The 60,948-nt window shown below is 36.6% G+C and overlaps 2 protein-coding genes across 3 annotated transcripts in view; one reads left to right on the top strand and one right to left on the bottom strand.

The window, feature by feature from the left end:
• Positions 1–5,683: 5,683 nt before the first annotated feature.
• On the bottom strand, positions 5,684–41,873 carry LOC120523878 (solute carrier family 12 member 3-like). Its single transcript, XM_039745570.1, has 27 exons — positions 41,789–41,873; positions 39,860–40,266; positions 38,800–38,931; positions 38,259–38,334; positions 37,710–37,805; positions 37,173–37,312; positions 35,555–35,665; positions 31,717–31,828; positions 29,548–29,678; positions 28,546–28,630; positions 27,100–27,257; positions 25,242–25,349; positions 23,863–23,986; positions 23,167–23,268; positions 22,891–23,046; positions 22,544–22,643; positions 21,419–21,530; positions 19,993–20,127; positions 19,022–19,128; positions 15,731–15,813; positions 15,527–15,607; positions 14,295–14,390; positions 13,430–13,541; positions 12,540–12,626; positions 10,436–10,571; positions 6,761–6,828; positions 5,684–6,063 (listed from the first exon to the last, which is right to left on the bottom strand). The coding sequence occupies exons 2-27, from the start codon at positions 40,256–40,258 to the stop codon at positions 5,922–5,924; spliced, it is 3,189 nt and encodes a 1,062-aa protein (XP_039601504.1). The 5' UTR covers positions 40,259–40,266; positions 41,789–41,873; the 3' UTR covers positions 5,684–5,921.
• An 18,504-nt stretch (positions 41,874–60,377) lies between these two features.
• Positions 60,378–60,948, top strand: part of LOC120523871 (kelch-like protein 33) — a 24,971-nt gene continuing 24,400 nt past the window's right edge. Inside the window, exon 1 of one of the 2 annotated variants that reach the window (XM_039745547.1) lies at positions 60,378–60,461. The gene's annotated coding sequence lies outside the window, so the exon portion shown is untranslated. The remainder of the gene's footprint in view (positions 60,462–60,948) is intronic. The other variant, XM_039745557.1, reaches the window with a different exon arrangement.

Below are 60,948 nucleotides of genomic sequence, written 5' to 3'. Positions count from 1 at the left end.
ACTTTTAGGATAGTTTTAGTAAAAATTACTATGCCATTAATAGGTTAGAGAACCAGTAGTATACAATATGTGATGTCGAGACTGCATCGGTTTAAAGGCCAGTATCAGCACTGGACAAAATTGGATTCTTAAACAAAATACCATCAATTCTTATTTTTAGTTTTGAGTGTATTTGGTATAGAAACTTTTCTCCCCTCTTACTACAGATTACCATGTGTATTTTTTGACTCAGGTTATGTGTACCGTTTTTTAGTTTATAACTTAGAACTGTGATATTTGGCAGAGATACTGGCTTCACGTTTTGAGCTTTGTTTATTTAATTAGTCTTTCAGATTGCAATTCCTGCTTGAATTTCAAACATTCTGTGACATTTTCTCATTTCATTCTCCTTCAAAGCTGAGGTCATCCTGCACAAGCTGTGTACTACTAATTGGTGCCTTTACTTCCAGAGAAAGTAATAGAGAAGGAATCCACAATCTACTTTGAAAGCAATGTTCATTATGCAAGTTCACAAATGCTCCTCCAGCTTAGGCCTTGGCTTCTTGTCTTATGTGACACAAAGAATCAACCTAGTGGCTCAATAGGAGCTCTTCTTGGCTTCAGGGGGCTGGGTAAGCACTGGCTGTGTATAAATGCTGGCACCTCTGCTTTCCTTTTGCTGGATGTATAAAGGCACTGAGGGCTCAGTCAAACTATTTTACTGTGCATTAAGCTTTCTTGGAAAGACTATTGAACCTGTAGATTCAATGAAAGGACTAGATGTTACAATCCCTGATATTTGCATCGCTTCTAATGGGGAAAGTCTTGAGGGATGGCTGCTATGAGGAAAGGCAGCCAGGAAGCTTTACCAGCAGGACACATCATCAGTTGTGTGCCTCAACTTCACAGGGTGCTTTGGCTTTTTATCACAAGACACCCTCTGTTGAGGCAGGCCCACCACAGGTTGATCAAGTCTGGACGTGTGTCTCGCTGTTAGCTGATCGCCTTAGATGCCAAAGTGATGTCAGCCCTCTTCAGCCATAGCCAGTGACTGGTCCTCTCAGCAGTGTTAGCCAATTCTCTGATAGCCTGTCATTGGGCCTGTCCCCTGACTCCAACCTCTCTAAGTAGTTTCGTTGTTGTACTGGCAACAAAGCCCCTACACCCCACCTCCACTGGGCACACCTTGACCTTCCAGCATCTGTCCTCTGCCTCAGCTGCCAAGTTGGCATACCGCAGCTTCTTACGTTCAAATGCTTCCTCAATTGCATCCTCCCATGGTACCGTCAGCTCCATGACGTAAGCAAGTTTTCGGGAGTTAGACCAAAGGATGAGGTCTGGTCGTAGAGTAGTTGATACGATCTCTGTGGGGAAGATGAGCCTCTGATCCAAGTCAACTTGCATCCGCCAATCCCTGGCAACCTTCAGCGGTCCCAGATCTGGGGTTGAAGGGCTAGTCCTCAGCTTGTCCCCCTCCCGGACAAATGCTGATGGATACTGGTGCTCCTCCTGGTTCGTGAAAGGTTGGGCATTGATGGATTCCCTCGCACTCAACTTTTTCAGCTAGACACCTGAGGACCTGGTTGTGTCTCCATGTGTATCTACCTTGAGTAAGGCTAGTCCTACAACCAACCAGGATGTGCTTGAGTGTTGCTGGGACTGTACACAGGGGGCAAGATGGGTCCTTTCCAAACCACAGCTGCACATTTATGGGGGAAGGCAGCACATCATATGTGGCTCGGATGATGAAGCTCAGCCTGTTGGGCTCCATTTCCCAGATTTCACTCCATGTGAGATTCCTCTTTTCAACACACTCCTATTTCATCCAGTGGCCCTGCTTGGCCAACGCTACAGCTCTAGCATGTCTGGCTGCTTCCTCCTGTCGACGCACCTCCTCCACCACCATGTTTCGACATTCGGTTGCAGATGCCTGTGGCCAGAGAGGTGTTACCGCTTCAAGACCAAAGCCTCCTCTGCCCTGTTGGACGTGACCCACCACGTCACGATGGAGAAGAGCAAATTTGGCCTGTAGTACAGCTGTGGCTGAGGTCCACTTCCTCCTTGCTGCTAGGGTGGGAGCAGCGCCTAAATTGACATCCCGGGAGTCCATGAGTGACATCTCCAACCTCACTTTTGCACATTTGAACTCCTCAACCAGGCTAGGAATGGGCAGTGACAGTATCCTAACGCTGCTGAGGCATTTCGGAAGTCCAAGCCACTTCCTCACGTAAGAGCTCACTAGCCTCTCCAGTCGATTGGCATGATTAAGTGAGACCTCGTACATGGTCAACGGCCAAAGTAGTCTGGGTAACAACCCAAATTGGAAGCACCAGAGCTTCAATTTCCCTGGGAGTGCAGTGCTGTTAATCTGCCTGAGGTCATTAGCCATGTCATGCCGTAGTTGTTCAAGTTGCCAGGTGTCATTGAGGTCTGCATTATACCACTGCCCAAGGCTCTTGATGGGCTTCTCTAAGACTGTTGGGTTTGGTTCTCCACTGATATAGAACAGCTCAGCTGTCAGTTTTCCTTTTATGATGGAGATGCTGCGAGATTTGCTTGGCTTAAACTCCATTCTTGCCCATTGGATGTTTTCCTGGAGCTTCTGTAGCAATTGCCTAGTACATGATTTTGTTGTTGTAATGATGGTCATGTCGTCCATATAGGCTCTAATGGGAGGAAGACGGAGGCCACTCTTGAGTCTCTCACTTCCCACTACCCAACGAGATGCCCGCATGACCATCTCCATTGCCATGATAAATGCCAAAGGGGAAATCGTACAGCTTGCCATAACTCCAATTTCCAGGTGCTGCCAGTCGATGGTGTTGTTCTCAGCTGTTACACAAAACTGTAGACCCTGAAAGTAGCCCTTTACCAGCCCTGTGATGTGGTTTGGTACACTGAAATAGTTGAAGGCCATCCACAAGATCTCATGAGGGACTGACCCAAAAGCATTGGCAAGGTCTAAAAGACAACACAAAGGTCTCTCCGTTCTTTCTTGGCAGTTTGAATCTGGTGCCAGATGAAATTCAGTAGAAATTCAACGTGGATTACTGGGCAGCCATCATGTTATTAAAATGAGGAAATAGTTTGGAGGGCACAGATGAACACTATGTCCCTATTTTTGGACTAAAGTGCAACTTAATAAAATTAGCTCCTTCCCAGTCCATCTTGGCGGTGATCTCATCAGACCTGCCTCTACTGCAAAGAATCTTGGTGTCATTTTTGATTCCTCCCTTTCTTATTCCGCCCACATAAATCACATTAAGAAACTTTCTTACTTTCACCTCCATAATGTATCCTGTGTTTGCTACTTCCTCTCCTTTTCTAAGGCCGAGGAACTTGTCCATGCTTTTATCTCATCCCACATCGATTATTGAAATTCCCTACTGACAGGTGCCCCTTCTAATCTTATATCACAGCTCCATCTTATTCAAAAATCTGCTGCAAGAGTCCTTACTTGAATACAGCAACAGCGAGCACATCACACCCATCTTGCTTCTACTTCACTGGTTCCCTGTGTCCTACAGAATTGAATATAAAATCCTACTAATAACTTACAAAGCCTTAAATAACCTTGCGCCAACCTACATCAGTGACCTTCTCCATCATTATGTGCCTGCCCGCTCACTAAGGTCCTCTGATTCTGGCAATCTTGTTGTGCCCCACACTAATCTACACTACATGGGTGACAGGGCCTTCAGCTGTATAGCGCCCAGAATCGGGAATGACCTACCGAAATTAATCAGGTCAGCTGACTCCATGAATTCTTTTAAGAAACAACTCAAAACTCATCTGTTCAGGAAGGCTTTTAGCTCTACTTGACTTTATTACCCTTCTCTCAGTTTACCTCTCTGTCAAGATGCTCATGTAACCTGTGTGTGTGTGCGAGACCATCAATTATGTTGTCTGTTAGGCTTTCTCTGAATTTACTGTCTTAATATTCTTTATTTATTTATCTGGTTTGTACAATGCTATATACTGTATACCCTGCCATTCTTTCTTAAATTCTGTGAAGTGCCTTGAGCATGGGAAAGGCACTATATAAATAAAATGTATTATTATTTTATTATTATTTCTGTATGACACAATTTAACCAGAATATACAGGAAAATTGCTGCATTTTAGATTTAAAATACATGCAACTCTGCATGATGTCGGACATAAAGTGTGATGTATAAACCATGACATGTTCCCTCGGATTTAATGTACGAGATTTATCTGAAATCTCATTAATTATACTACGTGTTACAGCTAGTTAGTCAGTCAGATTAACATTAGGTTACTCTGCATCAAAAAGCTGCAAAAAATGTATGTCATAGTAAAGGACATATCCTTCTAGAGCAGAGGAAAGAAAAAAAAAGAAAATAAGAGATGATAAAAAAACAGCAAGATAAATGTAAATTATACGACAAATTTCAGAATTTCACCATTATCACTTGCTAAATAGCGTTATTCAGTTTCTTTTATCTCATTCCACTCCTCTGATAAGCTTGGTCCTCTACATCCTGACGCTGGCTCCATAAGACAGGTGAAGCATCTTCTTTAATCTTGGACTCGGGAGTACTTCCAGGACCAAAGAATTTCCTGAGGGAAGCCCTTCTGGTTCAAACAGTAGCCTCTTGAAATAGGGGCAGCATTCCACTACAGCTACCCCTGACAGAACACAAGGATCCCAACAGGTCTGTCCCACAGGACTGCAACTGCCAGCCTGCCCTACGTTATCCATGCAGGTATTGTAGCCAATGGAGTTTGACACCTATTGTGTCAGGGGAGCAAATAGTCAAATAAAGCTTGTCTCCCTCTGTCCTACCATCATACAAGCCTCCTGACCACATAAGGAACCTTGAACCATGCTATCCAGGACACCAGCCCATGCTTCATGCCCATGACACTGTATAAGAATGAACTGAATTGTGGATCCCTTTTGACTATGAAGTCATTTGTTGAATAAATTCGACTTGATTATATGCAATGTTATCTTATTCAAATAATAAATAAAAAACGAATTTGTACAACCCCACAAGTCATTTTTATCATTTTATGACACTATCAGCAGCAGAAGCATGCATACTTAAATAGTTTCTAAAATTAATAGAAAAATTAGTTACCTAAAGTAAGAGTTAATCCAGGAAACAATATGAACAATATGAATACTTGTCTTATGGCAGCCTTTATTTGACAGATACACACAAAACAAAAAGTTGAATCTGTTCTTTTCTTGTGGCGGTTTTCTCTGAAAAGATTTCTGATATGACCTGATGGGAGAGCATTGACTTCTGTCCTTTCTTTTCCAGCTCTCCTAACATTTCTATGGTGGTAAATAAGAACAATTGTTCCTCCTCTGCTTCATGGCTCTCTTGACTTTGAGTGGCTTCTTACTGGTTAACGTAAAATACTTTTTGTATTTTAAGGAGTCCCTGAGTTGTAAGCAAGGTTGACTTGTTTTCACTTTTGTTAAACATATGATCTGACTTCATAGCAGCATATTTCATAATATGTGGTAAAACAATTAAAAACAAATAATGAACAGTTAACTAAATATTTACATTACTTTTGCAATATACTTATCATACATACAAAACATCAATGACAGAAACGTAAAAAACATGCATTGTAGAAATTAGTGAAAAAGATTTAACACATTTGATAAATTATTACTAGAATAATTAAAAAAAAAAGACAGAGAGAATGAAAATTCCCCAGTCTTTGCTATCACAGCTTCAAAAACAGTGCAAGTCAAAGCTGTCATTCACAAATGTATCTAGCCCAGCACCTAAAGAGATAGCTTCTCTTTTATGGGCATATAGTCCAAAGCATCTCTTTTATGGGCATATAGTCCAAAGATAGTAAAGAGCTTTTTTTCATTGGATAGATTTTGGCACAAATATCCCAGGTGTATACCATCGAAAGGAGAAGGAAACATCCTGTTTTTGTAGTTCATTCTACTGACAATAAAATGTCAGTACACTCTGCTGATTGCCACGAATGAGAAGCACTGGAGAGGTGAGGTTGCAGGACAAGGCCTCCAACATGGCCATATACAGAGAGCTTGAGCACGAGTCCTTCTTTACCACTGGCATGCTCCTGTTGTGGGACAGACAACAAGACACCGTAAATATATACTGTTATCAATATATAATTATACATAGAAATCAATATGAAAAAATCAAATAGTGAAATAAGCAATAGTACATAATGTGATCTTTTAATCATTTATTTTGAAGAGGCATGCTTTAAAAGTGGGTTGTAAGGTTAGGCTCAAGTTGGTGCCAGTTGATAATGGTGTATACTTTCTCATGCTGAATCCGTTTAATGTCAATAAGCGACCTTAAGTTTGAGGGGAAACTGTTGAGACTTGAAAAACTCACATGCACAAAGTGCAAACTGCTTACAATTAGTGGGCTAGGATTTGAGTGAGCAGCATCAACTATTAGATTACCACACTACCTTCACTGCAACTTTGTGAGAGAAAATTAATTTCAAATGAAGGAACTTTGAAATAGGTTTAATAATTTTAGAAAATGAACACATAATCTGTTAACTCTAGATCACTAATGCTTGAAATTTGACCATAAAAAAACAAAAATAAATAAATAAACTGTAAAATAAGCAGTCTCTTGCAATCTTTTTTTTTCTTTGATAACTTTCAGTTAAAGTTGAATTGGTAGTTAATTTTAACTGGAGTTTGTAGAGTATCTACCAGTACATCAACTGTATGGAAATGCAGTAAAACTAGCCAAGGTACATGAAAACATGATTTAATCATTTTGTCTTTACTTACACAACTATGAGAGCTGCATCCTTTGAGTTCTCTTGAATAATTTCATTCAAACGAACTTTTCGTTTTGTCTGAAAAGACAGAAAAAATTAAATGCTTAAATATATGTGGTCAGTAAAAGAAAACAACAAAAACACTTTACTTAAGAAAACTGTCAGAATGAGCACAAAATTATGTTTTTGGTTTCCAATAAAAAATAGAGACCATTAAAGCTGATGTCTCATTAAACGACTTTTTATCATTGGCTATGTCAGATTTGCCAGTCACAGTCTCTGATCTCATAACTGAAAATTATAGTCATATTTACTGAATGAGTGCCAGTCTTTCAGTGTCATGCTCACACACTTTTCTGATAGCCAATAGCATGTATGGGGATGTCTGAAGGGTTAACAGCTGTAGTGAGTTAAGCAGCAGTCTCTGCCCTTAATTTATTTATTTTTCACTAACACTAGTTTAGGTGCTGCAGATACGCAGCTATTACTCATTTACTCTTATGTTATAAGATCTGGACAAATGCTTCTTAGTGTCTTCATAACACTTATAAAACATCGGTAGATTGGTCATCTCTGTGCAGTGTGGTATATTGACATCATGGTAAAAAGACTTATTAATATGAAGGTCATGCACTAAGTATGTAATATCAAGAGAAATGTGTCTCAATTAAGCCACCTTAGACAAGTCCAAAGTGAAGTTAAGGTCTTGTTACATGAGTCCCCATAGTGCCTAATGGAGCTTGCGTTGGGCTAGTGCTGTATGAAGGATTAATAGCTGTGGTGTGTTCAAGTTTCTTCACAGCCCTTGTTTCTTTTATTAATGTTGTCTTAGTACATAAAAATGGGACATCAGACAGACAAGCTTCTCTTCTGTTTGTGAGGTTCAAAGCATGTGTGTTCCTTATTCCTCGTAACTACATTCCATGCATTTTACTGCTGGCTAAAGGCTTATTGGTTCAGTTTTTGATCTCATCTATCATAAGAGATTGATGTATAGGATGGCTCCATTAGCAGCGGTGTTATTTTACTTATTTTTTAGTTTCATCTCAAGATATCCAGTATTTACTAAACCCAGTATTTACCAGTATATATAAGAATGAGCAGATAATAAAGGGCTTAGAAAGAAAAGGAAAAGACAGCTAAAGCTTCAAAGTCTAAACCGGCCTCAAGTTCATGGCATGGCCTGCTAGAGAATGACCTGGAACACGCAGGCGAAGGAACAGATCTGTCTGGACCTAACACTGCAGCATCAGCTCCAGCCAAGAGCGAAAGTAAAAACGAAACTGTGAGTGAGGTGGGCAAGGAGAATTCTTTGATTCTAGGACGATTATTGTAACTGAGCATGGTCTCTTTATCACTGATGTCAACTACAGCTAATACACCTTGTGACTCAGCAGCATCAACTCCAGCTAGACTTACAACTCTGCCTATGGAGGGCCGAAACGAACTATCCGAGCTGAAGGTAAAAATTACCAAACACAAGAGACGTAAATGCTATAAAGGGTGATTTAAAGAAGGATATAAGAGAATTGAGAAACAGGTTCAGGATATAAAAGACATGGAGAAACATTTTAAGTACTCACTTTACTGCTACCTTTAAAGAAATTATAAAAAGAATTGATGACAAAATGCAGGAAAATATGAATAAGTTTGAGAATAAAATTATAGAGTACTTGGTGCTCAGCTTGAAGATGTTAAAGTAACATTTATGACTCGTAATGAAATAGTTGAACAATCGATATCTGAAGCTGAAAAAAAAAGCAATAGCTTGCAAAATCAGAATGTAAAATGCTCATTGACAAACTAGCTGCGCTGAAAGATAGATAGAAGGAACAACATCAGAATCAAAGGTCTCCCTGAAAACTGTGAAAGTCCAAACCCAGTGAAATTCATATTTGAACTTTTCTCTAAAATAATTGGAGAGTTTTTTAAATCAAACTTTTTTGCTTTTGTGCTTTTTAGACTGAAAGAGGAGATTTGAAAATAACCACATATCTACCCAGATTTCTCCCCTTCAAAAGCTGCTAAACACGCCACATTCTACTGCATTATAAAGCATATACACAAAGTCGACTGCATTCTAAAGCATATATACAAAGTTGAAATCAGATACAGCCCCTTGTACTGTGCCAAACTGAAAGTGGTTATTGAAGGGCAGTGTTACATTTTTAGTGTTTCAGATGAAACAAAAAAAGAAAAAAATTATCCTGACACCATTTTGATCATGAGTCATATCGCATCCTCGCAAGGCAAAGAAGATTCTGTTTGCAACTTGATTCATTTATAATTAATTATATTGAAATTTTTTCCATTTAATTTATGTACATTTTAGTATATAGAATTAACCATTTGTTTACAGTATTTTTTTTTACTAAAATTATTTTGAAAGGCTTGTGAAAAGAGTCTGCTTGTCTAACCAATGAAAAAATCAAACCTATTTGATTTTTTTTGTAACCAGATCCAGACTAGTTGGCTTCATATGAGCACTGCCTCTGATTGGCTAAGATTACATAAATGAAGGGTAAGATTGAAAATTCCTGGAAAATTTGTCTAATGTGACATAGCCTTTAAGAACCTCAAGAAAATCGAAACTCTACATGGCAGACATGGTAATTTGAAATCAAACTGGGAAAATTTAGCATATAAAGCATAAATTGAAGAAGTAATATTCTCTCCATAAGTTAACAATTAAAAAAAAAAAACAGCAGAAGGTTTTAAATATTCTCAAACTCACTTATTCCAACATGGTTGTACCGAGGAGACCAACCCAGAATATGGCACTAGATCAATCTATTTCCCACTCATGCCCACAGACATACCAAAATAAGGCCATCTTAGAATCAAAAGTGGAAACAGATGTAACACTGGAATTCTCAGAGGAACCACTCATAGACAATACTTAGGACATTTGATTTACCAAATATGAATACAAAATTGGCCATACAAATATTGTTAAAAACAAAGTTTTTCTATAGGAATGTCAAATTATCTAGTACATCAGATGATTGGAACAGCCCATTCAGCTTGTCAGACACAGTATTCTCCCAGATACCCCGCAATAAAATCAAGTGAAGTTTTAAATGTCCCTGCGCCCTACTCTCTACCACACTACTGTATTTGTTTTTATTTTATACGTCTGTGGTTCTTTGTGTGCTGAAAAACCTTCTAACATTTGTCAATCATTTGCCCCTAATACATTTACAATGGTGTCCCTGTATTCTTGTTGAACAATTTATTTTAAAGTAACAGCAAGGAGCAATAGTACTAACTCCCTTCATAATGTTAAAGACTTGAGTCAAGTCAAAACTTAATCCCTGTTTGCTTAAATCCAAATCTCCATTTTCTTAAAATTCTTCTATTCATTTCCTCAGCTTTCTTCTCTTTGTGGTTTCAGGAAAATTATTTTTAATTCATTCATTTATTCATTTTTTGGAACCCATTTTATTTTTCCTAAGGAGTCACCTGAAACTGGAGCTGAATTTTTCACAGAGGGTGGCAACCACCGCTGGATTGGATTGGGATGTACTCGCACAAATTTATAAAGATGAAAATAACTTAGCAGTATGATTTTTAAATAAGGAAGGAAAATACAGTCCCTAGCAAAAATTTAGCAAGCTTTTTTACACAAAAAAAGAAAAAAACAAACAAACAAAAATAATTTTGTTTCATTAAAGTGTCTGCATACCTTCTCTTTATATTGCTCTAACTCGCTGTCTGAAACTTTCCAGGGACAGTTTCTTTTAAGTTCCCGGACACTAGCATTGTCTTGCAATCCATCATTTAGCCTGAATGCAGCAATGTTGTCTTCAAATCTCTTCATGCTTAGAAAGAAAGAAAGAAAGAAAGAAAGAAAGAAAGAAAGAAAGAGAAAGAAAGAAAGAAAGAGAAAAAGTAGATATGTATTACTAAAATGAAAATGATGCATTACACTGAAGATACATTATAGCATCATAGTCTAGAATAACCATATGTAGAATTACGTCGGTGCAATTACAAAAAAATGACATAAAATTCTCAAAGCCACCTAATCAAGGTTATGGAAGGTCAGAACTCATCCTAGAAGTCCCTGACCTAAGACAAGAAAGAACCTTGGACAGGACACCATTTCATTGCAGCACCCACTCATGAGCTCTCCCACAGGGCCAACCTAAAATTTATTAAGATGCACGTCTTTGCAATTGTGTAGGAAAATCATGTTACTTGGAGAAAAACCCATGTTCCCATGAGGAAGACATGTAAATTCTACTCATATAAAAACCATGTGCAAATTCCAAATCTAAGACAGTAGACCCATTACAGTCTACCACTGCATCACCAAATCTACAAAATAGTATTGTAAAATTACTAGCATGGAAAATTGCTATTGCTATTCATATAAATTAAATCAAATCAAAATAATCAGGAACCTTTTGTTTCATAGCACATTAAAGTTTATGCTTTTGGTTTTCAAGACTAGCACGCCAGTGGTAATAAACAATGTAATTCTATGAATATAAATAAAAATAATAAGCTTCTCATAGTCCTTTGAAATTAAAAATAAAATGTGCAAGCACACTGATTTACAATTTTGGGCTGTCAGATATACTGTACATTAACATACGAAAGAGATTTTAAAATTATAAATAATATCTGTCTTAATACATTTAAACATAGGGAGAGATGAAACCGGGAAAGAAATAAGAAAAGCTGCAGCCAAAATGAACAAAAAAGGCTGCTTGCCCCACTGTGTCTGCATATGTCAAAGATAATTTCCTATCTTACATTCTCACCTCCTGTTTTCTTTCTGATATTCCACATACCCTCTACCAAATGAGTATTTCTCCTATGTCACTTCTAGAATTAAGATTCAGCACATATTTGGCATGGCCTTTATACAAAACCCTGACGCTACCTTTGGAGCAATGTATAAAGTGAATTTGACGTTTGGGAATAACATATCTGCGGTGGGCTGGCACCCTGCCCAGGGTTTGTTTCCTGCCTTGTGCCCTGTGTTGGCTGGGATTGGCTTCAGCAGACCCCCGTGACCCTGTAGTTAGGATATAGTGGGTTGGATAATGGATGGATGGATGGAATAACATATAATAGTGGGCAGCAAGGGCAAGAGCCTATTCTAACAACCTTGGATGCAAGGCAAGAAACAAGAAACAGCCCTAGACAGGGCAACAGTCCATAGCAGGTCTCATTAATACTCATGTCCACATTCACACAAGGGTAATTTGGAATGTGCAATCAACCCACTTTGGAGTTATGGAAAAAAACAAAACACGCAGATAAAGGAAAAATGTGTGAACTCCCCACAGACAGATCTGCAACATTTGAGAAATGATTGCCTTTTAGCGATGGCTTTCATTTACAGGAAACAATGCTTTTAAATAATTTTAGGCCTGTGTTTTTTATAAGTCATTGTAAACACCCATTGACAGGACCCTGCTACTGCTATATATTGTCCAAGATGAATCCATTCAAATTCCTGGGAGTATCCTATAATCCTCCCTCCCTCCCTTTTGTTTAATTTGTCTTATAAAATCTTCTTTTAGCTATGGCTCTACAATAATAAATATTAGCAGTCCTTAATGCCCCCTTCATATCCACATGAACATTTGGTAGAGCTTTTCTTTGTCCTCTTGTTAAAAAAATCTTTTTCTCTAGTTTGGCTTAAATTTAACCATGTTGATGAATTTTTGATGCCCAAGCAAAGGTTTAGGATTTGGTACATAACAATAAACACAGTCACCATGACCCAAAAAGGATGAAAATGCTTCTTATAAAGAAGTTTTTGAAATGCTTACTTTTCAGGTTGGGGTGCTTCATCGCTCTCAGTCATTACAATGACATCATGGAAATCTAGTCGAAACCGGTTCAACAGGGACAGCATTCTGTGAGAATGAAATAAGAATAAATTCAAGAAGTGCAAAGAAAACATGTTTTAAAAAGGCCACACACATCAGCAAGTCTCTATATTTCCAAAGGGTATTTCCAGTTAAAGATAATTATGCTACAAATGAAAGTAAACTGAACCTGCTTTGCCAAATCATTTAGAATTAAATCCAGTTTCAAATATTTAACTGGAACAATAGAGAAGCTAAATTACAGTTTAATGCAGAAAAGTGTTCTTAATATTTTTATTTTTTGTGAAAGCTATTTTACACGGTGCATCTAACATCTCCTAATAAACAAATTCTAGAATTGTAATTTTACTTTAACTACTCGACATTTTTCAACATATGGAGGCGATTAAGACAAAATTATAAAATCTTCTATGCTGTGCATTTAATTCAAGCCTTTAAACTTAAAATTAAATTGGATGTTTTACCATTATATCTAAAACATTAAAAGGCACCAAATAAAATAAATAAATCAAGTGTTTTCTGATATTAATATGAATGTGCATCAATACAAAAACAGTGATTCACAATTAATCAATGCACTCAGTTTAATGTGAATTTATTGTAAGTCAAGTTATCTGTCTGAAGGGGTGAGAAATCTTTTTTAAGTTATAGTGCAGTGATTTTATAATATTACTTAAAATTTTAAAAAATTAAAAATGACTTAAACTGTGACCAATCAAATTTGTTGTATGAAAAATAACATAACTATTTCAGATTATTGATAAAACTCAGAGGAGTTATATTATTTTGTCATATAGTCGCAAGTCATATATAAAAATGAGAGTACTCACTCTTTCTTGTCTTCATCTTCTGTTTCTTTGTGCCCAACAATGAACACCCTGACCTTACACTGCCTCCACTTCTTTTTTCGATTGAGCAGATAAGGAATTAGAAGAGTAAGACCTGAAATAAAGATCAGAAATCGCACTGGAGGTCAAACAAATGATTTCGCATGTCACATAATATTCATTTGTTACATTGTAGTAGTGACGAGTGAAACAATTCATGTGAAATCGAATTCACTTCAAAAATCTACAATTCCCTTTGCAAAAATGTAAAAAAAAACAAAATCACAAAATAATTTCACGTATACGAGAAGCCATTTAGTTCCTGTCCATAAATTAATTCTGCATGTGTGTCAGCTTGTTATTTAGTATATAAATAACAATCTGTAGTGGGGGAAAAAAATCCTGGACTTGAGAAGACAGTCGCTACGTACTAAAATTTTTCCTCCGGCAAAAACACAGTAATGTACACAACAATGCATTTTTGTGTGTCTTTGTCTGGAAACGCACTGCTCACATTTTTTAAAAACTGCACTGCATTTTTCCGGGGTGTTATAAATGAGAGATATAAATAGAACTGTTTTGATCAATGTCTGAGAGTTTAGATGCTATAAAGAACACAGGTAAACATGTGAGGGTGAAGAAGGATTTAGGAAGGAGTATTTCTTGTTTTCCACCAAAATAGAAAATACTTTAATATCTCAAAAAACCCTCTAATTAATTTTGTGTCCCACAGTTCAGAAATTGTATATGTGAAACACTTTTAGTGTCAGGTTTCATTAAAGTGCATGTGAAATGAAACTTGCCTGTTTTGCTCATCACGACAAGTTAGTAATACTTTTATTAGTTTAGAGTATTTAAAGTTACTCACCTCCATCATCTGAAATCCAGTAGACATCAATAGTTTTCTTTCCTTGCTTGCATTTAAATATAGTTTGGGATTGCTCTTCTATCACAATTTCGGGTTCTGTATACAAAGCATGAACAAAAGCACAGAGCTTGCATGTTAGGCAAATTGGGACATTTTTTAATAATGTAAAATATTATTACATTTTGCAGTTCAAACATACGTATTTGATTCACTCATAATTAATGTATTGCTGCTTCAGTTTCAGGAATTTTAAAAGTATTGTATGGGTTTACATCATATTTAAGACTCAATATTTATTCCTATACTTTTTGGTGATGAGGTACTTCCTGAAATCCACCTTAAATGCTCCACCCTTCATTATCTACTGGGTGTCCTCAAGTAAGCGAGTCAACATATTAAGTGAAAGAATTTTACAGGATCGATATAATCACTGATTTTAAAAAAAAAAACATTTAAGATGTTGCTTAGCTTTCTATGTAGCTTTCTTTTTTCAAAGGAAGCACAAAGCCCATGAAAGAGGAATGAATTTAGTTGTTCTTCTCTGTCTAATTTTTTGAAGAATCTTTACCAAAGCTAAACACAGTTCTTTAGATATGGTTTCATAAAACATTTTAAGATCTGATGAAACTGCCTTAACATTAGTTAAAGGGTGAACATATTTTATCTACTTAACACCCTGCAGTTTCTTGCTTCTGGTTAGCATCACCGATCCTGTATTTATAACCCATTTCCCTTTGCTTGTATTATAGCTTTTTGTGGTTGTTTATATTAAAATTAGTTTATTATTATCCACCCTTCTATCTATTTTGTGAAACTGCTTCCATTTTAACATTCATCATTGTGGGGAACTAGAACCTGTCCTGACAGCTTCAAGTATATGATGGAACCCGAGCTCTAATAGGCCTTCAGGATTTTCATTCAGTACTCAGATTTCCTCCAATATACCCAAATTGATTCCATCTATGAACATGTACAGTATGTGCCTGTCCATATCATCAGATGCTTATTCTTGTCTTGGTTTTAAATCGTTTCTTATTTCAGGCAATAGACTTTGTCAAACACACATTCAGATCCATAAGGAACAACTAATGAAGTTTCTTACATCATGATGGCAAACTGTAGTACCCACTAAGTCACCTGAATGACCTTCTTTAATATATTTTCATAAACCAGGCCCAATTGGTAGCCTACATGCCTTAAGTTAATTTGCAGACAAACATGACAAAGCTCACCTGTCACTACTGCTTTGTTGATCGACATTTCATGTTGCACTTCATCATTTTCTTCTTTAATTTCCTCAAAAGCTGGATTATCTGGTTGGAAAGATCAAATTATTGGAAAATAAATAAGCAAAAAGCAAGCATTAAAATATTCTGTATTGTACATCAACCTTACTTTTGGCAAAGGAAGTTTATACAGTAGAATGGGAATATTACCAAAACTTTGCATTCGGTGAGAAATGTCCAACCCGTTGCTTGTTCTCAGCAGACAAATTCCATATTTAAAATCAAAGGCATCACTGTCAAGATAAAAAATAAGTTAACAACTAAATGTATGGATGTGACTGTGATAGGGTGAATAAGAAACACAAATTCTGAATCAAAATGGCTGCTTCTTTACTGTCGTGTACATCGAGATAGTTCAACAATTCAGACCATGTATAAAAATGCTGGACTGACTCAGCTGTTAATCATGTCCTTTGTGAGATTAAAAGAGTGTTGATTTCTGGAGCACTTTTAGCAGGTGCTTCAGCGACAATGACTGCAAACTGTATTGCTGCTTCATAAGAAAAAAAAAATGGAAAAGATGACGCTAGGAAACAACTATGGATGAAAACAAAAAGGTGATATATTTACATTGACTTGAAAAATAAGGAAGATCATTTGATCATAAATGTTAATACAAGGCTAGCGCCACATATTTAATCAAGAGTAGTCTGTTGTGAACTTTACAGAGAGGGACACTATGTTTGGATGATGGTGCATAAAATTATTACACCTATGAATGCACAGTCTCAGAAAATGTAGTGGAGAGAATACAAGAAGCTGTGAAAAAATGTATCAGGTCAGATGACTCATCCCACATCCTCGTCCCACAGTGAAAGATTTTAGTGATTCTGTTATGAAGAGCTATGTACTTTGCTGTCATGGTTTTAAGGTCTATATATTCTTTTAGAGGGCAACAAAAGTGGCAATAATTCATTCTGTGGGGATATATTCTTGTCCTACACCCATTCACATGGCACGTGGGGTGAATAAATGATTTAAAGAACTTGATAATGGTGTTAGCTGCATATTACAGAAGTCTTGGCTGCCAGATGTGAATCCAGTTGCACTGATTAGAGATGAAGACTGCTCTGGACAGGAAACCAGTCAATTACATGATCTACACAAACACACTGGGGCCAATGTAGAGTATTCAATTCACACAACTTTCATGTGTTTAATTTGAGGCAGTTTTTGTCTCCACAAACAAGAAAATGATGTAATGTTTATGAAAATTTAAAGTACAGTCCTGGACACTTCTAGAATTAGTGTCATGGCCCTTAAAATGTCTTCTTTCGTTTTGAGGTAGCCAATGACTTTTCTTGGATCATTTTGGTACTTGTTTTTGTTTGTGTTGTGAATGATATGCACGTACCCACACAAATGCTAATTATATACTCATTTTATTTATTGTATGATTCCTTTATATCTAGCCATTCAAACCATGCAAATACTTCATACCACTCACTTATTTTCTGATTCTACATATTTCAAAAATAGTACATTAGTTAAGTGCTGCTATGTCTTGTTTATGTGGTGCTTGTATGATGTTGCTGTATTTTTGTGGATTTTCATTCTAAATCCATCCATCCATCCATTATCCAACCCGTTATATCCTACACATGGTCACGGGGGTCTGCTGGAGCCAATCCCAGCCAACACAGGGCACATGGCAGGAAGCAAACCCGAGGCAGGGTGCCAGCCCACTGCGGTCATTCTAAATCTCCAAAGGCATTTCGGATAAGTAAGCTGGCAGTTCTCCATTGACCCAGAGTTCACAGCAAGTGTGATTGTGTGTGTGTCGGTGGGTTCTGCGATGGACTGGCACCTGTCTTGACCATGATGCTTGTGGAATAGACCCCAACTCTTGTGACTCTGAACTGGATTGAATACTGTAGGTCTGAGAATGTATTTAGGATTATTCTAATACCATGCAATTCAGGCTGAATTTAATTTTTTAATACCTTATGATATTTTAAACTGTAATTCTGTCAATAATTGTATGTAAAAATGTATTGCCTAAAAAGTCCCAATATACAAAAGCATCTATTTCTTTAAATTATTTTTCTTTGTATAAAACTTTTCGTAAGTCTATAATCCAAAGTGCCTTAAAGGTTGTACATTTAAAGCAGCCATTTCTGTATTTCTGACGGCACGGTGGCACAGTGGTAGTGCTGCTGCCTTGCAGTTAGGAGACCCGGGTCATCGCCTGTATGGAGTTTGCATGTTCTCCCCATGTCTGCGTGGGTTTCCTCTGGGTGCTTCGGTTTCCTCGCACGGTCCAAAGACATGCAGGTTAGGTGCATTGGCGATCTTAAATTGTGCTTGGGGTGTGTCTGTGTGTGTGTGTGCCCTGCAGTAGGCTGACACCCTGCCCACGGTTTGTTTCCTGCCTTGCACCCTGTGTTGGCTGGGATTGGCTCCAGCAGAATGCTGTGACCCTGTAGTTAGGATATAGCGGGTTGGATAATGGATGGATGGACTTCTGTATTTCCATTACTGGGGCATTATCAGCTGAAGTTAATTTTTCAGAATCACCCCACCAGTCATTGCCCTGTACCTTGCTGTTCTGTTCACCCCTCAGAATTTCTGGAAGTTTAACACCTTAGGCCTTCTTATAAAGGAATTTAGCACATTCTTTTTTCTTGTACATTATATAGTCTAGTCATTTATCAACTCAATGAACTTCAATTTTTTTTTCACTATCTGTTAATTAAGCCAAGATTACAGTGTCCCCAATGTACATACATCTGCAAATTCTCACACTCGCTTGGTTCATTTCAGAGTCATCGGGGTTCAAACACATCCTGATGGCACTGAACACAAAGCTGGAGACTGCTCTGGACAGGAAACCAGTTGATTACATGACCTACACATTGGGGCCAATTTAGAGTCATCACTGCACACAACTTACATCTATTTAGTAATGTGGGAAAAAAAACAGCATTTATACATGAAGTGAAGGTTCATGATTCACAAATACAACTAGGCATGGTGTGTGAACTCAAGATGATGAATTTACAAAGCAGAAGCTTTAACTATCATACCACCCATGTGGAATGTATAGATAACATAATTATACTTCAAGGAAGATTGTTGAATTAAATTAATAAACATTCATTAGAGTGTGATTACTATGTAAATGTACTGTCATTTTGCATTGCGTTTTGCCTGTGAATATATTCTCTACGAAATACATTAAGAAAAGGCTGATAAAGAACATTACTTATTACTTTTTCCTTGCCTTATTTTAAATATCTATTAGTTGAGCACCCTTAACCTTAATTTGATTAACTGTTTGTGTGAATGTTATTGTATTGTCTATTAGCACAAACACAGCATGATAAAGGTTTAGTGTGATTTCATCAAGGAGTAATGTTTTTGCTAGGATTTGCCCTTTTCTTTTAATTCCAACAAGATATAAGCCCCCCCTCCTCAACTGCACCCCAAATGGACACTTACTTTATTATCCCAACATAGCTATCCAGGTTCTCTGGGAGATCAGACTGCCAGTTTCCCTTGAAGCCCATAATAAGAGTGTTAGGCTTTAACTTTCCTAAGCCTGTTGCCTAGAAGAACAACATAAATGTTAAAATATTGTTTATATTGTTATATTTCTCTGTACTATTCATAGATAGAAAGTATAAAAATTGGTATTTAATGATGTTTTACCATTAAATCAGGGAAAAAATATATTTGGCCAAGGGTGCCTTTTAATGTTTAAATCAGTTAATTAAGATAAAACCACATTAAGAAGAGAGTAAAAAGAAAAGGAGAAAAACAATTGACACATAATGATCACAAATCTTTAAAATCAATTATATAGTAAGTTTAATGCTGGAAGAGCAAATATAATATAATTCAATCACAAAATGTATTAAACACTCTACTATAGATCTATGATGACTTATTTTAACTAAATACTAGACATTACTGTTATATAATCCATCCATTATCCAACCCGCTACATCCTAACAACAGGGTCACGGGGGTCACTGTTATACAATATTGAATATTTATTTAACACCAAAAATCGAGGCAAATTACAAATCACTTTAAACTTGCATGTATTATATAAATTTAGCTAAAAACAATTTCTGGAGATCTTTAATATTTTTTTACATTTTGCCTTAATCAATAGCATTTACCATAACAAAATATTCCAGTAATATTTGCTTCAAACTTGTACACATAAAAAAACCTTTCTTCAAATTGATCATGCAGACAAACAACATAGTCATATATATGTAAACTATACTGTATGTACATGCATATATATGTTGTATACAGTATGTAGTCAAACTGCAGTCAGTAGTTCAAAACATCTGAATTGCATCACATGGATTCTCTAAAGGTCCTTGTAGAAAATGTACCAATGGCATTAACACGTTTTTAAATGGTTCTGAAAGAAAAACGCAAAATATATTTAGTACCTGCATGAGATTATTGACACCATCTCTCAGGTTTTCTCCCATAAGCGAAGTGTAAAATGAACGAATCTTCCTTTTATTCAGCCATTTGATCTGTTTACTTGTTCTTTCCTCCAGTAATTCTTTATCTTGTTTATTCTAAACAGTAAAGATAAAAAGTTCTTTTAGTGTGCATATACATGTAATACTTAAACCTGTCTCCCAGCAATATATTGTATATCTTTTTTTAACTGTATTTAGATAGAAATACATGTACAGATAAATGATTAGGTTGACCTAGAAGCAGGAACACTGGACTTTCCATTGCATAGCTGCAATTCAGTTTTCACTTCTAATTCATTCTGTGATTCTAAAAAATCACCTAAGTGCCTGTGCACCAATTTAAAATAAAAACAATATATAGGTTTACATGAACATAGTCATAATATATCCTGATGTATAAGAGGGCCCTCCAATGTGGTCTGTTATTAAAGGCACAAAAAGATAAAAAGAGCCTACGGTGGATGAAAGGTAAAAGACCGGGAAAAGCTAATTCACTTTAACTTATTATGTTTGAGATAGTACGCCATTTGCTAAAGAAGAACAAAGGAATTATTTTTTAATGATACTGTGTTTTTGAGGAATAGTAAACATATTCTACAAAGGTCAGTCATTTTCAATTCTGCTTAGTCCTTAGGTGGGTGCTGGAGGCTATCCCAGCTAGCATGGGGTGCAAGGCAGGAACAAACCCAGGACAAGGCACCAGTTCATTGCATCGTGAACACACACACACACACACACACACACACACACACACACACACACACACACCCCAAACCACACATTAGGACCAATTTAGTATCACCAATCTACCTAACCTGTATATCTTTGGACTGTTGGATGAGACCTGTTCACCCGGAGTAAACCCATGCAGACACAAGGAGAACATACAAACTTCATTCGGGGAGGATCCAGGACATGAACCCTGGTCTCCTTACTGCAAGGCAGTAGCACTACTACAGATTCTACAAAAGCAAAGTTTCAAAAATAATGTAAAAATGAATTAATATAGAACAGCAGTTTTCTTCTAGAAATCCTAGGGGTGATTGTGCTGGTATAGCGAAGGTCAAAGAACAGGACAGGTGCTGGAAAAGAAGTTCTGGTTGGCTGGTCATTGAAATGTGTTGGCTGTTTCAGGGACACAGTGGTGACTGGGCTGCTGATTATGGGGTTCTCGGATCTACTTCCTCATTTCAAAGCACAAGCATCCCATCCAACAGCATTCTAATAATGCTTTTTATTACAATCAAGTTTACATTTAATTACATAATTTGTTAATATAATGAAGAAATTAAACAAATAAGAACTTACAATTATTAGTTCAGGCTATTTGATTTCTGGAAATAAAAATCATAGCAAAACTAAAACATAAAATATTCAGTTGACATACCATAACAATGTTCCCACAAATCATAAGACTAATATTTTTGGTGAAAGTTCCCACAAAGTCGACGAGGGCTGGGCGACACACTGGAATGCCAGTTAACACCAAACACTGAGGTCTGTGAGGAGAAAACAGAGTGGATCACAAGATGTTGTCACATGCTTTACAAATGCAAATATACCCACATTAGACAGAAAGTCTGATTTGTAATTAGTATGTAATATGAGATTAACTAGATGCATTGTGCAGGATAAAAATGTTGTATCAGTTGTATTTAGTTAGTTTCTTAACATTTTACTAAAAAACTAACTGTGCTACGTGTCTAAGATGGGTTGAAATCTAATTGATGCAGACCTCAGTGTTAATGTTTGCAGTGTACCATTCAACACAAATGTCTCTGTTATATGCCATTTGGTATAGGATTTGTAAAAGCAATGTTTGTGTTGTGCCATCTTTTAGAATGATAGAGACAGAGCAGCCAGACCGAAACACAGACAGACACACAGACACTTATCCTTTTATTAAGGTGGTCATGAGAAGTCGAGCAAAATGACACATTTTATTGGCTAACTAAAAAGAATACAATCTGCAAGCTTTCAAGGCAACTTCTTCAGGCAAGATGTACATAATGGCTAACACAGTACAACACACTAGTATTAAGATGGTCATGTAAATCAAGATCCATCCATCCATTATCCAATCCTCTACATGCTAACTACAGGATCACGGGGGTTTGCTGGAGCCAATCCCAGCCAATACATGGTGCAAGGCAGGAAACAAACCCCGGGCAGGACGCCAGACCACTGCAGGGCACACACACACACACCTATACACCAAGCACACACTAGGGACAATTTAGGATTGCCAATCGACCTAACCTGCATGTCTTTGGACTGTGGGAGGAAACCGGAGCACCCGGAGGAAACCCACGCAGACACGGGCAAAACCCAAGTCTCCTTACTGCGAGGCAGCAGCACTACTACTGCGCCACAGTGCTGCCCTAAATCAAGCTGCAGAGTTAATTTAATTTTACAATTCAACTGGCTTTCCACAATTATATCATAATACTCTTAAAAGAATAAGTTTAGTTTATAAAAGTCAGACTATTTTTCCTGCTATTCTAATTCATACCTAAAGTTCTTCACATGATCTTCCACTGCTGTAAGTGAGAATGAATAGGACAGAGCCATATTGTAAGAACTGGCTTGCACTGATGATCCCCAGTTTACCTCTAAAAAAAAGTGAATTTTGAAATTGTGTTATTTTGAAGATTAGAAAATAAAATTGTCAAAATTAAACCCATACACACAAACAGAGGGGAAACCTAAAAACTCAAACTATGAGTAAATATGAAACTAGGAGCCTCACAATGCAACTCCACCTCTTCATTATTTTTAAATTTCAAAATTACAAATTCTAATAAGTAAACTTAATAACAGAACAAATTATTAAAGAGTAAAACCTGAAAATTGCAGTACCTGGTTTCTTGTAGGTTACATAACCCAAAAGGAAGACCACAATGCCAAAAGCAATGAGAGCTGCCCACCACGTAAGCAAGAACATGATGACAATGGAAACAATGGCTCCAAAGAGAGCAGTCCAGCGACTGTAGTACTTAAATGATGGCCTCCATCCTATGGTGGTAGAAAAGAAATTGAATTCATTGTGACAGAGTCTGATTTGTAATTAGTATGTAATATGAGTGAAATGCAGTACACAGTATGTGTTCTTTGAGCTAAAAATGAAATGCTCACCTGGAGAGTTGGTGATTGAGGCATGGAAGCAGCTGAAATTGATGAGTGCATATGAGCATAAGAAAAAATTGGAAATAATTGGAGCAATGGCATTGAGCTCAGCTGAAAGAGAGGCAACATTTTGAGAAAATGAGCAACTTGAAATGGCTTAACAACTACTTTCTATAGTATAAAGTACAAAAAATATTAAAACATATGTGTTGTGTGTGAAACTTTGGAGACAAAATCTGGATTAGAGCTCAACTCCTCAGAAGGCAGACAGGCCAGGGTTGAAGGCGAGTGATTTGTGTCATAAAAGTGTGGCTTAATTGTAGTATTCCAACAGGCAAAGAAGCAATAAAGCTAGAACTGCAGAAAATGAATGGTAAGGTCAAAAGTAGTGCCTGAACAGCCATCTACGCTGTCAGGTCACACCTACTATTTGGCCATGTGTAGAGGAGTAGATTACGTTTTATTTTATTTTTTGCTATACTCATCCTGCATCTTCTTACTTGGATTTTACAGTGTTTTTTTTTTTGTTTTTGTATAAAACAGTTCAAAGTAAATGGTTATGTGCCCTAAGGTTATATCTTATTTAAGTTTCCAGTTATTTCTATTTTTGAAGTAACAATAACAAAAAAAATAGATATTTCCATTGATTATACAGTAAGTATCTACATGAATCAATGAAAACAAGGCTCCAAAAGCTCAACTTACCAATCAGAATGAAGCCTATGGCAATAATAAAAGTGAGGAGGTAGCCTCGAATTGGCTCATTGTTTTTCCCATATCCTTTACCAAAGAATCCAATAAGGGGGTACAGTCTGTCATGGCAAAGACACTAAAGGGAAGAAAGAAAAATTATAAAGAACTACAAATTACATACATTAAAAATGGTTAAATACAAAGTAATTTTAAGTCAAAAGGAAACGTGAAATGCATTGGCATATTGAACATTCAGTAGTAGGGATGTAAATGATGATGTTATTAATTTAAATAAACATTAACACACAGTATGTGCTAATAACTACATAGGAAGTTTTATTAGAACAACAAGTTTAATCATCCATCCATCCATCCATCCTCTTCTGCTTATCCGAGGTCGGGTCATGGGGGCAGCAGCTTGAACAGAGATGCCCAGACTTCCCTCTCGCCGGCCACTTCTTCTAGCTCTTCTGGGGGAATCGCGAGGCCAGCCGGGAGACATAGTCCCTCCAGCATGTCCTTGGTCTTCCCTAGGGCCTCCTCCTGGTTGGACGTGCCCGGAACACCTCACCAGGAAGGCATCCAGGAGGCATCCTGATCAGTTGCCTGAGCCACCTCATCTGACTCCTCTCGATGCGGAGAAGCAGTGGCTCTAATCTGAGCCCCTCCCGCATGACTGAGCTTCTCACCCTATCTTTAAGGGAAAGCCCAGACACCCTGCGGAGGAAACTCATCTCAGCCGCTTGTATTCGTGATCTCATTCTTTCGGTCACTATCCATAGCTCATGACCATAGGTGAGGGTAGGAACATAGTTCGACTGGTAAATTGAGAGCTTTGCCTTATGGCTCAACTCCTTTTTCACCACGACAGACCGATGCAGGGCCCGCATCACTGAGTTTAATCATAAATACAATTATTGTCCACCTCTCCTGATCTAATTCAGTGTCTTGGAGCCCAGAGTCTAGCCCTCATCATTGGGTGCAAGATGGGAAGCAGCCCATGAACCGCCACTCAAAGTTGTCAAATAAACTAACACAAACCTCTTTGGGGGTGTAGGGGGAAAACAGAAATGCCTGGAGGGCACAACACACTCCCTGCCACACATAAACATACATAAATATGCAAACTACACACAAAAAAGGACTAGATGTAGAATTTCAGCTGGACTTCATGAGCACATCTTCAAACAACACATATTTCAATGAGGATTTATCATAATTAATAATTATTCTGATGAAAACGATCATATACATTAATTCAGAATTTCACATTAATATTCATAAGTTACAAAGAATTTTCAAATAATAAACATGACCGTTAGACTTTTTCCAAGGATTTTAAACTTTAAAAGAGCATTAATATTTGCAGGTATAATATTTGATAGAAATACCTGAAAGACTTTGGGTGCAGAGACAAGGCAGGCAAGAGCGGAGGACAATGTGGCAGCAAAGATTCCTGCGGTAATGAGTGGTCCAAATCCAGAAACCATACTCATTGCCTGAAAAGAAAAGATTCAATCAGTAGACTCAAAACCAAGGTGAAGTGTAACTGAAGTGGGAATGTTGCTCAGATAGTCTGCCCTATGTTCCCATCAACATGCCATTATAATTATTATTGTTATATAAAAATTCATAATTCTCTAAAACCTATGACCTAATTGTATAATTCTAAGACCTCGTTGACCTAAGACACGGTTGTGCAATACAGAAACAACATTTATTATTATTTTTTATATCTCAGTTTGCACTGGTTGCTTTTTACCAAGAATTCAACAGGTTCCTTAGGTCGTAATGTTTGATGGTCAGAACTTTATGAAATATGTGTGTAGTTCCATCAAGGGCAATTTGCTGAAAGTTCCTCAAGATATTTTTGGAGACTGTCAAGCAGTCCTAATGCTCTGATTATTACTAGAATCACACAAGGCTTTGTGCTCCTAATGTATGAAATCTCAATCTCAAGGTCTTTTTAATTGCTTAGTTTATCTGCCTCCTTGACCGAGATATTTGAATCATCCAGAAAGGCTACATCAATGAGCAGATATAACCGCTTGCTTCTGTCATAGAGAATGTTGTTTGATTGGTTGGCTCCAATGGCATAATTGGTGTTCACAACCAATTTGTTCATAGAAGTATTATTATTATTAATACTGTTATGAGGTTTTTACTGAAAATAATGCCTATTTGCCATTTTCTCCAAATCTATTAACCTAAATGTGATACTTTTACACCACAGATATAATTTCTGTGTTTCTAGATGTTGCTGAACCATAGATTTGAAGCAGAAACAATGAGCAGACCAATTGCTGAAAGTAATGTGCAAAAATGAATAAAAAAATGTTTATAGAAGGAGAAACAAACACAAACCACTTAGTGGAAGCCATCCAGAGTAGTCACTGAGGAAAACCTAAACAGGGTGGATGACATGATTTGCACAGCCTGGAGATTTTTTTCAAAATGGATTTAAAAAGTGGGTTCAAAGCTGGTGCAAATGTTTTGCCATTGGTTGAGGCTATTTTGAAAAGAACCGTGTTGTAGACAAAGAGCTACTCTACACATGCATGTAGTTGCACATGTCTCGTGTTGTTAATAAAGAAAAAAATGACTCACAGTGAGCCAAAGCCTATGCATTCAATATAGGATACGTGACAGGAATCTACCCTTTATAGGAAGGTAAAAACCAGAGCTCCTGGTGAAAACCCACACCAACACAAAGTGTTATGTAAACTTGTTGCTGAAGGTACTGAAGATGGCCCAATGTCCAAAGTGCTGAAACCCCAGTTTATCTCTACCATGAGCTTTGAACTATTTATTTGACTGCATCCACCTATTCATCCATCCATTAGTTTCGTAAAGCTTTTTTATTAATTATAAGGGCTCTGAAAGATGAAACCTACCCAATCAGCATCAAAAGCAAGACAGGAATCGATGCGGATCACTTCTGTATTTCATCACAGGGCACACTTATGCACATGCCAGCACTCACAAACTCTCTCTAAGCCATGAATACTTTAACACCCACGTCTTTGGAAAAGTCTAGAGGAGCTTAGGAGTTATAATACATTGAGCTGGGGTCTCACAAGTCATAAGTCAGCAATGACAGATTCTGAATTATGACACCACCTCACATACTTATTTTCTTTAGTCACAGTTACTAATTAATGTTTTTTTTAAAATGTAACTCTATATCTGCACTAATTCAAAAGATCACTGTTAGAGGAATATTCCTGTTTTCTAATGACACTGTTTTACCTGATAGTAGTTGGATAGTCCATACTGACAGTCACCAGCATCCCTGCAGTCTGTGAAATTCCATCCATAGACACATTCTGGCCCACTACAGTCTTCTGTGTCGTTGAATAGCAATGTGTTGTTAAGATTTCCTGAGGCATCACGCAATACACAAGAACCTGGAAGACGAAGGACAGAGGTTAAATAGTGCATTGTGGACTAGATTCACAAGGCCTTTGACAATCTGCTCACTTTCATTCATTGATAATAATAATTATTTACATTTATATAGCACTTTTCTCACTACTCAAAGCTCTCTCCATTGCAGGAAGGACCTGGGAAGCGAACCCTCAATCTCCTTACTGCAAAGCAGCAGCGCTACCATTGATGACAATCAGATTGCAAAAACCTCCAGTGTAATTTCAACTATCCATTCATCTATTTCTATATCCACTTGTCCATGGTTGTTACAAGCCAAAAATCTAACCTGGCAGTAACAAATACAAGTTAAGATCTCCCCAGGATGAGATGTCTGACAATTTCATGGACTTACTGAAACTGAGGGGTGAATATCCATCCATCCATTATCCAACCTGCTATATCCTAACTACAGGGTCACGGGGGTCTGCTGGAGCCAATCCCAGCCAACTCATGAAATATTATAATTATTCCATTTGTACTTGTTCAGTTTCATACAATTACAAGTAAAAAAAGTAATTCTTTAGAATTCACATTATTTTAAATGTACCAAAATAAAATCACCTGAAGTAGTATAATGGTATAGAATAATGGCTATGGCATCAAACTGTAGCTCCAGAAGGATTCATAAAATGCTGCCATTATAAAACTGAGAGTAGAGGAGTACTCTTACAAGAACCTAATACAAGTCAACTTTCTATATATTTTTCTAAAAATTAATACAGCCTTTCTGTATTTGATATATGTGTGTGAAACCATTTTCAGTCCATCTTGTGAGTACACTTAATAGTAGGCACATTACTAAGAACTGCGGTGCGTTGGCACCCTGCCCAGGACTGGTTCCTGCCTTGTGCCCTGTGTTGGCTGGGATTGGCTCCAGCAGAACCCCGTGACCCTGTATTCGGATTCAGTGGGTTGGAAAATGGATGGACATTACTAAGAAGGGACCATGGATGTGATCTGGTGCCATCTACTGGTGATTATAAAAAATGTAAACTAGATTTGTGATTTGGCTCCTCATGCACATACTTGTGGCTGGTACTGTTAAGAAGAGAGAACAGAGAGTACAGTATAAAATAATATGTAAATAATTACTAATAGATGAATAATACATGCAAACTTTAACAAGTAAAAATAAGGATAAATCACACCACATTCTGGGGATTTTAAGGGTAACCAATGCAAAAAAAAAAAAAAAAGATGTTTTCTATCGTACCACTAAAGACTCACAATGCATAAAGAGTTTCTACTGTCTTTTTAACCGCTTACCAATTGTGGCAGAAATAGCCAGGTACGAAACTGTTGTCCAGAAAATAGCCATCAGAGTGCCCTTTGGGATGGCTACAGCTGGATCCTGAGGAGAAAAAAGTTAATGGGTCAATGCTTGGTGAATATATGGAATGAATTAAGTGTGACACCACCACTAAGTTTTGTTCCCTATGTCTCCTTAAAATGGAGGACTAGAAAGCCTGGAAGACCACTGAGGTGAGCTCCTTTACTCCTGAAGCCATATACCTTTCAGTTATATCCCAATACACTGAAGCCCTACTGTAAGAAGAGGTTTAATTATAAACCAGGTAGTGAAGACCATGATGCTCCAAGTCTCTGAAGACCTTTCTCTACATGGTGTTAAGCCAATTGTTTTTTCAGCACGTTTGTGACTTTTTCTTTTCATCTATCCCCATACACCAAAATTAAACAGAGCATCCTGTCAGACCCCAACCTCGTTTTTTTCCAAGCACTTTTTAATAGCACCCTTCTATTGTGAACACCCTCAATCTAAATTAATTTTATGTAACATTCGTCTCTCATGAATGTCATCCTAAAATGGTTTAAATGCAGAACACTTAAGTAATCTAGATACTTTACTGACAAATGAAGCTCAACAGAATGCTAAGCAAACATGAATGTTAAAGCTCTGAACTTCTAAAGCCCCTCAAAGTGGTTTACATTGTACTTAGGTTTATTATTAAAGAATTCTGCAATTCTTAGTCTTGTTCCTTTTCTTTTACTTAATTTTAATTCACCAAAAACACACATTTGCATTAATTAGTACAGTCCCTGGCATGATGTAGCACTTAAGCTATAACGAGCCCTGCTTCAAGTCAAATGTCTACACATTACACAAATCCCCTTAATAACCCACAGACCTCCTTTCTGCCTTCCTGTTCATGATCATGGTTCACGATTTGGCTTTCCCTCAAGTAAATTTCGGGATACACCAATTATAAAATATATACATTAAATATACATTATGGGCAAAGTTCTTACTTTCAAATCTCCCGAAATATTGGCTCCAGCCAGAATGCCCGTTGCTGATGGAAAAAAGATGGAAAACATCCCAAAGAAGCTGCCTGTTTCTCCCCTCCAGTCAGGAACAATGTTTTGTATGAAGATATCAGCTTAAACAAAAATGAAAAAACATTTTTCAGATTTTAATGTTTGACTACTAAAAGTTGTAATGTTTCAAATACTAACTGCAACAATCAAGAATGCAGGACAAATTAGAGACAGTAAAAATAAAAGATTTTAATCAACATCAATAATATGCTTATCAAATGAATAATGCATTAAAATCATACATCTATCATCTTATCAGCTTATTCCAATAGATGGTTGATGCCACTGGGACAGACTTACCATTTTGCCTGCCAATAACCCTAAAATTGAATGAATCAATTTCTAAAAATAAATGCATTTTCACTAAAATGGTTCTATGAGTGCCAACACTAGAAAATCAGTGGTGTGCAAACCCTTCTTAAAGAAAGCTGTACTTGGCTTTTTTGGAGTGACGCCCATTCATGGATGGATCTACTAAATGTGCATTAAAGGGCACTGGAGGACTGGGGGTCTTTTCACCACTCATAGTGCATTGAAGTCACCGGCCATCCACCCTGCAATTAAAAGATAGGGTATCCATCAAGAGAGAGGAAAACCCCCATCACCTCCTGTCTCTCTTCACCTAGCAAGTCTTTGTTGGAGCAGAATCTCTGCACACAGTAAATGGCAGGGTGTCTTAAGTGTGATCATCTCTCTGCTAAGGAACTCTATTCATTAAGTCACCCTTCAGCTTGCACTCATTGCTTTTTTTAATGTATTTTAATGATAATGGTGTTTTTTTTTTTAATTAGAAGATGTCTGTCATTTGCCACTTGTTAAGCAGTGAAAGATGTATATACAACACATGTGTGATACCTTAATGGAATACATTTCACTAACAGATGTATTTTTTATAATAAACTAGCTGAAATGCTCAGAGCTGCCCGGGAGGAAAATAATTTTTGTTTTTTGTAATTGTTTGAGACAAATATAATTAAAAAAACCCCACAACTTTAAAAATAAAAATAAATTAACAAACAATGAAGACTCACGAATGTGCTTGTCTTAGAGTCTTGTATTTATGTTATCATCCAGTTGATGTTCAGAACCGGCCAACTCTATTTAATTTCAAAAGCAACAGGGGCCGTGCGGTGATGCTCAAACATAAAGAACTAGCCAACCCGCAGCGTACAATACGCTGCATAATCAGGCTGGTTTTTAATGATTTTTAAGCACAGGGAGAAAATTAACATTTGAAAAATCGGTAATGTAATAAATCAGCAAGAAAAGCAACATTGTAACAATGCACGGAACGAACCAACACAGTAAAACAGTTTGCTATGGTGCACACGGTCGTACGTCGTAACCGAAAACTCGGTTTTAAAGACTGCTTACTTCATTGTGTTTTAACCTCAGTTGTAAAGAATTGTTTTGAGTATCCCATGGGATACCCCTCGCAAACCGTTTTACATGCTGCATATGGCAATTCACCTCCGCGAGAAACATGCCTCTATGAACAGTCAACGTGGCTCGGAGGTGCCAGGAGTTGGTGGCCGTGGCTCCTTCTGCGTGCGCCATAGGTGTCTTACTTGTCGGTGGTTCAGTGAGTCCACGTCCCTTCCGGCGTGCTTTCCATGGTTGTCTTGCCTTAGTGAATTATATATATAGATGCTGGCAGGCACCTCCAGTTCGCCCTCTGGTGGTAGTTCCGAGTGTCAACTGGATGATAACATGCATATAAGACAGCACGAACACACCCCACCCTATCCAGAAGTGGATGGGCTAGGGTTGATTTCACAGCAGTTTTAGTCAACATGTGTACCAAGTTTCATGAAAATCGCTCCAGCCGTTTGGAAGTGATGCTGTAACTCAATCAGGCATTTTATAAGTTGAGAACATGAATTATACATTGGCAATCATAAGATATTTTACAATCTTAGTACTACAACACAAGTCCTTTTTTTCATTGAAGGTCAGATACAGTTGATTAGTTCAGTTGGTGACTAGAATGGTAATCTTGTGTTTTTCAGTATGACATTTTATTTATCAGATCATACCATCATCCAAAGGTGTTTTATAAAAGTGGAAATGAATGAGAGAGTGAGATGAAAATGTTCAAACCTCTGTAGTTAAAAAATCCTTTTGACTGCTTTTCTTCTGTCGATGGAATTACGGTTCCCACCAAGTAGTTTACGAAAGATACCAGGATAACCAGAAAGAATAAAACTTGAGCCTGCAAAGGCATAATACAATGTAAATATGTTACTATATGTTCTTTTATCTTTTTCAATAGCATTTCATCAGAAATTCTAATTACATTTTGTCTTTTTTTTATCATTTTCATTTCACTAATAACAATGAGTGAAAAAGGCCAATCAAATACAGTTTCACGATTTTTTTTTTTTTAATAAAAAGCAAAGAATGCTGCTCCCTAAAGCCTCTTTCACACTTCTGTGTGTACCTGTATTCTTTTCAGCAGTTGCATAAACCTATATCACATTAGTAAAATCCATTACAATTAATTCCTTGGTCGATCACATTGCCAAGGAGGAGTGCAGTAAGTTTCCTTAAAATGTCTATCTATTTGAATCAACCACTAAACCAATATTGCATTAATGTTACACATTTTACACTGCTAGACATGAAGAGGTACAATGAGAGAACTAACAAGGCATTAAATTAAATAACTGTTTTTGTTAACATCTGGGACTGGCTTCTAATGTGGTGTCTGATTTGAGCAAAACATGGCAACTACTATGGCCCTCCAAGGCTGAGACTGTAAACCGCTGAGCTAGGCCACCTAACTTCCCTCCCCATCTTTAGATCTCTAAATGGTCAAAAGTGTAAACTGAAGAGTATAATAAGAATTATCTCTAAAATCAAGTGAACTTTCCAACATGAGTTTAGATCTTCCTTTCAATTTATATAAAAAGCATGAAAGAAAATTAAAATTTATATTTCTGATTTTAATGATTAATCCAAAGAATAAAGCAATGTTTTTCAATTCCTATTAGTTAGGAAAGATTACTGAGCCATTATAGCCAATAAACTGCACCTACAATTCATGAATCACACCTTGGAAACTATTGAAAATTAACAATTGTTAAATGCATTTAAACCTGACTCTAAAAACATGTTTATGCTTTCCTCAAAAAAGTTAATGCATCTAACATTGGCAAATTATTTCAGGTACAGCCATTTAACATTCCTCAATGCATTGATCCATTATGAAGAAGTTATCCTAACATTTTGCCATCACTTTTCAGTTCCATTAAGTTAAAGGTTCCATTTTTAAAGGTTTGTCATTACATTGAACTCCATTTCATACTATTTACTGTAAGATATTTTAAAAAGCAGCTTTGAAAAGAAATACAAATTGTTATTAAATAAATTCAATGGTTTTAGGGTTGATAAGCCCAAAAAATATCTTATATATATTTCTCTTCTGGTTCATCCTGCTTCCACTTCAAAACCGGTCCCGCCCACACGCAGCCAACATGGCATTTCTCGATTCCTATTGGTCGTCTTCCATGACGTGCACTATACTGGCCTGCTGAGCATAATACATCCAACAAGTACTTGAGGTGCTGCCACAACGGTAAAGTAGCTTTACCACCTTTGCGGGAGCCACCTGTGTCTTTACAACAACTTCTTACACAGCAAACATCAGAAGCTAAAAATTATCATGAAAACATTTGAGAATGCAACTTTTCTCTAGCGTTTGCTTCCAAGGGTGCATAGATAACTCAGCCTCCTGGCCACGGACCATACTGTTTTAAAATACACAGGCAAATTTACCACCAAATCTCTCCACTATACGCTAACACTTCTATCTCTCCAGGATATGGACAGTTGTATGTTTTTGACACAGCGCAAGCTGCTGCAGTACGCTTACAAAATGAAGCGAAAATGTACTTCTCCAGCTAGATTCCATGCTCAGAACCATCAACCCCTTCGCTAAATCATACAAATACATGCATGAAATCGATCAGTCCAATCCAACAGCATCTGTACGAATGGTTTTCAAGGAAAACCCTAGGCAGAATTACGGCGATACAATGCGAAACGCTTGCCTAAAGGGCAGTGGCGTAGCTAAGAGGGTCGGAGGGGGCGGTCCGCCCCAGGCGGCACATTTTTGGGGGCGGCATTATTGGCCACAAGGCTCAGTACAATTCGTGTGTAAGCAGCAGGGCTCGGAAAAATATCACTCATGTATGAAAAAAGTCAAATTCTCTGATTTTTAACCACAAAATGCTTGAAAAATAATGTTCAGACTGTCCTTCTGCATCAGACACAGCACTTGAAATGTATGAGGCAATTACAAAAATAAACATAAACGTTACACCGATAATAATTTCTAGGAAGATAAACAACTAATTTACAGTTTATAATTTCGTTTCGTTATAAATCCGAATGCGCTCTTGCTCTGCGCAGAAAACATCCCTACCTATTACTTTGGTTCTGGTTTTCGTAGCGTAATTATATTAAACTAATAATTAGAACACGGCTTATTAGTGCGTCTATACTATATTCTTGTCTAGTTGATGCTTATAAATGTATATAAAAAAATATTGCTGTCTCTTTATATATGAATAAATCTATGCAAAATGTATCTTAATTTTTCTCAATACGTCATTTTAATTTTCTATTTAAATAGTTTTAATATATTCAGATATGTTGGAGGGCAAAAAATTGAAGCCCCGCCCCGAGCGGCACGAACTCGAGCTACGCCACTGCGAAAGGGACATTTGCATCTATCCCATACGCAACTCCTGTAAACAGATTTCCACGATCAATATGAATTGCGATCCTATTGTTTACCCACTTTTATTCCCTTACAGAGACATTGGCTGGCACAAAGATTTACAACATGTTCCCGATAAAAGAACCGCCAAGCGAATAAGGCTCACTCAATGCCAATTTTACGCGTACAGTTACGTTACCAATGAGGAATACATTTAGTATTTTACACTACAGTGGAAAACTATTCCAACAGTACGTCGTAGATGCGTATATTAAAACAAAGGGCGCGCGTCTCAACTATCTCAGATTACGTCAACAAGATCTGCACGTGGAACAATACAAAGGACTATCAGACGGACTGCAAGCAAAGGCTGAAGATAACAACGTCCGTGTAGGCAAAATGATCATATTACTGTCCACATTTCCAGGATGTCCAAGATACATGCAACAAAACTATCAGGATGCCATGGCCATAGTACGTTAATTCGGAAAGCCTGATTTATTTATCACTTTCACATGTAACCCTACTTGGCCGGAAATTCTACATGCACACTGCATCTTTCAAGAAGTATTTATTTCTTCTTGATTTCTGAATTCCTTTCTCAACGTTTTCCGTTCCTGTTCTTACACCGCCGTATGCTACGACGGACTTCAGCTAGTCTACAATATTTCAATCAGTCTCAAATAACTCATAGATGAATCAAAAGCATTAGTGCCAACAGAAAAGTAAACCTTCACCATGTTAGGACATTCTCTGACGCAACAAAAAACAGTAGCCTTAATGTATGAAGGAAAAACTGGTTTCTGATAGCCAACATGAAAAGTCTGGGAAAGCCAAAGGGGTTCGTAACTTTTTAAGCATATCCTTTATCTCAAGAAATATTTTTTTTTGTACTGTCTCTGAAATTTTTAGTGTAGATTGTCATCTCAAATGTAGTACCTAATTGCACCTACCTATTCAGTATCAATCATGTCTTATTTATGCTTGTTCATTTAATTAATAAAATTAATTTCAATACAATTTGTGATGTTGTTCAGTGGATTTAAGATTATTAATTTTAAAATTCAAACGCCCCTACTTGATTAGTAGTGACAACGGACAGACTATTGGAGATGATTGTAGAAACTGAACAACACACGTACAGTGTCAAATAATTCAGTCATATTTTTTTCTGTTCAAGTTTTTATTATCTTAGCTTTCAGATATTATACAGACCTTTGCTTCCCATTCCATTCCAGCCAAGGAGATGCCAAGAAGCACTGTGACTGTAATCACGCCAATGATCCTAATATCATTAACAGGATCCACCATAGTAGCATTGTACTCCTTCAGAAAAAAAGACAAGAACATGTTGTAAATGACAACAATAAGCCAAGTTATAAGCTCCATTCATCAATTTACAGTGTAACTGGGGAGATGCAGGGTGGTGCAGTGGTAGTGATGCTGCTTCCCAGTCAGGAGACCAGGCTTCAAGTCTTGAGTCCTCCCTGCATGGAGTTTGCATGTTCTCCCCGTGTCTGTATGGGTTTCCTCCACTTGCTCTGGTTTTCTCCCACAGTCCAAAAACATGCAGGTGAGGTGGATTGGCGATACTAAATTGGCACTGGTATGTGGCTGGCTTGTGTGTGTGTGTGTGTTTGTACTGTTGAGGCTTTGTTTCTGACGTATCCTATGCTAGCTAGGATAGCCCCCAGGGAGCGGGTTAGAAAATGACTAATTGACTGGGGACATGCAGTCTCTAATGACAGTATTGAGTGCCAACCAGGAGTGACTTGCAGATGGGACCCAGTACATTGTAGAGTGAACTCTTATTTCATTATTAAAGGCAAGTTGGAGTCATCAGTCCAAAACCACACACACATGTTGGATGTGAAAAGAAAACAAAAGACCTCATAGAAAAAAAACATGCAGTTGCTGGAAGAATAGATAGATAGATAGATAGATAGATAGATAGATAGATAGATAGATAGATAGATAGATAGATAGATAGATAGATAGATAGATGAACTCCTTAGAAACACTAAGAAGACAAAATTTTAAACCAGGGTCCTAAAGCACTGTAGGCATTGCCATTAACCACTGAGTCACTATGCTATATATAAAAGAAAGAACTTTACACAAAATTATTTAAATTTAAAGTAGAGGTATCAGTTGCTAATTGAAAATAAATACTTTTAATTCTAAACTGATTCACATGGTCACAGGAATATGAAGCCTATCCTGGGAACAATTTATGCACTGGGCCATTGAAGTATAAGGTGTTGGCTAACCAAAGCCCTAATGTTTTTAACTTAACATCATATCTTTAGGATATGTGAGAAAAATCCATGCAGACATGGAAACACTGTGCAAATTATGTACAGGCAGTACTCAAGTAAAAGTTTCAAAGACCTAACCACTTGCCACTAGAACCTAAACAAAATGTTTTAAGATTTATTTTAATATTTTAGCCACATATTGTGCTTATTATTTTGCAAGTAAAACAAGTTTCTAAATGCAATGTCTTTCTCGTCGTAACTTAGGATATAACACATGTTGCTGCTGCACTCTTCTACAGCTCCAGAGATATGGATTCCATTTTCTGGTTACTTTGTGTGTGCAGTTTGCCGGCTCACATAATGTTGAAGTGAGTATTTGCTCACATTCCAGACATTTACATATTAAACTTAATTTGCAAGGTCTACTTGGCTGTGAATATGTGAGCTAGTGTGTTGCATATCAAATCCAGGGCTGGTTATGTCTTTGCTACCAGAACAGACTCCCAACACCCTAAATTCCAAAAAGTTTAGTTTTGTGTATTCATATAAAAAAATAATAAGCAAATAATCCTTACAATAAGCATGTCCCGCACAGTCTCAGCAAAACCCACGGTGTGCATGGCAACAGCCACAGCATTGGCAAAAGCAAAAATAAGACCAATAGATCCTCCCAGCTCTGGACCAAGACTTCTTGAAATTAGAAAATAAGTCCCACCTGAAACAAGTAATTATAAAAGAACATTGTAAAAACATTGTTTGAAAGCTATATTATGTTACGTTTGTGTATATAAAATGAAACTAAGAATTTCAAAATACTTCTCATTCTATAAGGGCTAATATTTGCATCATGGAAAGTAGGAAATACAGTACTATAAAATGGTGTCATCTCATAATAAACAGAATAATGACAAAATGAATCAAAACTAAGATCATTAACTAGGTAATTATTGCCTTCTACATTTTTCTTTATAGGCGTTTTCTTTGCTGTTATTTAACAGTATCTGACAATAAGTTCATTAAACCAGAACATGAATTATTAGCAATGTGTCCAGCACCAATGAGTGCTTCAAACTCACAAAATACTAAACTTCTTTATGGACTTTTTCTTTTACCTGCTTTCACCTTCCCATTAGTGGAGATCGCCGAAATAGATAGACCAGTAATTGTTGTCACAAGAACAGACAAAAGAATAATCAGCCATGTCAAACCTATTTATAAAAAAATTAAAATAAAATTAATTTGCAGTGTGCTCTAGGACATGCTATAAACACGATGCCAAATTATTACTGAGTGTACAAATAAGAAGTGATGCCATACTGTACATACTAAAGAGGATTTCAGGGATTGTACTGTCATTAAGCTAACTTTTAACAGGGTTTGCCTTATGTACAGCAATCTTATAACTGCTTTAAATTTAAATTTACCAAAATGCATAATGTCATTTGAGTGGACAACTTTTAGTTGATAAGGTCTGTGCCATATGACAAACTGTCTATCCAAGGCCTTGCCTTAAGCTTACAATTTTTAGATTATTTGCTGACTCTGTGCTCCGACCTCCAAAGATCACATGAAAAGACAATTTTCCTTCATGGATCAGTAAAGTATATCAAAATCAAAATGAGAAAATATCTCTCCAGTGGGAATATCTCTGAATTATTTACCTATTCCAGCTTGTGCAGTAATCCAAGGAAGTCTCAGATAAAGGATGACACCCCAAATATTTAGCATGCAACGGATCTGTAAGACAAACATAACATTGTCGCTATGATTTTTAAAATAAACAAATGTTCAGTATAAGGTGAGAAAAATATTCAAAATAAGATGAATACAGTTGATATGGAACAAAGAATGCATTTCCAAATAAAGATGATTAAACTTCAAGTCCAGTGATGGAGCTTAAAAAAACCAAATCTAGTGTAGGGAAAAAGTTGCAGGAAGTGTGCTAATTGAGCATCATAAATGAAGTTAGTTAGATAGATAGATAGATAGATAGATAGATAGATAGATAGATAGATAGATAGATAGATAGATAGATAGATAGATAGATAGATAGATAGATAGATAGATAGATAGATCGATCTTCATTTGTTCCCATGGGGACATTTGGCCTTTTTGAGTAGTTACTGAAAACATTGTACTGGAAATCATTATGGGGTAGAATAGTTTTTTATTTTTACAAAATGCTAATAAAACAACTCTTACCATGACACCCTTGATCCAGCCAAACCGCACTGGCTCTGACACAGGTTTGTCAGTAGTAGCTGCTTCCTCCTCTGACTTCTTAATGTTTACCTCACAGATTTCAGAAACTTTGGTAAGATCCTCGCTGTTCTCCTTTACAGTGAGTAAACAAAAAATATATATTGGAAAACATGAGGAAAGAAATGGATGGAAGGACATAACAGCTCAAGAGAAAGCAATAACATCTACCCATCTCTCCATCCAAACCTGCTTATCCAAAGCATGGGTCACAGGAAGTCTGAAGCCTATCCCAACAGGCATTGGGCGCAAGGCAGGAACAATCCCTGGACAGGACACCAGCCCATTACAGTATTCAGTAACATGGTATCCTTATTTGTCTCATGGTTTCTGTCCTTTCATTTTTTCTGTTTTCTTGTCCCCATTATATGCATTGATATTACATGCAATATTATCATTGATGTTTGTTCCCTTACCTGCCAAATGCAGATTGTTGTAAACCTAGATGTAACTACATTGACATTCCTCTGTTATTGCGATTAGCACAGATATCAGTAACACACAAGTGTACCTTTCTTTCTGTATTTACAATTAGATTACAGTAACATGACAGTGGACCTACCATGAAACCCTATCTTGAAAATTATTATCAAAACTGATCCATCACTACCTTTATATGTTTCTCCAGGAAATTTGCTGACTACACAAGATTTATATCATACCCTAGATTTTTGTCTGTTCTGCTGCATGAAATAAACATTTTTGTTGCTAATTGTAAACCATTCAAATTGAATAGCCTTGATAAACAGTACTTAGTGAGGTTACCTAAATACACAACACTGCTTATATAATGTTTATTTACAATAACTATTTGCTGCTGAAGACACATTTTTTTGTCAGTTTCTCCTCTTTGCCCCATCTTTTCTGATTTTTTTATTTATGGTCTACAGTTTAGTCTTTTGATTTATGTTTCTTGCTTACAATTGTTGAACTGCTCTTTTGAATGTAATTTTTAACTTCAGAATCCCTAGTTCACAAGTGAATAAACGCATTTTCTTTTTACCTTAATGGCATTGCGTAGGACATCCAATGAGGGTCTGCTTCGCTTCAAGCGACCAGGTGCTGCTGTGTTGGCGTAATGCGTGTAGTGTGGTACGACATCCAAGGTGCTATACAGAGAAAGCCGTCGAAAATCCTCTCTGGAGTCTCGGACAGACCTGACCGCCTCAGCAGTCTGGAGGTCACTAGGACCAAGTGGAGTCATGAAGAGTCCATCATTTTGGCTAGAAGCTGCATCTCCTTGAAGTCCATTTGTGGGCGGGGAGCCTTCTGCCTTGTAGTTGAAGTTGTCGTGCAGCGGGTATCCTTGATAGAAAGTTCCCGAGTTATTCTGCACAGTAAACCGGCCGACCTGGAATGCACCATTGGTGCTGATATTTGGCATTGAAGCAGACACCACCATATTTTCAGCTGGAAGAAAGCAACAAATACATACAAATAATATTATATGAAGTTTCCTCTTTGTTCTTGTAAATGGAATTCATGAACCCAATACTGTTATCATTAGATGAACACTGAGAAGAAAATCCATCCATCCATCATCCAACCTACTATACCCCAACCACAGGGTTGTGGGATCTGCTGGAGCCAATCCCAGCCAACACAGGGCGCAAGGCAGGAAACAAACCCCGAGCAGGGTGCTAGCCCACCACAGGGCACACACACACACACCAAACACATATTAGGGACAATTTAGGATCACCACTGCACCTAACCTGCATGTCTTTTGGACTGTGGGAGGAAACCAGAGTACCCGGAGGAAACCCATGCAGACACGAGGAGGACATACAAACTCTACGCAGGGAGGCCCCGGGAAGCGAACCCGGGTATCCTAACTGTGAGGCAGCAGCGCTACCTAGTGCACCAACATGCTGCCCGCCGAGAAGAAAATAAATAAGTAAAAACGCGTTAATACTCCAGCGTTTATTAATTAAGTAAATCGCTAATTCAGAACGAGTACATTAATTACATTTTGAGAATTCTAATGAAATAATTAACAACTGAATGAATAAAATGGGACAAATAACAAAAACAGATGGTTCATGAAGTCTTTGGCTGAGATTTTCAAGCAATGATGTCTTTTAAGATACAAAATACAGCCAAATAGAAGGGGATTCAGTATGAAGGTGTTAGTGCAGCATCATTATCATCATCATATAATAATAATAATAATAATAATAATAATAATAATAATAATAATAATAATAATAATGAACAAATTCACATGAGATATGCTGAAAATCTGATTTAAAATATTTCTAAAATGGCACTTTACTGGGCTGCTTGACAAAGATCATTTTCATTCTGGGAATATGAAATTGGTAAATCAGTTTTTTTTAATGGTTCCTGATATGTGGACGAAAGAGAAATGTTTAGTAGAGGCTACCTAGCAGGATAATAACAGATCAAGAAAACCTGAACTGAGCCTGTGTTGTTGCATGCTGCAAGAGTTCTTTTAAAATAAGGGACCCATTGCTGTTGCACAAACCTGTTCCAATCTAACAGTGTCCATTTATGGAACCTTTTACAAAAATACATAAAGGCTCCTTATAGAAACTTCATGGCCCTTTCGGGAACCGCATTACTATGAAGAACCATTTTGGCACTTTTATGTTCAAAAGTATAGTGTAGTTACCGTAATTTAATTAAAGAAATCTTCCGCACTAAGCTACACAAATGTGTACCTACGCACAATTTATGTTTTGCAGTTAGCACTCGTTTCTCAAAATGTCAAGTTTCTTTGTAGTCAGTGCTCGATAATAATCAAAGAAACTTAAAAATGGTAAAAGTGTACTTTTTTCACTGTAAAATTGTAGAAAACAGCTTAAACACGCTAAAATAAATGAAAATGTTAAAAAAGCAACATAACCATGCGCTACTCAAAGTGACTTGTTTTACAGCGAAAAGGTAAAAGGAATATTTTTAAACGTACCTGTGCAATCAATATGATGATGTCGCTATGAAGCTGATTTTTTTTCTTCTTTCTGTTCTTCTCTGAAAGACTTTTCTTATGCTAGAAGCTTTCCTCTTCTACAGGTAACAGGCTGTCATGGCTTTTATAAAACTGCGTCTCTGTAAAGCGTTTCCATCCGTTTTATATAGGGAGGCCCTCCGCAGCGCTTGACCCATACAACTCGCCCATAATGGGCGGGACACCAGACTGACAAACATAGCGATTAATTGTGATCAACACGCCTTTTACAAACGACGGTCTACGGTGTTTGCCATTCGCAGCGGGAAGTGCCCTGTTTTATAAAACAACGGTTTCGTTAAATCTGTACATAAACCCGTGTCTGGACTGCGTGTTGTCTGAATATGCAAGTTAATACAGTATGTAATAATAGCACCCATTCGCAGAGTAAAAGTACGTTTATAAAATTATGTAATATTTTAAAAATAAACAAGGATGCTGCAGGTTCACAAATATTGCATAAATTAATCTATCCGAAGTCTCTCGAAGACCGTCGCCTGCTACGAACAGATTAAACAGATTATTGACGCCCACTGTGTTCTCACTTTCTGTTTGTCGCAGATTAAATACAAAATTGTCAAAGCCGCTATCGTCAATACAGCTTTGCCATTGATGTAGTTTCATTCGTACTGCATGATTGGCTTCAGTGATTCAGTATCGTTCCAGCCCTAGTTTCACTTTTACACACTACGCTTTATCTTTTCATCGAAAGTATTATCTTAAAAGAGCGCTTACCTTTTTATCTGGTTACTGTTTCAAAACTGTCACTGTATACTTTCCTTTTAATGATGAATTAATTATTTGTCTTTAAACTTAAATCATGTTTTTAGGCTACTAAACGCATATACATTACTTTCTCATTTTATTTTAAGCTGCAAGTAACAACAGAAATAATAATAATAATAATAATAATAATAATAATAATAATAATAATAATAATAATAATAATAATTAAATAATAATTAAATAATAATTTATTATTAATATGGTTTATGGTCTAAACTCTGTACTACTAGGATGTTGTTCCGTGTTTGCAATTACGGATGTAGTGAGAAGTTAAGCAAAATGACACCTGTTATTGGCCAGCTAGAAAGATTTACAATATGTAAGCTTTTGAAGACATGCCAGGCCCCTTCTTCAGACAAGACTGCCTCGAAAGCCTGCATATTATAATACTTCTATTAGCCAATAAAAGGTGTCATTTTGCTTAACTTCTCACTGGTCTAAACTCAAAATAAAATAACTACATAGAAGTTGGAGAAAGAAAAAGACAAAGCATAGTTTTAAGTTACTTGCTCTGCTACTTTAGGACTCTGTCATCCTGGTCATTATGTGAATTTTTCAGATTATCCTATTGTGTCCCCTAGAATGTTACAGGCTACTCTCATTAACATACATAGTAGGTCGGCGGGCACCGTTGAAGTGGTCGCTGTGCTTTCCGAAGGAATGTATACATGCAGGTGTAGGACGTGTCCTGATTTCCATACTGGGGAGTAATAATCGTAGCATTCATAAAGATATCCATAGTCAGTCTTAGGAGTAATTATTTTCTATTTATATTGACTTATACAAGAAGTAAGTAAAGGAACTTAAGTAAATTAACTTTCTGGGCGTTTGTCGTCCCTCCGTCAGTTAACTGAGACCACTTAAGTAAATTTTAGCGTCGAGACATTTACAAATAAGAACCGAACGGAAAATAGTGCGTTTGCTGTTGCAGTGACTGGGGCGTAGCCAGCCTCCCAGATCAGTTAGGTTTTTTCAAAATAAAAAAAATATATATATATATATATATATATATATATATATATATATATATATATATATATATATATATATATATATATATTAATTACCTGACCATTTTGTTCATTTTCAATATATGTTTTACATTTCCTTGGCAAAAGGGATGAAAATGTTCAAGTAAACAAGACAGACGTTTAGCAACAGTGACATTTATTATCCAGTGAAAGCCCTGCGCATTCTCTCATTTTGATTCGTAAAACAGCAATAAAACGGAATTCATTTTAAAGTAAAATGCAGCCAATATTTTTGCTTATAACCAAGCTAAATAAATTAATAAACTTTGCAATCCCTGATAAATACCTGTTAATATGAAAGCTACATCAGCATTTAATTCGGTTTCAGTTTATAATTCGGTTTGAGTTATTCGCGTTCAATGTGACTTTTGCAGATTTTATACTTAAAAATTGCCTAAATTGTAAAGGATGTTTATATTTCATAGTGCGGATTTTTCCGAAAGACACGTTTCATCTTATTATGTATTTCAAAAGAACCCTTTTCATGCTGGTGTTGCCGTCTCTCAATCAATCAGTCTTACATACATCGTTGCAGTTCTTCAAAACTGAATGAATTAATCCCAGGTATTTTTGCGCTTTTCCTTTTGATTATTTATTTCATATCTTTAAAATGTTGCCAGTCCGGATTACCAGCCGAATTTTACATCTTTTTGAATCGCGATGGGCGATTCCACATTTTTCCGTCTGACAATGTCACAACAGCTTATGTTAAGCAGCAAAATATTAGCAGATGTTAGACAATGGATTATTCGTCTCTTTGCAGCGTAATGGAGGTGGCTAATTAGATGACATTCTGCTAATAATGTATTGCAGAACACGAAAAGTCTAGTTGAAAGCCTTTATGTTCTTGATTTTTGGAACGTAAGGGTATTTTACGAACACTACGCACTTATTATATTTTTTTGGACCGCTAGCAGATTGAGGTGGGTCAAAAGGCATACCTGAACCAAAACATCTAGCATCGAACCTGCTTAAAATATTCTTACAAAGTGTAATAGCTCACACAAGTACAAACACACAATACATAAAGAACAACACATTCTCGGCGGCTTCCGTCGCCACCTGCGCACGATCCTGTGCAAAGTTCGCCCTGATTTTCGTTGCTCATTCCCCAAGCCTGACTGGTGATCCCAAATTGGTGAAAGAGATATGTACGTGAACTGGACATGTGCAACGTCTAGGCTTATATTTCCCCTAAACTCAGTGTTTTTAGGATCGACTCAGGACCCCAGTGATCATGAACTGGCTCGAGCGGGCTGAAGGATGTTAAAATGGAGTCAACAAAGGGCTGCATCAGTGTGCATTTGCGAAAGATTATTTCAAGAGTTAGCGACTAGATGTTTTGTTTGAATGCTGCTTTAATGCTTAATTTACTCTGTGCACGAATTAATCTACATTAAAAAAGTGATGCCCACCCAGAAATAACTTTGACCGTTCAATTACAGCATCTATAAGCTTAAGTCAAACACATTTCAAAGTACATAGAAGGCTTATGCTGCAGACTCATCCTCTTTCGAGCCATTGCCAGTTACTGTATTTTAAGCGTTTTGAATGGTGCTAATGGTTCTTTTAGAAATATAAAGCAGCGGCCTGTCCCAATTTAATTGAATTAGCGAGTAATTAACCATTTCACAATAAACAAGGAAGGTTAGGATGGAAACTACAGAATGTTGAAAGTTTTATTAGTTGTAAACAACTTCCACAGTGATTAAAAACTCTATTAGTATACACTGTTTAAATATTCAATTATATTATAATTTAAAAAGTCACTTGAACTTTAAAGAAAAATCACATAATCGCAGTACAGTGTTGATTAAAACACCTTTATCTAAGAGTTGTTTAAACGCCAGAAGTGTTCATTTTAGCGATCCATTTATTTAATTAAAAGGAATTTAAAGTTTAAAGTGAAAGTTAAATGGCATTTTGTGTAGAATATGACAATACAGCTATGTGGTCTCAGCCTAGTAAATAAGTAACATTTTTCTTATGTCCAACCATACCCTCGGGTTAATGATAAGCTTAATAACAAATTACATGCAGTAACAGTATGCTGAATGGTTGTTACAGGAAAGTAAACATCGTACTAAAGCTGGAAAGGGTTAATGAGGATGCATTTCTAATGAGGAGGCTAAACAATTGGTCGGCAAAACCGGAGTTAACTGGTTCTCAGTTATGGTTAAAAACAAAATATTATACTTTTTCAAGATACTTGCAAATGTATACACATTAATAATAATAACAAGAGAAAATACATCAATACAATACAGTATTACAGTATTAAGTATGTACAGTATTAAATACAATAGAGTAAACGATATGGTCTTATTTCACCTGCGATTCCAGCACATGGCAGTTTCAATTTCCTACCACTCTATCCTCTAGCCTTCAAAAAGAAAACCAGGATGAAACTGTATGGACATATAAGCTCCACTTTTTATCTGAGTTTACATTTTTTAAGGCAGCACTGGATTGGTTGCCAGTCTGTCACATGGCACATGTCTCGCACCATGCCAGTTTAAAGCTGGACGTTTCTGAGATGTGACAGGGATGCTCCAATACTTAAAATAAAGACATTGGGAGAACCTGCGAATTCCACACAAATAGTGGTAAGGCCAGCATTCAGACCCTATTTGTGTGCATATTGTTATAGTTTTGCCACAGTAAAACATTGCATTTTACTAAAAATTAACAGTACATCTAATTCTCCTCTTGGATTCAACACTGACACAAATATTGAACGTCAAAGTTAAGTTATGTTGATGAAACACAAATGCACTAAAGTGATTCCTGAAATATGAAAAGTAATGTTATTTGAATCTTATTAAACACATTATCAAAATAACTGTTAATTGATACTGTAGGAAAAGTGCCAAATATCTGCAAAGATATGAGCTTGTGATTTTATTAATTAAATCATAATTTGAAATACAAATGATATCCATTGTGGATAACTCTTAACAAGTGATGCTACAAGTATCACTTAAAGTGCCAACGTCTATAACAACATGAGCTTATAATTTTAATTATTAAAAGCCATGTGGGTGACTCTGAAAAAGAGATGAAAAGCTTATGTACAGTATGAATTCAAAAGCTCTTCGTAATTTACAAATAAATTAATGGTTAATCACAAATTTGGGGAAGACAGGAGATATTCAAATTCAAACCTTAAAAATGGTTACACTATTGTATTTATTTACTTCTATAACTGAAACTAACCAACTGTTGTTTTGTGTGTTTTTAATCATTTAGATTCAAATGTTTTCTCAGTTTGCACTCTTAAAAATAAAAGTTCAAAAATAACACTTTACTGGGTTGTGTGGTTCTTCAAGGAACCATCGCTTGTGTCACTTCATGAAGGGCTCTTTGCATATGAAACTGGTTCTTTGGGCTTTGTAAAGGTTCCTAATATGTGGAAAATAAAGAAATCTTCAATGTACAGTGGGCTAAATAGCAGGATGAAGCAGACCCTGAAAGCGTGAACTTAGCCTACTGTATGTAACTGTGTATAACAAGGGTCTTTGGAAATTCCTTTTAGAGTGAAGAGCCTAGTGGTATTTTATAAATCTGCTACTATCAATTCTTGAGAAGGATCTCTCTGGAACCTTCGTGGGTATTGTTCTATAGGGAACCAAAAATAATTACCCGATAGTATCGCTCTGAAGAACTGTTCTGGCACCTTTATTGTTCAGAGTGTATACACAGGTGCTGTTTTTTGGGACCAGCATCTACAAAATGAATGGAATGATCAGTTAATTATTTTTTATTTTACACAGAATCCAACCGTAAGTGCTTTGCAATGCAAAAGTGTATTACAAAGAACTTGGAGAAAAAAAAAATTAAGTATATTGTAATGGACAGTTTGGGTCATAGAAAGGTTAGACCGAGCTTTACAGTAATTTTATGCTATCAGTGTGAAGTTGGTGCTTTCTCTCATGCACTTTGTCAATTCAATATTGTTCCAGGCGCACAGCTTTTCTACACATATCCTGAAGACCCTTCCCTTTGGTTAAATGGTGAGTCTAAATTAGTCCAGGATGCCATGTGAGAGACTTGTGCTTCTTCCAGTGTTGTATTCACTTTGCATCCATTTATTTCTGCACCACTGAACAATACATATTCAACACAGATTGTCCTTATTCTTAGAGATATATTAAACAACATGATTTCCTTATAGTCCATCCTGTGGTGCGTTTAAAAGGGTTATTTGATTTCAGGCTTTGCTTATAATGTATCTGATTTTTGCTTATACTGTAAACACCACCTTTGCAAATTCTTTATTTGGTTTTATTATAGGGCTTGCAAATATCCAATGCAGTATTCATTCTCTTTCTGCAGTATGTTCACAATACATGCAGATCACATGCTAGTAAAATAACCAGTTAAAATCAAAGATTATTTAACCCATAATTCACCAGAAACAGGTCATTATAAAGCCGGTGCTGCTATATGGAGTGAGTTTGTGTGCTATTGGTAACACAAGAGTGACGTCCATGAAGCCACAGTGTATGTTCTGATGTAGCCTTGTTTCATATTTCTGTACACTCCATATCAAGAACTGGCCACACTGCTTTACTAAACAAATGTGTGTCATTTGTGACTGAAGAGCTTCAAGCAGTTGCCATCTCCTCAGTCATTGTCAGTATGATTTGATTCTTGTTACAAACAAATAATATGGAGCCAGGACTCTTCATCATATGTGATTCTACTTACAAAATGTAATGTTTTGCTCATCTTCACAGTTTCATGGTCCATTAGTTCTTTATAAGAAATGGTAACAGAAAATTAAAAGAAAAAATATGGTGGTTTAAATGGATCATCTTAATTTGCATATGTGAAATCTTTTCACTGACTATAAAGTAAGCCATGGTACACTTCTGGAAGCAAATTCATGTGTGCCCAGCAATTTGTGTCTTCTTCTTCTTTTGGCTACACCTGTTAGGGGCTGCCACAGCATATCATCTTTATCCATATCTTCATGTCCTCTGCATCTTGCTCCTGATCTACAAATAAAGATACATAATTAATATGTATTTGAGAATATCATTCTTAATTTTGCAGTGGATGATTCTTGATTGATAAGTGCCACTTGACACTAAACTGGGCATATCTAGCAGAAACTATACAATTAAGAGAATCTGACAGCTGGATCTCAATAAAGTTCTGTTTTTGACAGATATGGTAATTTGGTGAAAATGTGTAGAAAGTCTGCTTCTGGTGGTACAAATATGTACAATTACACAGTTGGTTTCTGGAGGTAGAAAACCTTCCTTATGATGACAATGTGGTGGTCTTAGTGGATTTATCATTGTCCACAAGGTGACAATGTACAGAAATTATTAAACAGTGTAATAAGATCTTGGGTTGATAGAGAATCCTGTGGGGAGTAAAAGACAAAACACATGTGATGAAGTTGCACCAGGTGCTTGTGAGGACATATCTGAGACCCATGTGTGTAGGCTTAGTTTCTGTATTATACAAATGGCATAACTGTACTAAGAAAAGCTCAAAGAACAGATACCTAGATAGATAGATAGATAGATAGATAGATAGATAGATAGATAGATAGATAGATAGATAGATAGATAGATAGATTTGTCCCCTAGGGGAAATTGACTTTATATAGAAGGTCTTTGAATAAATATATGCATAAACAGACAGATACATTTATATACATATACAATATGGTCTGGACACACCCAAGAATGACTAAAAAAAGAAGAATTTTCTTTAAAAAAGGGAAAACTTCTGACTTGTCAGTCCAGGTCCCAGTGAGGCACTATACAGGCTTATTACTGCTGGTATAAAGAAGCCCCCATAGGTGTTTCTTGACACACTTCTGCTGACTGATTTGTTGTCTGAAAGTCCTCAGTGTCAGTGTGTCAGAGAGAGGATGTGCAGCATTGTTTATGAAGGCACACAGTTTTGTTTTAATTCTCTCCTTTGGTATTACCTCCTGGGGTCCAGAGTGCTTCCCATTACTGAGCCTACCCCTTTAATTAGATTGTTGATTCGGTGGACCTCTCCTGAATTGATGTTACCAACCCAGTACACTAAATTGTAGAAAATTGCACTAGCCATCACAGAGTTGTAAATGTACGTTCATGGACACCAAGTAAAATTGTGTGGAAAAAAAGACATTAATCTATTTTAATCCAAGGATTGAATGGTGACTTGCTATACATTTCTTAAGGGGAATTTTTAGTGTGTATAGAAGTTATATTAAAAATGCATTCTTAAACAAGAATACATTTTGTAAAATTGAAATTCCTTTAATCTAAGCACTTTTCAATACAATTTTCTTCACTCAGAAATAGAAGTGTAGCTGAAAGCAGCACCTTGGACCAAATATTAACTGAGAAATAGTGAAGAGGAAATCACTAAATGGGTTGTACAGACTGGCTGATTCGTTATTTTGTTATATAAATTAATTATATGCTCACAATAATAAATCGTCCCAATTCCAAAAAAGAAGAAGTTTCACATTTCCATGTCTGCATGTGCAGCAGACACAACGACGCCTTATTATATGTTAAAAATGAGAAGACTCTGTTAATCCTAATTAAAGATGTCCTCCTCTCCCGCAGACTTCTACAACTATTGCGCTTATCTGTTCCCGTCGGGGCAAAAAAGGTCGTCGGCGTTATAAAAAAAAGACTTGTCCTTTAAACCGAATCTGTGTAGGATGGAAATTCGAGTCATTTATCTAACACTTTAACAATACAAAACAATCCAAGTAAATAAGAGAATGTTAGCTTATTTTATGAGTCGAAGATAATCTGTTCACTGCAAAAACGAACGACGTCTTAAGGCTCTCCGGCACAAAGAGTACAAAAAGTCAAATACACAAACAAGGTCTAATTAACCAATTCTGCACCCACTTCACTCCATTGAACGAAATCCAAATAAACGCGTGTCCATTGTCCTTTGAAACACAATCTGCTTTGTCGCTTTCGGCCGATACAGAGATAACGGCACACATTGGCTTAAGAATGTGCAGCTATAAAACTTACATTCAAGAAAAAAAAACTTATTATAGGATACTCAATAAATAAAAATTTAGTGCATTACACAGAAAAGGAAGAGAGTCTTTTACAGGTCTAGAACAAACTAATATAATAATGTGTGAACGGCATAGCGGACTTGAAGGACTTGACAGGATGATTCATCATTTTTGCTCTCTTTTTGCGGTCATTTTCATTTTTCCAACGTTAATATGCAGAGACATATGACATTATGAGTCAAACAACACTGTTTAGAAAGTACAGAAAATTAATTCTAAATCCAGGAACCCCTAGGAAAAAATAAGTAAACTATCGATTTTCAAACACATAGGTCTGTGGACATTCAATGGAAAACTGGCGGAGAACTCTTTACGCTGCCTAAAGTGGAAACCCAGCATCTTTCACGGCTGTTTAAAACTACAAAAATCAGGGGAAATAAAATACATTCTGGCTTGGATAACAAAGAGCTGCCACTGTCAATAACAGGCTTGTAGGTGGCAGTAGGATGAGGTCAGACCTGCTTCATAAAGTCTGGTTCAACTTATGCCATCATTAAATGATAATATGAGCAAATAAAGCTTGATTAATATTTTTCAGTACAATTCAGTACAATTACCAGCCTGTGCCGTGACTGTAAACATAATAAAAAGAAAACAGTTGCACTGAATGGATTTTCACCTAACTCTGGACTGTTTCCAATAAAATTATTAATTTCTCTCTCTGACACAGAGGTCTGTGATACGATGGCATATGTGTAGGTAGAAAATGAGTCACGTATCTTAAAATAGTTTTTTATTCCTAAACTTTCGACAACCTACCAGCTGTTGTCATCAGAGGAAAATGATTAGACATACAGGAATCAAAGGCAATATATAGCAAATTGGATTAATAAGGTGAAGTCCAGAGGGTGTTTGTCATAAAGTCATTTTAGTCAAATGGCCATCCTAAGACATTTATTATATATGGCACTTGCGCATATGAATTGTCACAACAGAAGTGTTGTGAACCCAACAGGGGCACTTACACTGTAGTATTTGTGTGATTCAGAATGCCCCAGCGTAGTGATGGGGACACTGTGCTGTGAAAATGGGTGAGACATAAAACAGGTCTTGACTCTCTGCAATCATTAAAAGATTTCTGGGCATCCTTTGTGAAGAGTTGGGTGTATTCCGATGTCCAGGCTAAACTGCCCACCATAGTCTGTAGTCATTCTGGCTCCCTAATCAACTGTCCCTAATTGGCTAACTATCTATCTCACCACTTCGCCACCTAATAGCTCAGGTGTGGTGCAGTGTAATGGCGCAAAATGGCTGCCATCACATCATCCAGGTGGATGCCACATATTGGTGGTGGTTGAAGTGACTCCCCTCTCAATATGTACTTTGAGTGGTGAGAAAAATGCTATGTAAATATAAAGTATTATTATGATTATGATGATAATAATAATAATAATATAAAAATAATTAGAGAGCTTGGGCACTTGTTTTGTTTTATTTTTATTTATTTTTTTCTGGAGCTGGCCAGTTTCTGTTAGTTTACTTGATATTTTTGTGTGATATTTGTGTTTATTGGGTTGTTCTCATAACTTTGCTTCATTTTTTGAGTCTGCACAATACTTCCTGAGTTTGGAGTCCCCCAATATTGACTACAATGATCAGAAAATGAGGTTTTAGTCAATCAGTACATATACTGTATATTATAATGAAAAAACATATAATTTTACACATACAAACAAAAAAAGAAAAAAACAGAATTATTATATTTTATATTAAATTGTGAATAGTGCTGGTGAAATATGACCATATTTTTTATATTTATTTTAAAATCTCATCTAATTCCTAAAGGTCCTTTCATTGGCTGTCTACTGTGGCATTTCAAGGGATCTCATTGGAGGTCAGTAGTAGTATCTTCAATGTACTTTGTTTTTCATTCACCTTTGATGAACATGTAATAAAATTAATATTTTTCATATTAGTCCTACTTGTCATGGCACACGGTGGTGCAAAAATAGCTTTGAGGGATTATGTATGCTTTTTTCAGTGTCAGTGTTCAGATTATCTTGTAAAATGGAGGAACAATTATACCCATTATCCAGTCCTCAATCTTGCTGTGTTAGCTGAGATGTTGTGAAACTGTTGACATTTTACCTTCAGCATATCAAGCAATGGAAGAGAAACATGCACTCTACAGGGTGAAAGAATCAGTCTTTGTTTACTTTCTTTTTTAAAAGCAGCAACATCACAAGATGGCCTTTTAATCACCTCCACCCCCCACCCCCCATCAAAATCCCACTGTCATTTCTCATGTCATATTTGCCTAGCATGTTCTATAACAACCTCTAAAAGGTAATATAATTTTCAGCAAAAACTAGTATTTTTATACTTTTTCTTACAAAACTTAAAAATACTGTCCCTTTAACAACACTTTATTGGCTTGTGTGGTTTCCATTGCTTCAGAAAGAATCATTTTATTCAGAAAGGCTTTCTTGCATATTAAATTGGTTAATTGAGCTTTGAAAAGGTCTCTAGTGTGTGGACAAAAAATCAATCTTCCATGTAGAGATGACTTCCTAGCAGGATACTGACAAATAATAAAAAAAATGAAACTAAACCTGCATTATTGTATACAGCCAGGGTCATTTTAAAAGCAGGACTCCATCGACATCACCAATTCATGGTCATTTATGGAGCTGGTTACAGGTCTAAATAAGTTACAGTTAATGAAGATGGTTCTTTTGGGAACCAAAAATGCTTTCCTTATGGCAATGCTATGAAGAACAAATTTGGGACCTTTGTTTTTTTTTTTTTAAAGTGAAGTTATGCAAACTTATTAAGCAGCATCCTACATTGCAAGACCCAACTGTACTTTCAGCTTATTTCATATACACTTTGCTCTTTTTGACTTAAAGACAAATTCTTCTTAATTTCTATTTGTTTAGAACAAAATAGTTAAGATGTTATGTATATGCAATCCACAGAAGAACATTGTACCTGCAGCAAAATAACAAATCATCTAGTTATTTATTAAGCAGGTGTGCTGCCTTTGGTGCGGCTATAATTAATACAGTGGTCAGTTCTTGGTTTACTCTTGGTAACATTCAAGTTAGTGGCAGATTACTCTTTATTTTTAAGTATGTTGCTTAAGATTTCATACTTCCATTACATTCAGATAATGTTAGTCCATACTTTTCAGTTCTAGTTTACAAAATTTTATACAACAGGGTTCTGGCAGGCATCACTTATTTTTTGTTTATCCCCTCAAGGTGCATTAAGGAGAGACTCAATACTACCTGACATTTGAAAGAAAAATTTGGAAAAGGCTAACTTTTCCAGGAACTGATGCATTTGGAACTCTTGTGAGGATCTGCTCTCTTTTTTTTTTGCAAGTTTAGTTAGATGAGAAAAAAAGAAATTTCAATAATAAGGCCATAGGGGTTAAAATATCAAAGTAAATACGCTAACAACAAAAAATGACAAGGGAGTGAGCTAAAACATGAGAAGCAACAAATGAGTAAATGATGCAAATTATGCATAATTTAAGTTTTGACGTACTCATAATGCATATATATTTTTATCTGTTTCAGTATATTTTACTGTATATTTTTCAGTATATTCAACTGTGTAATGCCTTATTAATATTTTTGTGACAGAAAAAATATTGGTATGCCAGTAAGGGAACTGAATTTGATTTAGCTAAAAGAAAGAAAGAAAGTAAATTACATCTACAACAAAATGTACATTTCAAGTAAGAGAAATAAGTACATTTTTCTGAAATTTACAAAGTGCCTCATTATTACAACATCCTTTAAAAATATAGAAATATTGAAAGTCATTTCACTGAATTTATATGCCACTCATTTTCTGACTTCTGGCAAAAATACTTTGAGTAAATTAAATTGGTTAATTAATTAGACTTTCATTTTCTGAGATTTATAAATAGCCAACTTCATTGGTATAGTCAGAAACAAAAAGCAATTTTACATACAGGTTAATTAGGCTTTGCTCCAGAAACACCATCAATAAATACACAGCTGATAAAAGACAAGTTAGTAACAGTAAAATCACAGTTAAGAACATATAAAAAGGTCACATTTTAAGAGAAAACAAATAATAGTGAGAGATTAGAATATTAGAACAATCTAGACAAGGAAAGGCCATTCACCCTAACAAAGCTCACCAGTCCTGTCCACTGAATTTCTCCAAAATAACATGAAGTCGAGTTTTGAAATTCCCTAAAGTCCTGCTGTCTACCACACTTCTTGCTAACTTATTCCAAGTTTTTCTGGTTTTCTGTGTAAAGAAAAACTTCCTAATGTTTGTGCAAAATTTACCCTTAACAAGTTTCCAGCTGTGTTCCCGTGTTCTTGATGAACTCATTTTAAACTAACAGTCTTCATCCACTGTACTAATTTCCTTCAAAATTTTAAACACTTCAACCATGCCCCCTCTTAATCTCCTATATATTAAACTGAAAGGCTGAGCTCTTTTATTTCCTCATAAGTCATCCTCTGTATCCCTGGAATCAGCTTAGTCATTCTTCTCTGGACTACTTCCAGCACTGCCATTTCCTTTTAGTAGCCTGGAGACCAAAACTACGTACACACAGTATTCCAGACACTCTCCCTCTCTCTCTATCCATTTCTCTCTCCCCCACCCCACCACACACGATGAACATTTGTCTGTAACTGAGACATCAGTGAGTGAGATGCAGGCAATAACAGTAACAATGACATGCATGCAGCACATGCCAGTGCAAATTGTCAGTGCTCTTTTTCAGTGATGGATAAGTACACTCTCTGCCAAGCCAGTGCTGATATCTCTTCTCAGAGGGGGGCTCTGGTGTCTTCAACTTGTGACCTACTATCTTACTCCACTATAGAAGGAAATTTCTTAGTCTGCATACTATGCATTGCTTTACTGTGCTCCATTTGCAAAACAGCATGTACAGCACATACACGAAAAGCATCACTTGATTCTATTATATTGCTGTTTACAAGGAAGTGTGCCAAAATGATTTTTATATTAGCTGGCATGTTGGCATAAATATCCTGCAGAAGGTGACCTTTCTGAAATGCTATAGTGGTAACACCTCCACTATTTTCTCAGGCCCAATTTCTACTACGTTTTCTTTAAAAACACTCACTTTTAGTCTTTATTATTCACATTTCCTCCACACTATCCCAGTGTTCTCAACTTCAAATAAAGACATTTTAAAATTCTCCTCAGTGTTGAAAATTTCTTAAAATGTCGGCACAATGTTGCAACGAGGGCTGGTGGAGGCGCAGTTTTTCTAAAATAGTGATTCTAATTGCACTCTGATTTGTTTGTGCTTATTATGTGGTATTTCCCTGATTGGATTCTGCTGATTATAACATTTAATTCCCTGACTGGTTACCCTTCACGAAAGAAAGCATATTTCACCTTAGGTGGCCATAGAAGACTTGCGTTATGGAGTTTGTTGTGTTGCTTACCGGTGTGCATGTGCATGCATGTGCAAAAGGCAAATAATTTATCAGTTAGTACAGTTTTGAAATAAATCCTGTGGCTGGCTATGTTACCTCACCTTGAAGGAATTTTCTATTGATATGCACATGCCATTGAAATGTGCAATCCCAGTGTAGGCAGACATCTACACCACATGCACTCTTGGTTGTTTTAGTGTGGACGGAGATACTTTTACATCCATCCATCATCCAACTCGCTATATCCTAATTTCTTTTACATATGATATGAAAATGCTAGTATGGATGGAGATCATTTTGGTGTAAGAATGCTGTTCATAAACAAAAATGTAGTACTGTGGATATAGTGCTATGCTACAGTGTTTATCTAAATTAAGTAATGAATTTGAGTCATTCTTGATTTACAATGATTGAATCCAGATGGATTTTAGAACAAGGTATTTTGTCAAAAGAAACTGATAGAATTCTACTTAACAGACGGCTCAAAGAAATAAATGCCTTATTCTGAGTAGGCTGTTGTAAAAAATATGGAGGCCAGAAATAGACACATTTCTACTGTGCACCTAAAAAATGCACTGACAATAATTTGCACTTTTTACAAAAAGACAAACAACCAGTGGGCTTCAGGACGGGGATGTCTGGTTACACAAATGTTTTTGATAAGGACATAATTCAAAATAATTTTTTCATTGCATACAGTACATCAATTAGTCCTTGTCATCCATCAGCCATGGACAACTTACTTCAGCCTTTACTTCCATTCCATAAATAAAGTTAATAATTCACTCAAAACAGAAAGTAAGGTTACTTATGGTTTGGGTCATATTTGCTAATAAAACAAATAGACTATATTAAATTATCTTATGTATTACATTTTCAATACTGTATTAATGTAGCTCAGGGTTAGTAGTAATAAGGTGACTTTTACAAAGCTGTATTTAATATGTGTTAAATAAAGCTGATGCTCAAATTGGAAACAAATAAATAAACATCCACTGAAGAAAATGAAACATACCTTTTTATACTGTAATCATAGCCTGATGCACCATTGTCATACCTTTGCTTGAATATACACTAACCATATTAGTCTTGTTTTTGTAACACTCACCAGGTGCCATTACAGTGTTATTTGGCAACACCTTTTTTCAAGGTGGTTTACACTTCAGATATAATTGGTTACAGTTCTTTTGATTTCCCAATTGGAGCACAGGTAGGTGAAGTGATTTTCCTCATGGTGGCATAGTGTCTGTAATGGGATTTGAGCCAACACCCTCAGGGCCTGAAATCCAAAGCCTTAACCAAAACGTCACACTGCCAGCTGTCAGTTGATCCTCTGGTAGTGCTCAGTGGTCATGGTCCAAGTGGAGTTGGTGAACAATAAGAGGTACCTTCTTTGTATTTTAGTAAGAATCCAAAACAAGTGAGAGGCAACTGTAAATAACTGGATTCAGTAAATCAAGAAGAAGAAATACATTTACAACGGGAAAATTAAACTCTAACCACCATCAAAAAATAGAAAACAGCAAAGGTATAAAATGCTGGATGCATATTGTGATTTGCACAGCAAGATTAAGCATTGGTGAATAGATACAGCTTGTCTAAACACCTAAATAACCAGAAAATAGTTTTGAGTAATACTCTGTTAGATGTGTGTAGTGTGATACATTGCTTAAAGACTGTGAAAAACTGAAGAAATTATATTTGACTTTAAGACTCAAAGATCCATATGTTTTCCACCTGTTGTTCTGGAGAAGATAGAAACAGGGAATGAATATAAATACTTAGATAATAATATAAATTGGAATGTTAACATAAAAACATCCATTCAATCAAAATGTATAAAAGCTTCAGAAAATGACTAAATACTTAGCCAAAATTTTTAGAGTTAATGTAGAAGATCTGGTAAATGTGTTTCAGAGGGCAGTGCTGAAAAAACTGGAAATCATCTGAGCTGATGATTCCTTACATGCAAGTAAAGCAAGGAGCATAGTCGCTTTAAAGACCCAGAAAAAGTGGCTCCAGAAATCCCTTTCTTCCCAGTGCCATATGGCTTTTTAAAATGGAATATCAATGATAATAAAAATTCTAGGAATGTGGAGTTTTCACATGTATTATGTTACTATTTCAGATAAAAATGTACATTCAAATTTTTAGAAGTAGCTATCAGAGTACTGTTATTTCAAATGATGAAAATACTGCAGAATTGTTAACCTCTATGTCTCTATATGTTTTTATTTTGGAAACAGCTGACAAGGTATTGTAAGTATATCTGGTTGCGATACCTGTCCATCCACTGGAGGCTTCCCTTCCAGGCAAAGAATATTCTTCTTTCTTGGCCAGAATGCCCATCCATCCACCTGGGGCCTCTGGTTTGGGCAAGGAACCTTCCCCTCTCATGTGTAGAATTCACACTACAACGTTGCTTACGGGCAGATACATAAAACTGTGTACACCAAGGTCCATGCACTTCCCCTGTATAAAACCCAATGAACTTGAGAACTAATGCACGTGCATGCCCCATCATGGCTCCTCCCATAATTTTACATATTTTAATATGCAAATCAACATAAATATTACCTTCCATTCAGTGTTTTGTTAAAAGACAATGGCAAAATCACATGGAAAAAAGAAGAATTTCAGCAAATGTGAAGTGGAAGCAAGGAAAATGTAATATTTGTTGGCTTAAGCAGTGGTATAAGCAAGGAAAGGAAGTTATGGAGTGATACAGCATGGCGGAGACACTCGAAAGTTCAAGTTCAGAAAGTCGCACATTTCCCGAAATTAAAAAGAAGCAGCCAGATATTAAAGTCAACATGACTTTGAAGCAATGTGAAAAAGTCGCAGCCCAGTGTCTTTTTATTCTGTTTCAGACAGTATTACAAAAGCTGACCCCCTTGTAATGCTCAGGCGGTGATGGTGCTGCTGTGCCAAGTACTTCTTTGGGTGCTGGTTGAACAAACATGTCTGCCACTGAAATCGCTGGGCAACCTTCAAGCTGTGTGCTGACGGACTGTTCTGGAGTCACAAAATGCAATAGCGGCTGCTGTAAAAGATGTGGCCAATGAACTAAGGAATATAAGGGCTGTATTATGTGATATTGACCACAATTTAAATGAATTGGTTAAACAATGCTACACCTGATCTGTTTTTACATTCTGCTAATTACATTCAATCAAAGCTGTAACACTGTCTGATTTGGCTGATCATTTTATAGGTCAGGGTCAGGTTCATCATAACACATCTTTTCAGGGATAGTTAAGCAGGACGCTACATGCCTGCATAATGCGACACACTTTCTGTGGACTATAGAGCAGCGCATTAATAGAGTGTAAAGAGAAGAAAATTAATTTGCATATGTAAACAGAATGCATTTCCACTCTATTAATCCATCCATCCATCCATTATCTAACCCGCTGAATCCGAATAGGGTCACGGGGGTCTGCTGGAGCCAATCCCAGCCAACACAGGGCACAAGGCAGGAAACAATCCTGGGCAGGATGCCAACCCACCGCAGGACACACACAAACACACCTACACACCAAGCACACACTAGGGCCAATTTAGAATTGCCAATCCACCTAACCTGCATGTCTTTGGATTGTGGGAGGAAACCGGAGCGCCCGGAGGAAACCCCCATGTCTGTGTGGGTTTCCTCCGGGCGCTCCGGTTTCCTCCCACAATTGAAGCCAGTCATCATCATCATCTATAAATATGCATTCTCTTCTAATTCTTCCATTTGTGATGTCTTTTAACAACACTAAAGCAGCCATGGTAGTTGGAATAGTTTGGCTATTCCATACACCATTATATTGTTGCAGAATACAAAGTAGATATGGGAGATGAGATTTTGGAGTTAGAGAAGTGATTATTTGTGCCTATAATGTGGCAAGCAATTGAATGAGACACGCAGGCAGGCCCAGACTTTCTGTTCTCTCTATATTCATTCCTCCTTATTTTGTTAACAAACAAACTAAACCTTCATACCAGCTGTGTTTCTTGCATTATCAAGCTGCGTTTTGCTATTTGCCTAAATAAAACATAAGGAATAACATTTAGGTTATCAAATTTATATTTAATTTTTCAATCTGTCTAAACTTGACAAAGTACTCTACAAATGTTTCTGACTTACATTTTGTATCATATTACATTGAGTACTACTGCTAAGCAATTAAAAGCATTGTTTAAGTACTTGGACACCATTTCAGGTGAAAATATTCAACAGAGATCTAGAAGCTATAATTAGATGTTCAGTTCCATATCTGTGCCAAGGCCTGAGGGTCACTTTGTCAGTGAAGACTTAACTAAATACAAAGAAAGCAAGAGCTAAATTTGAGAAGCTCCACATCTAACTGTAGGTAAGATCTATCAAGTTAACTTTGAAATACTAACCACTTTACAATACTAACATGGTCATCCTTATTTGTTTCAGTACTGCGTATTGCATATAAAGTATTAGTTTATCATTTGCATGCTATGTAAATTCTGGCTGTTTCACTGTTTGGAACATCAGATTGGATTAAATATACAGTACTTCAATAGGTTCATCCACCCATTTTCTGAATCCTGATCTTTTCATAGTTCATCCTTACATAATGAAAGCATAACATATATACTCCACAAATTTATACATTAATATGCAGAACTGAATTTTTATTCTTTTCCTAACACCTTTACACGTTTTATACATATTTCTAGGATATAATTCAGTAATTCTATGTAAGCATAAATAAATCTGTGATAATAAACAAGTAAAGTTTTAATGTTGCCTTTGTTTTATATATTAAATTGACTTGTGCTTTGAGAGGGTATGTGTGTGTTTTTTTTAATTTTAGATGTTGACTA

Source organism: Polypterus senegalus, chromosome 1, assembly GCF_016835505.1.
Source record: "Polypterus senegalus isolate Bchr_013 chromosome 1, ASM1683550v1, whole genome shotgun sequence".
NCBI classification, from domain to species: domain Eukaryota; kingdom Metazoa; phylum Chordata; class Cladistia; order Polypteriformes; family Polypteridae; genus Polypterus; species Polypterus senegalus.
This window is presented reverse-complemented; position numbering and strand designations above follow the sequence as displayed.

Bases quoted from the DNA above. Each gene is read 5' to 3' on its own strand.
- LOC120523878 (XM_039745570.1), bottom strand. From the start codon at position 40,258: ATGGTGGTGTCTGCTTCAATGCCAAATATCAGCACCAATGGTGCATTC. The intron at 38,932-39,859 runs GTAAAAAGAAAA...CTCACTGTAAAG, and splicing joins TCCTACGCAATGCCATTAAG to GAGAACAGCGAGGATCTTAC. The intron at 10,572-12,539 runs GTAAGCATTTCA...TTTCTTTCTAAG, and splicing joins GAAGCACCCCAACCTGAAAA to CATGAAGAGATTTGAAGACA.